Genomic DNA, 72,089 nt, shown 5'->3' with positions numbered 1-72,089 from the left:
GTCTTCAGTATTGTAAGAATGCCAACATGTGAATTTAGTCACTTGTGGTAGTGTGAAAAGCTCACATCTGTGTGGGACTGCTGCATGGTATATTGTAAGAGGTTTTACTGTTCCCATAATGGCAACATAACCTGTCCCTGAAGTTTCATAAAGTGTCTTTAAAAAACTGATACCTTCCCTTTAAAATAATGTATGGGTGAATGCCCTGTTTTTGCCAAATAGGTTTCAAGTCAGTTTACCTTTCTCCTGAGGGACCCCTAGAAGTACAACATTAGCTGAATACACTTGTGCTAAGTTATGTGTCTCATTTTCAGCAATATTCTGCATCTGAAGATGTTTGAACAAGGTAGATGCCATGCAATAGCCTGACCCAAACTGGAGTGTCATTCAGATCCCTATCTCTCTAGCAGGCAGAGCATGATGGGTTTTTTAGTTCCACACATCTGGGTGGTATTACAGTCCGAGAGAAGCTGCCATAAAACATAAATGATACCCAGGGCTGGCCCAAGGTAATTTTCAAGTGTAGGTGAACAGAATTTTGCCCCCCCCCCTAAACCAATCACAGAAAAATAAAAGCGTTGGATAAGTGAAAATGTTGAATAATAAGGAGGGATTAAGGAAAAGCCTAAATAAAGAACAACACACTGAAAACAGGGGAATTCCAGACAGGAAACAATCAGGGCCAGCTAACACCTCCCAACCAAGGATGCCCCCAGGGAGGAAGCAGCCAGGCTTCAAATCTGCAAGGCCATTAAATGCTAATCAACCTCTGAGGATGCCTGTCATAGGTGTGGGCCTGGCCCCAGAGGTGGCCACAGGCCCCGAAGGCGCTCAGACCAAAGCCGAGAGGAGCGCCTCAACTGTGCCCCCTACAGAATGGTGCCACAGGCAAGTGCCTAGTTCACCTCGTGGTTGAACCACCTCTGATGATACCTTCATTCGAAGAAGACAACATCAGTTCTCCCCATAGAATAACAGCAATAGAAGACAGCTTTCACCCATTAAGTTCCTCCAAATACAATGTTATAAACAAGTTAGCAGCAACCACAAATGGAAAGATCACACGACTCAGTTATAGCATTACAATTCCCCTTCACTGCCATGGCAACATCCTATGGAACTGTAGGGTTTGCCACTTGGTCAGCAATACCAGAGCTGTTTGCATGAGAAGTCCATATGTGCAGTCTGACCCAGGGCCCCAGGAGACATGGCCACCTTGGTCTTCTGTTGGTATTAATATGCCTCTTGACTCGGGGCAATAATTAGAGGGTTTTTGAAAAGGCCAAGACATTTTGGATTTCCAGAAAACTTGGCTTATTTATTCAGACTGAAAAGAAGAAGAAAAGGAAGAAAATTACATTGTAAATAAATGTGTTGCTTCTCCTAGTCCATAGTACATGATTAAGCTTCCCGATCATGTTTTTGAAGAGCAGTAAGGAGCAGAAATGAACTGCTGAGTGGCAAAAAGGAAGATGGAGAAATTTAAGCAAGAGCAACACATATAAGATTTATGTCCCTTCCCATGTTTATAAAATCTCTCTTCCCTCCCTCTCCTTTCTCAGAGTCACTCACATGAGCACAAACACGCACACACATTTCCTTCCCATCTACCCCCTTCACATTGCCTTTTCCATCACTGTTGCTTTACTGTCTGCAATAACCTTGATTGTTCTTTTGACTGGACCCTGGCTCTCGCATTCCTCCCAGTCTGTACTTAATCATTTCATTTCGAGGCCCAAGGTTCACTGTTTGTCATTTATCTGCATTGACTTTTTGGCATCTGTTAGCCGAAGGTGCAGGACTAATCTCAGTCACTCCTCACCTGCCCGTATTGTTCTATATTATTGACTGCCCCATCTCTTTAGCTGGGCTGTGGCAAACAAAATAATAATAATAATATTTTTGTTTTCTGGCAAAGTGGGTTACCTTGCTTTGTGTGTGTTGTACCTTCCTACTCACAGCATTGTGCTTTGCAAAGCCTCCCCTCTTTCATAATCCTCCATAGCTCCTTAATAAACTACTTAGCTGTATAAAGAATTTAACTGGTCTGTAATTTCCTGGTAAGCCAGCAGGTTCCCTAATAAATATAGTAGTGTTATGTTGGCAGCAGGCCAGGCTTTAGGAATCTCTCATGAACTCCACTCCAAGGGAGCTTGTAAAAACATTTGCTCAAGCTTCTCCAGTTTCCAGCCTTTACCTCCTTTGCCATTGCTCCACATTAACCAAAGGCTCCTTCTACCTCTCTTGTCACTTATCAGTATTTTTGAAGTATATATATTCTGAATTATATTTTAAAACGATGAGGAGGAAAACAGTCCTTTTATATGAGATCTTTAATAAGGAGTCTAGATTGGGAAGTGTCTTCCTTAAGTATTAGGGTAAAAGGGTTGTTTATTGATTTGATTTGCTTTATACCCTGCACTTATCCCAAAGCAGCTTAAAATGTGAGATAAAACACAGCCAAAACAGTATGTGGTGCAGAAATTCAAAAGCATTAAGCAACTGATCCAATTAAACTACTAAGAACTCCTCTGCTCAGCTACATTTACACAACAGATTTGAAATTCTTACATCATTAACATACAATCAGGAAACACATCTTGTGGAGGACCACAGTTTCTTAGATACCACTCAGTGGACCACCCTGGATCAATGCGCAGGGGATAGCCCTGACGGGGACAGTGCATCACCACAGTCACACTTATGTAATCATGCAAATGCTCCATCCCCAATCATAGACCAGGAGCAACAGGAACATCCTTGGGAGAGTAATGGGCTCTCGGATGTATCTCAATGGATTGTCATTGATGAATGCACTGGGGATGTTGAGGAGGAGGACAACACTTTACACCTACATGATTCACTTCAACAGGAACACTCTTCAGGGGACATACACACTGTCTTGCACAAAAGGGACCCTGTCAATCCTCAAAGGAAACAGGTCTTGGTAGTAGGTGACTCCCTCCTTAGAGGAACGGAAGCCATCATTTCCAGACCGGATGGGATGGCTCGAGAAACATGCTGCCTCCCGGGGGCAAAAATACACCATATCACTCAGAGGCTCAGCAGGCTCCTAAAGCCCCATCACCCTCCCCACCTTATGTTGATACATGTAGGTACCAATGACACCGCTAGGCATACTTTTCAAAAGATCACAAATGATTTTCGAGCTCTGGGAACAAAGCTAAAACTGTATAATGTACATGTGATCTTTTCATCCCTCCTCCCTGTTGTAGGACACGGCTCTACAAGGGCCGGAAAAATAGTACAGGTCAATAACTGGCTCAGAAAATGGTGTCAAGAGGAGCATTTTGGCTTCCTTGACCATGGTCTACTCTTCCAAGAGGATGGACTACTGGCAAGCGATGGGGTGCATCTCACACAAGTAGGAAAACATCTTTTTGCACACAGACTCACAAACCTCATCAGGCGCACTTTAAACTAGATCCACTGGGGGAGGGGAACAACAGCCTGGCGAACAATATATTACCCACGACCACAGGGAACCACCGAAAGGCTAAACGGAGGGCTGCACAAACACAGCAAGGACCAAGTACAGAGAGCACAATAATCCCAAATAAACAGTTCGAGAGGAGGTCACAGGGGCTTACATGTCTTTACACTAATGCTCAGAGCATGGGAAATAAGCAAGACGAACTACAACTCCTAGCACAGCACCACACATACGATGTCATAGGCATCACTGAAACCTGGTGGGATGACTCCCATCACTGGAATTTAACCATTGAGGGCTATAACCTCTTTCACAGAAATAGAACAAAGGGGAGAGGAGGGGGAGTAGCTTTATATGTCAAAAACAGTTACGTTGCAGAAGAAATGCAAGACTGTAATCCGGGAAACCAGCTTGAAAGCATCTGGATAAGAATCAAGGGAACCGGGACTCAAAAAGATCTTGTCGTGGGTGTCTACTACAGACTTCCGAGTCAGGATGAAGGACTTGATGAAACCTTCTGTCAACAGCTGACCAAACAGGCACAAAGAAGAGATATAGTAGTCATGGGCGATTTCAATTATCCCGATATCTGCTGGAAAACAAACTCAGCCAAGAGTACAAAGTCCAACAAATTCCTCACTTGCCTTGCAGATAATTTTATGGTCCAGAAGGTAGAAGAGGCAACAAGGGGATCAGCAACTCTTGATCTAATCTTAACAAATGTGGAAGACCTGATCAATACAGTTGAAGTGGTTGGATCCTTAGGGGCAAGTGACCATGTGCTCCTGCAGTTTGCAATACAAAGGAATGCTGAAACTAAGACAAGTCAAACACGCTTTCTGGACTTTAAGAGAGCTGACTTCCAAAAAATGAAGGAATTACTGAGTGGCATTCCATGGACGCCGATATTAAAAAACAAGGGAGTTAAGGATGGATGGGAGTTTTTCAAAAGTGAAATACTCAAGGCGCAAATGCAAACAGTGCCAACAAAGAAGAAAAATAAGACAAGTGCAAAGAAGCCAGAATGGATGTCCAAAGAACTTCTAACTGAGCTAAAGCTCAAAAGTGACATGCACAAGAAGTGGAAAAGGGGAGAAATCACCAAAGAAGAATTCAAACGTATAACCAACACCTGTAGGGAAAAGGTTCGCAAGGCTAAAGCGCAAAATGAGCTCAGGCTTGCCAGGGACATAAAAAACAACAAAAAAGGCTTTTTTGCTTATGTTGGTAGAAAAAGGAAGAAAAAGGAGGCGATAGGGCCATTGCAAGGAGAAGATGGGGTGATGGCGACAGGGGACAGGGAAAAGGCAGAACTGCTCAATGCCTTCTTTGCCTCGGTCTTCTCAGAAAAAGAAAGCCATCTTCAACCTCAGCAACACGGAATGGACGAAGGATTGGGGGAAATCCAACCCCAAATAGGGAGACACGTTGTCCAGGAACACCTGGCCTCTCTAAACGAATTCAAGTCCCCAGGGCCAGATCAGCTACACCCAAGAGTACTGAAGGAACTAGCGGAAGTTATTTCAGAACCACTGGCAATTATCTTCGAGAGTTCTTGGAGAACGGGAGAAGTCCCAGCAGATTGGAGGAGGGCGAATGTGGTCCCTATCTTCAAGAAGGGAAAAAAGAACGACCCAAACAATTACCGTCCGGTCAGCCTCACATCAATACCAGGCAAAATTCTGGAAAAGATCATTAAGGAAGTGGTCTGCGAACACTTAGAAACAAATGCAGTCATTGCTAATAGTCAACACGGATTTACCAAAAACAAGTCATGCCAGACTAATCTGATCTCTTTTTTCGATAGAGTTACGAGTTGGGTCGATACAGGGAATGCTGTGGATGTAGCGTACCTGGATTTCAGTAAGGCCTTCGACAAAGTCCCCCACGACCTTCTGGCAAACAAACTAGTAAAATGTGGGCTAGACAAAACTACGGTTAGGTGGATCTGTAATTGGCTAAGCGAACGAACCCAAAGGGTGCTCACCAATGCGTCGTCTTCATCATGGAAAGAAGTGACAAGTGGAGTGCCGCAGGGCTCCGTCCTGGGCCCGGTTCTGTTCAACATCTTTATTAACGACTTAGACGAAGGGTTAGAAGGCACGATCATCAAGTTTGCAGACGACACAAAACTGGGAGGGATAGCTAACACTCCAGAAGACAGGAGCAGAATTCAAAACGATCTTGACAGACAAGAGAGATGGGCCAAAACTAACAAAATGAAGTTCAACAGGGACATATGCAAGATACTTCATTTCGGCAGAAAAAATGGAAATCAAAGATACAGAATGGGGGACGCCTGGCTTGACAGCAGTGTGTGCGAAAAAGACCTTGGAGTCCTCGTGGACAACAAGTTAAACATGAGCCAACAATGTGATGCGGCTGCTAAAAAAGCCAATGGGATTCTGGCTGCATCAATAGGGGAATAGCGTCTAGATCCAGGGAAGTTATGCTCCCCCTCTATTCTGCCTTGGTCAGACCACACCTGGAATACTGTGTCCAATTTTGGGCACCACAGTTGAAGGGAGATGTTGACAAGCTGGAAAGCGTCCAGAGGAGGGCGACTAAAATGATTAAGGGTCTGGAGAACAAGCCCTATGAGGAGCGGCTTAAAGAGCTGGGCATGTTTAGCCTGCAGAAGAGAAGGCTGAGGAAGTCATAGGGAAGAGGGAGCAAGCTTGTTTTCTGCTGCCCTGCAGACTAGGACACGGAACAATGGCTTCAAACTACAGGAAAGGAGATTCCACTTGAACATCAGGAAGAACTTCCTCACTGTGAGAGCTGTTCGACAGTGGAACTCTCTCCCCGGGGCCGTGGTGGAGGCTCCTTCCTTGGAGGCTTTTAAGCAGAGGCTGGATGGCCATCTGTCGGGGGTGCTTTGAATGCGATTTCCTGCTTCTTAGCAGGGGGTTGGACTAGATGGCCCATGTGGTCTCTTCCAACTCTACTATTCTATGATTCTATGATTCTATGAATTTAAAAACAATTAAAAGCATTAAATACCTATTACATATACAGTAGAGTCTCACTTATCCAACATAAACGGGCCGGCAGAATGTTGGATAAGCGAATATGTTGGATAATAAGGAGGGATTAAGGAAAAGCCTATTAAACATCAAATTAGGTTATGATTTTACAAATTAAGCACCAAAACATCATGTTATACAACAAATTTGACAGAAAAAGTACTTCAATACATGGTAATGCTATGTAGTAATTACTGTATTTACGAATTTTGCACCAAAATATCATGATGTATTGAAAATATTGTCTACAAAAATGCGTTGGATAATCCAGAATGTTGGATAAGCGAGTGTTGGATAAGTGAGACTCTACAGTATTTAAAAAGCAAACCCAACCAATTAAAGTGTGAAGGCCAGCTTGGAAAGGAAGGGTTTTGGCAAAGAAAGCAGAGAAGAGGCCAGTGAAGCCTCCCATGGGAAGGAGTTCCATGGTCTTGGAGAAGCCACTCAGAAGGCCCTTTCCCTTCCTTCCATATTATCAGCCTCTGAATTGTGAACTGTTAGAACTTTCATTTCCAATTTCTGGTATTTCTCATGCAACTAGACAACCTGCTAATTTCTTATCATGGGTTCTTGGGGGTAATTATACAGCTGTTCAAGTGTTGCTGCCACTCTTCTCAGTAGTGGAGGAAGTCTTCACTTGAGATGTTGTTCAAAGCCCTCATCACAGCTGCCTGGACATTTTCAACTGTCCCTAAATGATGTCATTTGAGGTGGCTTTTGATCTTGGGGAATAAAAAGAAATTGCACATAGCCAATGTGATATTATTTTGAGTCAAAAATTCCCTCATGGCAAATTATATGTGATTTGGCACATTACCATGGTGAAGGAACCACATGTTTGCAATTTCATGGTGGACACATACAACTGTTTCTCAAATGCTCGAGAACCTGTAGGTGAAATGGTTGATTCACAGTCTGTCCTTGAGAACAACTTCCTTTGAATAAAAAAGAATGATGAACATGGATTTCACTCTTGATTTGCTCATTGGGGCCTCCTTTTGCCTGTGACGAGACACAAAAAGTGCTATGCACTAGAGTTGGGCCCGAATTTTATCGGTTTATTTTGTGTTTTTGTACCATTCCGTCCACTTGATGGCATGGAATGGTACAACCCCCTGCAGAATGGAAAGAGCAGCGAAACGCAACAAAGGAGGGAACAGTAATAATTTGGTTGGCTGCTTTTCGGAGCACTGGCTGTAGGCCCTGGCTGTTCATAGGCCCAACAGGCAGGGCCTACAGCCGAGTGCTTGACACTCATAGGCCTGGCTCGCATGGCCTACAGTTGAGCGTCGAGTGCTCAACAGTAGGCTCTTCGAGCTGGGCCTATGAGCATCGAGTGCTCCACAGGCAGGACCTACAGCTGAGTGCTCAACACTCATAGGCCCAGCAGGCAGGGCCTACAGTCGAGCGCCGGGACCACTTGGGCTGCCCAAGGTCCAAAAACGTTTGGGGTTTTTTTTGGACCTGTCAGAGTAATTCGCGGCGTAGCAGCAGATGTTTGATGTCAGTGGAGCGCAGAACGAAGGGACGTCAGAGACGAAGTAAAAAGTATGTACAAAGTTTACTGAACAAGACAAACAGACTTGCAGACAATAGACACAGGACTCTCACTCTAGGCAAACAGCATAGATCTTCTCAGCAAGCAGAACAGATCTCATCTGATGCAATCAGCTATATACAAACACACTTGAGTCTGGATACTCCCAGGTTCCAGCCACACATCCAAGCTCAATACAGCTTCTTATCAATTAACTCTTTACACACTATAGCATTTCCTGGATGATGCAATACATGCTAGACACAAATTTCATTTAAACACTACCAATACACAAATCCCACATTAACAGGACCTTGGGCAGAAAACTCATTCATATAGATGCCTGTTTTCGGAAGTGGCAGATGGAAGTGGAAACATACAAAAAGGACAAATAGAAATGAGTAGCGATTCCATACAAATGCATGAGACTACTATGCATTTTACTGGCACACCAGCTGCTACAAAGACTCAACGGAGGAGGTCAAACTATATGCCTGGTTTTCCCCTGCACTGACCCCCACAACATGATTTGTCCTGTCAAGAACTAAAATCTTGAATTCTACATAGCTTCAGATATTTCCTATATACCAGATGTTGGATTCATGCAGTCCTTTAGGTGTTATTTCATTGCTAATCTCAGAATTTCTCACTGCTGACTTGCAGTCCAGCAATGTCTGGAAGACCACAATATTCCTACCTGTGAGGGGTCCATGATCAGCAGCTGTGGGTTAGAGCTCAAAGGCTGAGCAAAGACCATTGAAATCAGGAGATCCTATTGGGAGCCAGTGTTGCTGACTCAATTTGCAAGGCTCCAGAATATATGTGAGTAAACAGGGCCCATTAATCCTATTCCTATTCCAAATGTGTTGCTCATTTAAAACACTATTGTATGATTTAGCATTTTATGAGTGGTAGTTAGGAGCCAACTTGATAGAGCTGCACAGTAAAGTCCTTTAAATAAGTAAATAAAATAGATAAATACTGTGAGTAGACATACATCAGACCACAAACTGTTACATTCTCTGCCTGCAGCCTCCATGTGGAGTATCTGAGATGCCTGGTAGGGAGATTTCTGGACTGGAGGGAAAGCTAAATTTTAAATGGCTTCAAAATGATCTCTAATGAATTTCCAAAAAAGAAGGAAAAATGAAACAAAAGAAGCTTGAGATGATTCGTTTTAAATTTCTTGGCCAAACTGAAAGAAATCTTAGCCCCTGTCTTTATATGGAACTGTTTGATTCGTCTTGTCCTGGAACAGATCTTGGACTTATTTATATTTTAACAAGCAAAATAATTTGACTATATCCATACCTTTGTGGTGTGCGCATGCAAGTATGTTGGATATTTCACTTCTGTAAAAGATTTACACTGCACTTCAGTTCCTCTCTCAAATGATAGCTGCATTGAAAGCTTGTCCCTATTTCCCCAAGAATGCTGTAAATTGTGCATTAGAAACAAAGGAAATAAGGAGGGACCGGATGCCATTTTGTACAAACTCAAACCATATGGCAAAGACAATGTGAGTCTGGTTCCAGCCAGGGACTCTCTAAAGTACCAAACATTAGAGTTTGCTCCCCAAAGGAAAGGATTTATCTTAAAATTGAGGTGAGCCTTCAAACAACCAAATCCTCTTAGACTTATATATATCCATCTGTTACTTCTCTTTATGTGGCCCCTTTAATTGATTTGTAATATAACTAGTATCTTTGTAATTTCTGTTGTGCCTCCTCAAATGTTTTGCAATCCTTTTCAATTTTTTAAATCACCTGCTCATTTTAAAAAGTGTTCTTTATTTTATTATTTACATAGAAAAATATTAAATCTGCTCGTATTGTTTAAACATTGGACTTAGCAGACCAGGGTTCCAAGCTACACATGGCCGTGGAAACCATGAGTTCCCTTGGGAAAGTCATACTTTCTCAGCTTCAGATAAAGGCAAAGGCAAATCCCATATCTGATCAAATCTTGATGAGAAAATGCTGTAATAGGTTCACCTTTGAGTCTCTGTAAGATGGAAACTACTTGAAGGTAGCAACAACAACATTCTAAGACTTCAGAGCGGCATACAATAAAATCAGTTTCAGAGTATTTTTAAAGGTTTTCCCTTGACATCAAGTCTAGCCGTGTCCGACTCGGGGTTGGTGTTCAAAGAGAGCCGGTGTTGTCCTCCAAGGTCATGTGGCTGGCATGACTGCATGGAGCACTGTCAGCTTCCCGCCGGAGTGGTACCTATTGATCTCCTTACATTCACATGTTTTTGACCTGCTAGGTTGGCAAAAGCTGGGGCTAACAGCGGGGGCTCATTCCACTCCCCAGATTCAAACCACCAACCATTTGATCAGCAAGTTCAGCAGTTCAGTGGTTTAACCCGCTGTGCCATTGGGGACTCCTAAATATATATTAAAACTCTAAAGATAATTCAAAGTCAGTTAAAATGATGTAAAATAATGCCTTTGGAGATGGTTCCCATTGCTTTCTTTTAATGCCTAGAAGTATTGCTAATGTTGGCCTAAATCCTGTTGTTAGTCTTGACTGAAGTACATATGTTTAGGTCTGAATGCAAGATTTTTAAAAAGGCATACGTAAGAACTTAATTAGATGTGATGCAGTATGGATGGGACCAACGTATGGCACCTCAGTACCTTTCCTTGCCAAGATAATAATAATAATAATAATAATAATAATAATAATAATAATAATAATAATAAACTTTATTTATACCCGCCACCATCTCCCCAACGGGGACTCGGGGCGGCTTACATGGGGCCATGCCCAGAATACAATACAATATCACAAAATATAAATAAAACAACAAATCATAACACATTAAACAATACAATAAAAGATAATATAATATTTGGGAAATGGTGTAGATGGGTATTGGGTCAGCATTATGATCCTAATAAGATTCTGTCTAATTCTGAATGCGATTAATTTAAAGAAACACTCATAATCTAAACCAATTGAAAATTTAAGAGTGCAATTATAGATACCTCTACTAAGTTCTACTGAGTGTGTGCATGATAAGCTATTACATAAGTTTGATATCACCTGAACTGTTATGAATCTTGGGATACTACAGTATCTTGGGATTTGAAGTTTAGGGTAGTACTTGTAATTCTCTAGGGCATTTCCTTGAACTACAGCTTTACAGTTCTCTGGAAGAGAATTCTAAGTGCAGTTGTCCCTCCACGTTTGCAATTTTGACTTTTGCGGATTTGGTTATTCGCATATTTGATGGAAATGTTCTCTGTTGGAGTTCCTAGGTTCTCCAGCATGACTCTATGGTCAACTTCTTCCAGTCGTACTAGAAGACCTGGAGATTTCTGGGGAGAACACCTCACTAAAAATCGCATGGTTCTCCGGTGCAATTCTATGGTCAGCTTTTAGCTGAAATTGATAGTAGAGTTGTGCTCAAAGAACCAGAATTTCCTAGGGAGGTGTTTTCTTTTAATTCATAATTTTTCACTTTTACGTACCCAGCCTCAATGGATGTGAATGGTTGACAGTATCTCATTAAATGATATATTCCAGGATTCCATAGCATGGCATCAAGGCAGAAAAGGTGGTATTAAAATGGTGTAATCATATAGTGCAGATACACCTGCATCACACAGGTCCTAGTTCCAGGTAAGATTGCAGTCTTAGAATGACAAATGGTTTTTATCACATTCTGAAAAGAAAAAATAGCCTTCATTCTGTTTTATTAAAGAAGGCGGGGGACCTGGCCTCAATAAGTGCAGGCGAACTAATGGCACGAATAGTGGCGGCTATCCCTAGAAGCTGCATTTCTCTCAACACCAAAGCCTCCCTTGGCCATCTAACAAAGGAACCATAGCCTGCCAATGTTGTAAGAGGCAGTTGGGGAAGCTAATTATCCAGCGCAGTGGAAGAGTAGCAATTCCATCTTGTCAGGCTGAGTAGCAAATCCAAATTGACCCATTTGTCTGCCACGCTCACACCCGCTAATGACCCCCTTGTCCCTGCACTGACCAAATAACTCCCCCTTCTGTCACTCACTGTATCAGGGGAAGGCTTTGAACTGTAATCACTCAGAAGTGCGTGAACATAACTCCTGGTCCTGTCTCTCTGGTAGCACTTCTAAAGATTTACTGTCTCCGCAATTTGAAGCAGCAAAATAGAAATACAGTAGTGAAGGACGGTCTTGAAGTTTGCCATTTATCCAAGGGAAAGGGATGACATGGTGGGAAGACAAACGTCATGTGTATTAATTTATTTTCTGCATTTGCTTTTTAAAACAACAAAAACAACAACATGGTCTTGTTCTAATGGTTACGCATAAAAAAAATCACACTAAAATCCCTCAGATTGGCTTAAATGCAGTCTGCCATAAGGTTTATGCCAGCTGGCCAGAAGCACAAGCATTTATCCAGCAATGTAAGATCTTCACAGCATGGAGAGAGAAACATTATCTCCAGCTAGTGTTGTCCAAGTTTTAGAGGCTGTGGCAGCCTGGAAAATGTTGTCAATTGTATCTGGGATTTGTTAAGAGAATTGCTCAAATACTCTGTCTGTAAGCCTGTAACTGGAAATTATGAACATGGACCATGTGGACTTTTTTGTCTTCAAATTCCCTTTCATGGGAGACCAACTGCCCCTTCCCTGGTGTCCCTTCACCAACAGGAAAAGGCCTTGACTATTCACTGGGTGTGCAGAGAATTTTTAAATGACTTACAACTTATGAAATCATTTACATTATGAGTATTCTGTTAGCTATTGTAATTGTGTGTGTATGTGTGTTTGGTTAACGGCTTTATCGGGTCTTCAATTTCAATTACAGACTTATGTATATGTTGACCTCATGTATAACTCAAAGGCAGATTTGCAGCAAAATTACGGATTTTGATATGATCATGGATAAGTTGAGGATATACCTTAGGGACATGTTACAAAGAATGAAGCAAAGGAAAATATTGTCAAAGAACTTACAAAGTTCCAGCAGGATGCACACCCCTAAAGGCTGGGAGGATGAAGAGGAAATTACAGTAAATGGTGGCTGTGCAATTTATGAAGGAAATGACCAGGTGCAGACAGGGCTAAGAAAAGGGAGATCAATGTTGTGGAGATGCCAAAGTGTGAGTGCCACCTCAGGAGGCTAGCCAGTCTTGATCACTGCTCCCATTTTCCTGTTCAGGTATTCAAAAAACCCAGAAGTGGTAGCATGGCAGAGACAGTAGAAAGAAATGCATGGTTCCTTTTTTGATAAGAGTTGAAACACAGTATTTACATTAATAAATTGACCCAGATTTTTAGGGCCAATTTTTGACTAATGTTTTTCAATATATATGAGTGTGTACAGTACAGATGGTTTAGAGACCTCTTCACATGGGGCATTTTTGCCCCATTTTGCCACTTTTATGCACAGCAAGGATAGGGTCTGCTGTGCGCCATCACATGATGCATGGTAGGACCCACCCACATTCCTGCTAACGTGGAAGAGAAGCACCAAAAGGCACTTTCTTCTCCACTACAGAGAGGATAGTGTAGTTTGGGTTGCTCTGACAGATCTACCTACACTTCGCTTCCATTTTGCCGTGTGATGGCAGAAAGGGCGGTGGGGCAACATGTGTTGCCATACGTTGCCACCCTTTCTGCCATCTGAAGGGGGAGGAAAAGGATGCCAAAGCACCCTCTCCCATCCCCTCGATGTGATGAGGGAAGGTGGGTGGGAGGGCGTACGGGGTGCTACAAGTCACCCCACATTCCTTCCCTTTTGCCAGCAATAGCTGGTGCAAGGGCATGAAAGGGCTGTGTGAAGAGGTTCTAAGTGTTGTAGTCTGCCCTGGCAGATGTCAGGAAAAAGAAAAATCCAATGGATAAATTGAAATCTAAAATACCTGGGGAAAGTCAGTAATAACAAATCACTGCTCTAGGTCCTTCAGATAGAAAGTAGGTACAATTCTTCCCACATCTTCCTAATGGCTCAATATGCATAATGGAATCCAGGGTGATCAGAATCCACCTGAAGATTCACCTGCCAAGCACATATATTTAAGCAAAAGTTGAAGTCCCACATGATAAGTAAAGGAGACCATCTGTTGTACTTTTCTGCTTTTAGCAGTTTACATTGAACTATCTCCCATGAGGTAGGTTAGGCAAAGAGATATCTTAACAAAGGATGCCCCCCAGACAAGAGACAAACCTTTCCAATGCTAATTAGGGTGATTAACTGAAACATTAACACTGGCTTCCAACTGACAAAGGACTCGTCACACCCTGGACTCTCCACAGAGAGAGTCCTTCCTTGCCCAGTTTATCCATGCCTCACAACCTCTGAGGATGCCTGCCATAGATGTGGGCGAAACGTCAGGAGAGAATACTTCTGGAACATGGCCACACAGCCCGAAAGACATACAACAACCTTGTGATCCCAGCCATGAAAGCCTTCGACAACACAAAGAGATATCTCTTTATGGGTGAGCTTTATGGCTGAGTCAGTCTCCTTTGTCCAAATCTGACTTTATCCACAAAATCAGCACTCAACAGACAAGATGGTGATCATCATACAGTTACCATTCAGTGCTGTCTGTGGCTCTACTTTATTTCTGCAGCAAGAATCCAAACAAAAACATCTTTGTTTATTTCTACAAACAACTCTTTTATTGTTTACACTTTAATTTGGCACTTGTGTTTGCTTGCTGGCTTTTTGCTAAAGGCTACTAGTTAGCTGCATTTCTTGTTTTCATTTAACTGTCCAGAAAAGCCTAATTATGGCCTCTCATTATTAAAAAGAAAGGGGCTATGTAAGCCTAGTTTCAACTATACACAATTTACAGTCTAATGGGCCTTACCTTGTTTGTTCAGTGAAGCTGATATAACGATTCCTGTGATTTTTGCAGAACCTGACTCTGGGATTTTACGTTTCCACTTTATAAAGCGGTGAGTTTTACATTAATGTTTTATAACCTTGGGGTTCTAATCATAAAGTCATAAGGATGTTAATTGATTTGAAACTAGCCAGACCCTGAAGTGTGTACATGTCAAATTGATTCAAATTGATCCAATGTGTTTAAATACAGCCTGGGCTAAGAAACTCATAGCATCTTATGCTACCATGCCTAGGCCTAAAAAACACTCTGCAAGCATAATTATGTTGCCACCTTGGTACACTAAATTATTGACTAGAAAACATTTCTCTGTGTTTGCACTGAGACGCTAGGAAAAATGACCTGAGCTGTTATAAAGCTTTAAACATAGCACTGCATAAATACAAGCAGCTATTTTCCCGTGCAATAACTTCCAATAATGCACACCTCTTCTCCCAACATTTCACAGATGAAAATTGGAACATCCAGGGCAAGCAACATCAGTGTGGTCAAGATGGCAAACATCATGAATGAGAACATACAAGCTAGGGAAAATTGCAGAGGTTTGCTTTTGCCCTAATCTAAAGAGAACAACAAGATTTATCTTCCTCCTCGCCTTTCCCCTTGCTAAGTTTGAGTGCAAACTACGTTTTTACTTTGAACTTAGTCTACAGCAGTTGAAGCAAGTAGAGGTCAAAGAGAAACAAAAGGAGGATAATCAAGTAGGGTCACTTGAAAAGAGCTGAAAAATAGTATAACAAAAATCAATTAGCATTATTCCTGCCAAATTGGGACAGATGCTGATCGATTGATTTGGACCACTATAACAATCTCTTGTTGTGATGTGCCACCAAGTCACCTTCAAGTGATCCTATGAATGACCTCAGTGAACCTTGGTCACCAAGACTCTGGCCCAGTCTTTCAGATACAGAATTATTGCTTGCTTAGCTGAGTCAATCCATCTGTAACGTGGTCTTCCTTTTTATTGCTTTCCACTTTACAAAGCATTGTTGTCTTTCCCAATGAGTGTATCCACAATACAACACTATCAGTTTAGTCATTTTCGCACCTTGTGAGAGTTCAGGCTTGCTGTGCTCTTGGATCTATTTATTTGCCTTTTGGCAAGTCCATGTTATCTGTTACAATCCCCTCCAGCACCATTTCAGATGAGCCGATTTCCTTTTTTATCATCCATCTTCACTTGCCAGCTTTCACAATCATACTGAGAAAATGGAAATATTACAGCATGGATGGTTTTGACTCTGATATTCAATTATATATCTTTACACGTAATGATCTTCCAAGTCTTCAGTCTTATGTTTTCTTGACAAATCCATTTGCATTCATGACTGAGCCAGTACCTTCATCGTCTCCTTTTAAATTATGGAATGTATATGAGGTCATTATTTGGTGTTTTCTATGTTCAACTGTAACTTTACTTATGCACTTTCTTCTTTAACCTCAATAGGTAGTCTTTGCTCTTTTCTGCTGGTAATATTGTGTGATCTTCATATTTCAAATTGTTGGTGTTCCTTCCTGCAGTTTTCAGATCACAATACCCATGCAGATGAGCAGCTAACCTAGGCCCCATATACACTGCCATATAATACAGCTTGAAGCTGCATTACATGCTTGGTGTAGACTAACCATATAAACTACATTATATGAGTCTGCATTGACCATTCAGTGTAGATGGGGCCCAAGTGGTAAATTGCCATTTGAGATATAGCCATCTGTACTAGCCCATTACATGCAAGTATCAGGTTATAAGTTGGCATCATATTGATGAGGTCCAGTGCCATGATTTGCCAGCTTCCGTCATGATTTGCCAGCTGAGCAATCCTAGCACCCTGGCTGCCAACTGACGCTTTCCCATCCCATGTAGGAAAGCATTGTGATTCTGCTGAAACCCTGTTGTTACTAATGGAAGATGGTGTGGCTTTTGTGTTGGCAGTGGCAGCGTTCCATCAGACTGCTACCACAGTTCGCCCATGGAGCCCCACTGTAAGTCGCCCTATGTCATATGATGGGTGGCATGGGGCTCCATGGGTAAATTGAACACTTCTTCCATCCCATGTGATGAGGCTGCAAGTGTAATTGAAGGCTGCCCTGTGTTACTGTACTGTCTGAGGCAAACGACAAAATCCATTGAACTGAAGCTAATGAGACTGGGAGCTGAATCTCATTTCAACATGAGCAATGGGATACAGTTTGAAGACACAACAACTGAATATAGCAGGCTAGTTTGAGGTAGCAGAAAGATAAGCTATAGGGAACACAATGTTCTGTCCTTCATGAAAAGGGAAGAGCTAAGGGGCTACTTATGCATCCTCATTTATTGCTTCACTCTACCTAATGGCAGGGTTGATTATGCTGCAGCTATTACAGCAAGATACTACTACCTGGCAGGGACCATCCCAAAGACAACACCAGACAGTATTTGAGGATGAGGTAGTGGGAGATGAGGTAGTGATAGTGGATGAGGTAGTGGTGGAGGAGGTCAGCAGCAATTTCAAAATGTTCAAGGACCATGGGGATTCCCCTTGATAAACTCGCTGAAGATGCCTCCTCCTCCAGGAAGAAGTCTCATTTGATGTGTCTGAAGAATCAGGAATTCTGATGTGGCAGTGCTTTCCATTTCCACAATCTGTTGTTATTTCAGGATGTCAGGAAGACACATGGGGATAAGCAGAAGCTCAGAACAGGAGAAGCAATGCATGTCTGGTCATGTGATGACTACTTTCCTTAGTCTTAAGCCCTTTCTACTCTGTCCTTATTTCCCAGCATCTGATCCCAGATTATTTTCTTATTCCTGATTATATGGCAGTGGAGACTCATATAATCCAATTCAAAGCAGATAACCTGGAACCAGATCCTGATATATAAGGACAGTGTAGAAGAGGCCTTATTCAGTAAGAGGAAACAGAAGACAATGTACGGCTCTGAAGCAGATGCTGCTGGTACCACAGGAACAGAGAAGGGCTTCAGGATCAAGTTTACAACTACTAGGCTTGTGCATGGTTTTGGACTGGTTGGTTCACTTTGGCCAATTCAGCTTGTTCGGACGGCCGTAACAGCAAGGCCTCAGTTGCCTTTTCTTTTCTTTTTTTACCTGAAAAGGTCCATGTGGCTGCTGGGCATGGCTTCTTCCCTTCTATTTGGGAGTATGTGACGTATGCTTTCTTAACTCTGTTACTAAAACCCAGACTCCCTTGAAGGCAAGGAAGGAAGGGTCCAGGAAGAGTGCTCAAACTCAGACTCCCCTGAAAGGAAGAAAGGAAAAGATGTCAGGAACGGAAAGGGGAGCCTTGCCGCTCATTGGCCGGATCTTCCCGGATCTTTCAGCTGCCTAGCTGAAAAGAGATTTTTCCATTAGCCAATTTTTGGGAGGCCTCCCAAAAACAGGTCTGGGTGCCCAATGAAATTTGGATACCAAAAACAGATTGCCCTCCAGCCGAACTGCACAAGCTTAACAGCTACCCAGTTTATGGGCCCTTTCACACTATGCAGTTATAACACTACAATTCCACTTTCTTTAATATCCCATAGAATCTTAGAATTTATAGTTTGGAGAGGTGCTCTGGAAGTTGTTTACACAAGAATTCTAAGTTCACGTTCCCCAAACTGTAATCTCTGAAATTCTATAGGAAGTCGTTATGACAGTTAAAGAGGAATCATAGTTCTATAACTCAGTGAGAAATACCAGATCTTGAAATGAGAAAAAAAATCTAGTACTACAATGAGACCCACAGATGGAGCCCATAGAAAAAAACGCTGTTTTCTCAGCTTACACTGAGTAATTCTATCCACACATAATATATACACACAGAGAGGGGGCAGGGAGGGCTATATATATACATAGATAGATAAATGTCAGAGCAACCAGATACATTCCAAGATAGAACTGTGATGAGCACCAGAGAAGAACATAAAGTATATTCAGAATCAGATAGTCCAGGCAGGTGAGCACAGCTGCAGGCTACATGCCAGCATTTCATTCAATAATTAAACATTTGGAAGACATTTACCCTTTGTAGAGATGGAAAACACTGAAGCTGAGAATAATCCCTGAGGATTAGTGGAAGAGCACTCAAACACATGTAAAAGCAGCTAATTCAGAGAAGTGCTAAACCACAGCTATAAGGGGAAGCTTCAGTATTAATTTGACACAGCATTTCACTCTGGTGTCCCCAGATATGTTGGATAACAATTCCCATTGTCCTCACCTTGTAGCCATTGGTGGAAGCTATAACTAAACCCATCTGGTTGGTACCAGTTTAGGAGTCTGCAGAGGATTTCCGAGTATCTCTGGGCTTTATGGCTGTTTGGACAGCTGGGTTGGGTTGGATTCAGCCCAATGGGCATTTTGTCAGCACGCTTTCCCTGCAGGAAAGGAGATGGCTTACTCCAGTGTTTCTGCTTCCCACTGGCCATATAGTTCATCTGCTGATGTCGTAACAAGGCAGCGCACAACCAGCAAGAAGAAGGTCAATTACCCCTTCCTTGCTGGTTGTGCAAATGCCCATTATGACATCTGATGGGACAGGTGACAGACATGGCTGGCAAAGTATGGTTGCAGCAACACAGAGATTGAAGTGACCATCCATCAGAACCAATTAATTCTTAGACTTGCTGGACAATCTTGATGTCAATGCTGTGTCACAGCTGGTTCAGCTGGGTGTAGTTCCCATCCTGATTGGTGTAGATTTGCCCCTTGTGATGTTACAAAGTGTTGTAGCCCAGTGCTGTCGTGTCTGGGCATGGCCCCATGTAAGCCGCCCCGAGTCCCTCCAGGGAGATGGGGCGGGATATAAGAATAAAATTATTATTATTATTATTATTATTATTATTATAGCCCAGTCTCCATCTGATCTGTCAGGTGAGCCTGAGGTTGGGCCTGTTCAGCCTGTGATTGTCCCTGCACCTGTCTTGTCAGAAGACTCTGGGTTTGGGCCTGAGATGCAGCTAGAGTTTGTTCCAGTGGACTCTGGGACAGGAGACATAATGGTTTCAAGCAGGCAGCTTGAACCACATTCCTTGAAGGAGTCAAGGTTGGACCTCCTGGTGCCAGATGGACATTCTAATTCAGATTCTGGAAGTGATAAGGTGGATAGGGATAATGTGCTTGACAGAAGGAAGGTGATAACTCAACAGAGAAAAGAAAGGGAGTGTTTCAGAAGAAGTAAATGATTGCTTTTGAAACGAAATAATGAGCAGACTTCTCACAGGAAGAGACCTTGAATTTCCCTAAGAAGGGCTGCTTTCTCTGACAGAGTCAGAGGTGGTAAATTTGCTTATCCAAGAGAGGAAGATCTCTGCTTCGTGCTCTTGTGAATTCCCTGTTATTTCCTGCAGCTTTTCTATCTTGATTCTAGTGCCAGCCTTGTTCTTGTTTCTGGGGATTTCTGTGTATCCAGTTGAGTGTTCCAGTAACCTTGCAGTGTGGATTTCTGCTCCAGCCAAGACCTTTGCCTTGTGTTCTACCATTAACCTTGTACCTTGGACTAAACTTGGAGATTTGTTCCTTTGTTCCAGCTTTGGCTTCTTGTGTTCCAGTTTGACTCATGCCTTGGATTAATCCTTTATATCTTGTTTGAACTATTCTTGATACCTTTCTTGGGACTGATTTTGATATCTGTTTTGGACTAAGTTCTTTGAGTGACTTTTATGGACTCTTGCTTCAAGATTTTCAAGTACTTTGTTCTTGTGGATTTAAACCCATTCTATTGACTTTGAACTTTGATTTGTTTTTGCTTGCATATAATCTTCAATAAACAGTTTGCTTGCTTATATTCTGCGGCTCCAGTGTGGTTTTGAAGTGCCTAAGCTGCCTAGGGGTGTAACACAAAGTGTAGTTACTGTTGATGTAATATTAAGCATCAACCGCAATTGGACAGAGTATGTCATTCATAGAACAAAAGAAGACTAAAAGGTGACTTCTGAGAGCCAGCATGGTGTAGTGACCCTGGAGGCCATGGTTTCATTCTCCACTTGGTCATGGAAATCCATTGTGTGATCTTGGGTGGTTCACACTCTCTCAGTCTCAGAAAACCCTGTAATAGGTTTCTCTATCACAAGTTGGAAAACACTTCAAGGCACACAACAACAATAGACAGTTTTCTCATCCTGAGATTCTTAACTGAGGCCCTCCCACACAGTCCTACATTCCAAAATATCAAGGCAGAAAATCCCACAAAATCTGCTTTATCTGAGTCCACACCGCCATATATTACAGTTCAAAGCAGATTCTGGGATATAGGGCTGTGTGGAAGGGACCCTCAGGAGAGAAGAAGGTTCAGGATCTGAAATCTAGCAGCCCTCAGTGTGGACCTATGTTAGCTGAAAAGTAATTTGTTGCATGTAACTGCACCAAACGTAACTCATTACCTCCAAGCTCTGGTGGTTCTCAGAAGCTGCCTTGAAGAAAACCATTTATAAGCCAGCCCGCCTGCTTTACTGAAGCCCTGCAGCTGCTCTTTCTTCTCTCTTTTGCTCGCAGTAAAACGGATGGAGAGGCCAAGGGAAAGGCGCAGATGCTCTGCTCGTTTGTTTTGGCTCTGGAAGCAAAATTGTCTAACAATTGGAGAGGGCCAAGCAGAGGTTAGGAGTAATGGCACAGAAGGGACAGGACGATTTATCCACAAAGTCAGTGCTGGGCAGAGGGATAGCTTTATCTCTGCAAGGCCCCACAGCTGGCTGATGGAGAGTTGCTCTTGTTCTCCTGATAAGCATGCACGCTGCCTGCATAATTCTCTTAGAGGGTTCCTTTGTGGTTCAGCAGCCGATTTCTGCAAACTTTCTGCATTGGTAAGATAAAAGATAATGAGACTCCATACATTTCCTGGCAGAGTTTCCTTCCCAAATGCCCTCCCCCAACCTCCATATTGGAAACAGATTAGAGGTCTTAATTTTCCCCTTATCACAAGCAACACCCTGGGGGGGAAAGAGCCATGTCTTTCTCCTCCCACTGCGGTCCTTAGAGATTTTGCTTTTAAGTGCACAGAGCTACTTGAGAGAGAGAGGGTGGGGAGGGAGAGAAATGCAAACTTGTATTCCGTATGCGTTTACAGCACAGAGTAGAAAAACAAAATATTTTCCATATCAGTATTAAGCATGCATGTCAAGTCAGAGGACAACTCAAAGCACTGCATATCCCCTTTGCCCCTTTTTGAAATAGTGATTTGAGTGTTGGACTATCTGTAGGTCAGGGTTCAAACCCACACTCAGCCATGGAAACCCACCTGGTGACCTTGGGCATGTTGCACTCTCTCTGCCTCAGGAAGACAAAGGCAGCCCACCTCTAACAAATGCTACCAAGAATACCCCATTAAAGTCCCTATAAGTCAAAATCAAGTTGAGAGCACACAACTATGACACAGCCCTATATCTCTAAAAAAGAAATTTCACCTGATAAATTTCATCGTGTAAGAATCTGGACCTCACATTTGATCATTAAGGAGATAGGTGACTTTCTTGTAAACAAGCTAGTCAAATGTGGGCTAGGCAATGCTACTATGAAGTAGATATGCAGTTGGTTAAGTGACAAAGGGTGTTTACCAACTGTTCCACTTCATCCTGGAAAGAAGTGACTAATGGAGTGCTGTGGAGTTCAGTCCTGGGCCCAGTACTGTTCAATGTCTTTATGAATGACTTGGTTGTAGGTTTAGAAGGAATGCTTAACAAGTTTGCAGATGACACCAAATTAGGAGGGATAGCTAATAGAATAGGGATTGAATCCTGTTTCAACTGTTTCTTTCATGGTTTTGTACTGTTCTGTCCATTCGGATTGCATGGAATGGCACAACTCCACAGGAACAAAAGAAACAGTGAAACAAAAGGCAGAGGGGAACGGTAGCCATTTAGTCGGCTGATTTTTGGTGCTTGCCTGTAGGCCCTGGCTCACAGTGCTTGATGACTCATAGGCCTGGCTCGCAAGGCCTACAGCCAAGCGCCAGCCCCACTGTAGTCTCTAACTGGCAGGCCCTGGCACTTTGTAAGCCAAGGTCTGAAAAATGTTTTTTTTTTCCGGACCTTGGACAGAAAAGCCCATTTGTGTAGGCGCCTGTTTCTATAAGCAGTGCACGGAAACAGGGCCATACAAATAGTACAAATCAAAATGGCAAGTGATTTCATACAAATGCACAAGACTAATAGCTAATACTGCAGAGGACAGGACCAGAATTCAAAATGATCTTAACAGATTAGAGAGCTGGGCCAAAACTAACAAAATGAATTTCAACAAGGCCAAATGCAAGATACTACACTTAGGCAGAAAAAAAATGAAATGCAAAACAGCTCTGACATATGCTCATCCAGCCTCTGTTTAAAAACTTCCAAGGTCCTGGGCCCAGTACTGTTCAATATCTTTATGAATGACTTGGTTGTAGGTTTAGAGGGCATGCTTATCAAGTTTGCAGATGACACCAAATTAGGAGGGATAGCTAATAGAATAGGGTTCGAATCCTGTTTCATCTGTTTCTTTCATGGTTTTGTACCGTTCTGTCCATTCGGATTGCATGGAATGGCACAACCCCACAGGAACAAAAGAAACAGTGAAACAAAAGGCAGAGGGGAACAGTAGCCGTTTGGTTGGCTGATTTTCATCACACTCCGAGGCAGAGAGTTCCACTGCTGAATAGCTCTTACAGTCAGAAAGTTTTTCCAATGTTTAAGTGGAATCTCATTTCCAGTAATTTGAACCCATTGCTAGTTTCCAGGGCAGCAGAAAACAACCCTGCTCCCTTTTCCTTATGACATCCTTTCACATATTTCTACATGGCTATTGTATCTCCTCTCAAGACCTTTGATCATTTTAGTTGCCCTCCTCTGGACACCTTCCAGCTTGTCAATATCTCTTTTATACTGAGATTCACAGTACTGAACACAGTATTTCAGATGAGGTCTAATCAGCCGAATAGAGATGCAAATAGAGAGAAAAGTTAGGGCATTCAGGGAAATTCCCACTGTGATCTCCAATATTTGTGCCAAGATAAGAGATTAGATCAGCAACTCTTGATCTAATCTTAACAAATGTGGAAGACCTGATCAATACAGTAGAAGTCGTCGGATCCTTAGGGGCAAGTGACCATGTGCTCCTGCAGTTTGTGATACAATGGAAGGCTGAAACTAAGACAAGTCAAACACGCATTCTGGACTTTAAGAGAGCTGACTTCCAAAAAATGAAGGAAATACTGAGCAGCATTCCATGGACGCCAATATTAAAAGACAAGGGAGATAACGATGGATGGGAGTTTTTTAAAAGTGAAATACTCAAGGCGCAAATGCAAATAGTGCCAACAGAAAAAAAATATGGCACGTGTGAAGAAGCCAGAATGGATGTCCAAAGAACTTCTAACTGGGTTAAGATTCAAAAGAGACATGCACAAGAAGTGGAAAAGGGGAGAAATCACCAAAGAAGAATTCAAACGTATAGCCAACTCCTGTAGGGAAAAGGTTCACAAGGCTAAAGCGCAAAATGAGCTCAGGCTTGCCAGGGACATTAAAAACAACAAAAAAGGCTTCTTTGCTTACGTTGGTAGAAAAAGGAAGAAAAAGGAGGCGATAGGGCCTCTGCGAGGAGAAGATGGGGTGATGGCGACAGGGGACAGGGAAAAGGCAGAACTGCTTAATGCCTTCTTTGCCTCGGTCTTCTCACAAAAAGAAAGCCATCTTCAACCTCAGCAACATGAAATGGACGAAGGATTTGGGGAAATCCAACCCCAAATAGGGAAACAAGTTGTCCAGGAACACCTGGCCGCTCTAAACGAATTCAAGTCGCCAGGGCCAGATCAGCTACATCCAAGAGTACTGAAGGAACTAGGGGAAATTATTTCAGAACCAATGGCAATTATCTTCGAGAGTTCTTGGAGAAGGGGAGAAGTCCCAGAAGATTGGAGGAGGGCAAATGTGATCCCTATCTTCAAGAAGGGAAAAAAGAACGACCCAAATAATTACCGTCCGGTCAGCCTCACGTCGATACCAGGCAAGATTCTGGAAAAGATCATTAAGGAAGTGGTCTGCATACACTTAGAAACAGATGCAGTCATTGCTAATAGTCAACACGGATTTACCAAAAACAAGTCATGCCAGACTAATCTGATCTCTTTTTTCGACAGAGTTACGAGTTGGGTCGATACAGGGAATGCCGTGGATGTAGCGTATCTGGATTTCAGTAAGGCCTTCGACAAAGTCCCTCACAACCTTCTGGCAAACAAACTAGTAAAATGTGGGCTAGACAAAACTACAGTTAGGTGGATCTGTAATTGGCTAAGCGAATGAACCCAAAGGGTGCTCACCAATGCGTCGTCTTCATCTTGGAAAGAAGTCACGAGTGGAGTGCTGCAGGGTTCTGTCCTGGGCCCGGTTCTGTTCAACATCTTTATTAATGACTTAGATGAAGGGTTAGAAGGCACGATCATCAAGTTTGCAGACGACACCAAACTGGGAGGGATAGCCAACACTCCAGAAGAAAGGAGCAGAATTCAAAATGATCTTGACAGACTAGAGAGATGGGCCGAAACTAACAAAATGAAGTTCAACAGGGACAAATGCAAGATACTTCACTTCGGCAGAAAAAATGGAATGCAAAGATACAGAATGGGGGACACCTGGCTAGACAGCAGTACATGTGAAAAAGATCTTGGAGTCCTTGTGGACAACAAGTTAAACATGAGCCAGCAATGTGATGCGGCTGCTAAGAAAGCCAACGGGATTCTGGCCTGCATCAATAGGGGAATAGCGTCTAGATCCAGGGAAGTCATGCTCCCCCTCTATCCTGCCTTGGTCAGACCACACATGGAATACTGCGTCCAATTCTGGGCACCACAGTTGAAGGGAGATGTTGACAAGCTGGAAAGCGTCCAGAGGAGGGCAACTAAAATGATCAAAGGTCTGGAGAACAAGCCCTATGAGGAGAGGCTTAAAGAACTGGGCATGTTTAGCCTGCAGAAGAGAAGGCTGAGAGGAGACATGATAGCCATGTACAAATATGTGAGGGGAAGTCATAGGGAGGAAGGAGCAAGCTTGTTTTCTGCTGCCCTGCAGACTAGGACACGGAACAATGGCTTCAAACTACAGGAAAGGAGATTCCACCTGAACATTAGGAGGAACTTCCTCACAGTGAAGGCTGTTCGGCAGTGGAACTCTCTCCCCCAGACTGTGGTGGAGGCTCCTTCTTTGGAGGCTTTTATACAGAGGCTGGATGGCCATCTGTCGGGGGTGCTTTGAATGCAATTTCCTGCTTCTTGGCAGGGGGTTTGACTGGATGGCCCATGAGGTCTCTTCCAACTCTACTATTCTATGATTCTATGATTCTATGGAGTTTCACTTTCTCCCTGTTATGATGAAAGGCCCAGGATGAGTAAAGCTGTCCAGACCTGAATGTCAGCTTCAGGAAGACTAGTGCAGCTACCTTGGTCCAGGAACACCTGGATTTGCATGCATTTTGTCCCTGAATGTAGGAGAGCTTAGTACAGCATGACTGTGCTTATGAATTCAGGACTGTTTACCTCTCATTGCATGGCACTGAGGAGGGAAGGTTCAAAGTACCACAAGGCAACTTATAGTCAACTTCTGGTGGAACTAAAAGCAGACCATAGAGTTGCTCTGAGCTACTAAGAGATTCCTAGAGAGTTATTCTCTGAGGTTAAAGAACCATGTGGTAGAACCCCACAATTTTCTGGTCCTCCAAGGTTGACTGAATTATCCCACAGATTTGTTCAGAAAACCCACCAAATTAATTTCTCACCCTACCCATCATGTGCTTATAGGTTCTGTGAGCTCTATTATTGTTTTACAAGAACCCAGGAGAAAAACAAATGAGAGATTTGGGACAACACGTTATAGACATAGAGAGCCTTCAAACAAACGCTTTGGTTGAAGGCTCCCTGTTTCTATAAAGGAGAGATAAGTAATGGTGTGTTGTTGTGGTTGTTTACCTTAATGCATTTTCTGACTCTGAGTCAATCTTATTGTTATTTAAACCTGGGACCCCAAAATCTATGACCTGGAGAGGTCTGATCAGATGGTCACAGAGGGTCCTGCTGACTGATGACCTTTTACCCATATACACAGTTGCACAAGCATTCAGAGAGGGGCCACAGGGCTAATGCTATTACTCCTCCAGGTGGTTGATAACATCACCTGGTGTCAATCCTTCCTGACCAAAAATGAATCCTTTCACCCAACAATGAATTAATCCCCAGCCAGCCCAAAAAGGTCACCAGGTCACCCTATTCTCTGCCTCTCCCTGAGAACCAATTAAGGTGTTTTGGCACCCATTGTTTTCTCAGCCGGGACCTATTCTGAGATCCCAACTGGCAGAATTAAAATCATCAAAACTCAACTCTGGACCTTGCCCAGATTCCTTTCTTCACATACCCAAAAAAGGTGGACACAGAAAACATCCACAGGCTTTAAACTGAGCAATGACACTTTGTTACATTTCCTGCCACACTTGGGAACCAATCAGCTGCAGCAGCAGGCAGCGTCCCTCCATCAATCAGTGCACAGAACACAACTTGCACCAATCAGCACCCGAAGCAACAAAAGCCCATTCTTTGAAATGCTTCAAGTCTCTATAAATGCTCTGTATGTATCAATTGCTTTATGTCTGAGAGTGCTTTCTCTCTGACATCAATTTTGCGGCCAAGTGAATAAGCTCCTGGTCCTTGCCTTCATCCTCCTGTATCTCATTTTGGACTGGAGCTGGCATGTCAGAAACTCAAACTCACAGTTCTGTGAAGCTGCAAAGACAACACTATAATTAAGTTTTCTTTGTTCAAAGGGATTTGCCATTTCCTTCCTCTGAGACCGAGAGAGTGTGACATGCCCAAAGTCACCATGTCTGAGTGGGAATTCAAATCCTGGTCCCCTGGAGTCCCAGTCCATCGTTCAAACCACTACACCATTCAGACTCTCTTTGAAGGTATGGTACTTTTTAATATTATATTTTAATGCATTTCTTTGATCTTGAGATATGGAACTAAAAGCCACCTCTCAGAAGACATCACATCACAGAATGGTTGGTTAGCTGCCAGGATACTGCTAAATGACTATTGATTTTTTAACAGGGACTCTGAGCTGTGGGCAGGGAAGATTGCTCTTTAGTCCAGCAAGAGAAAGAGCCAACGCTGTGTAATTTAAGGACACCATCCTGCCTGGCCAAAAGTGTCTACGTCAGTTAGATGCTTGCAGGATGCTTTCAGTCATATGCATTGCAGGTAGTTTGGGGACTGTGTTCGTTTCCCCAAAGTGACAATTTGACTACTTTGGGGACAGAAATGAGCTTGGCAGATGTGAGACGTTTACAATGCCTGACTCTTGTGGCAGATAGAAAGAGAAATAAATAAATAAGCTGGCAAATAATCAGGGAGAATGGTTTTGCTGAGGCTCATCAAAGCTGGGGACAGGCAGGCACGCAACAGGATTCTTTCTCGCAGCCGACAGCAAGACAGCAATCGTTCCCTTGCCCATTGTCGATGTTTTTCATTGTCTTCTCTGATCATAGCCTTTTTTTCAGCAATTTCTCTCTTTCTCCATGTGAATTTGGCTGTTGTATAACTGCCTCATGGAGCTCTCTTGCATAAACTAAGGCGCCTGTTGCTATAACTACAGTGCTTGTACATTCAGCCCTCAGCCCCATGCAATTCGTTTTTCAGGCAGCTCTTGCAGGGAAGATGCAGACAGCTTTATTACAATTTTATTTTGGAAAAATTGCTCAGTATTAATAAAGAGGAGGAGATGGCACCCTGATAACAAAATTTTAATTTACCTATGTAATCCGGGGAACACAGGAAGGTGCTGCTGATTTTTAACGTGTTTTCCACTCTTCCCTTCTTTTCTTTTTTCCTTAACCATAAAAGTGTGAAAGAATTGCCGCTGTACTGCTGTCAAGGGAACTGGTGGCTTCAATGTCTATGAGGCATTGAATGAGCTCCATCTTTTAGTCCCAACTTTAAAGTCACTGTACAGGGTTCCCCATCCCAGGAATGTTCAGCACCTTGGACAGAAACTTTGATGTTGAGAATAAAACCCAGAATGTCATTGCTCAAATGAGTTGGAAGCCATCAACTGTCTCTGGCATTAGCATTCCTTATAAAGGAAAACCAACAGAGAGTGATACCGTCTGAAACGATCCTATGAATTTGGCTCTGTACACAGCTGAATCAATGTTCAGCAAGTCATGAGAGCTGATAGCATCCTCAGGAATGCCAGGGGAGCTACAACCATATAAACATCTGTGAGAGCTAAAGTGAAACAGTAGCTGATGGTGGGGTAGACTGAGAAACACAATTGCAATCTCATATTAGTCACAATGCTTACGGAGTAGCACTGGATAAGTTGCCAGTTTTCTAACTAATCTTGCCCACAGGGTTGTTTTGAGGGCAATTTGAGTTTTCTTCCATGTATGCTGACTTGCATAAAGAACCAGACAAATAAGATAAATATGATCTGCCACATGCTATTTGAGACAGTTTGGTCATAAAATGATTCAGAACACTCTGTAACACGATATTTGTTCTGGCTTATAATGTCATTTTCAAATTGGTTCTTTCAAAAACATGGGGATAGTTTATTAAACTGCAAAAACTTTGTTTTTGCAGGACGTCTTGCAGCATATTTTGCTATGGTTTTTCAATGAATATCTCATAGTCTCAACCAAATCAACATAGTTTGTGGCAGCCACAAAAACATAGTTTCTGAAGTATAGCAACTATTTTCAAAGTAAGTACTGTACAATTAAACAGGAAATAACACTTTCAAACCAGGAACATAATATTTTCCAAATTTTGTTACATGATGGAATCATAGAGCTGTAAAATTGGAAGAGCCTCAAAGGGCCATTCAGTCCAAGTCTTTGATAGTACAGAAATCCACCACCAAATCTGTCTGTCTGTCTATTTATTCAGAGAAATTATCCCTTGCCCTTTAAGTGAACTTATTATTAATAATTAATAATAATAATAATAATAATAATAATAATAATAATAATAATAATAATAATTTATTCTTGTACCCCGCCCCATCTCCCCGAAGGGACTCGGGGCGGCTCACATGGGGTCTTGCCCAACATCAAAATATAAAATCAAAACAAAAACACAAATTTACAACAATAAATCAACAATATCGGTAAAACAATCAAAAGGACAATCTTACAAGATAAAATGTTAAAACAGGTATATCAAACACAAGTCTGGGCCGAAAGGTGAATGTGTCAAATCAGGAGGAGATAGTTACTTTATTGAATATGTATTACAGGATTTCGTGGCAAAATTTGTTCAGCGAGTGCATGCCTTTCCCTTCCTTCGAGGCTGAGAGAGTGTGACTAGCTCAAGATTTCCCAGTGGGTTTCCATGGCTGTGTGGGGATTTGAATCTTGATCTCCAGAGTTATTTATTTATTTATTTACTTACAGTATTTATATTCCGCCCTTCTCACCCCAAAGGGGACTCACGGCGGATCACAATGTACACATGCATGGCAAACATTCAATGCCATATGAACATAGAGACAGAGACACAGAGGCAATTTAACATTCTCCAGCTTCCAGCTTACTGAGGGTATGCTTGATTCTGGCTACAGGGGGAACAGCTGCTTCATCATCCACTGTGAAACCGAGTCCTTGATGGATACTTCCTCATTCCAAATGCTGCTGGACAATTTTTACAGTGTCATAAATTAGTTAAATTAGTCTCCCTGCATAAGCGATACCTAAATTTCCTACTTGATAGATACAACAATCTTTCAGGTTGCTTAGGTCCACAACGAGCAGGGCTATTTTTTAATGGTTGGGTGCTCACTCCGACAAGGGCTGGCTTCGAACTCATGACCTCTTGGTCATAATGATTTATTGCAGCTGGCTACTAACCAGCTGCACCATAGCACAGAGCACAAACAGATTGTTGGTTTGATCATTCCCTGCCCTCAGGCTTACAATTAAAAAGTAGATAAAACAAGAGAAAAAGGATGGCAGTTGGAGGAGGGATTAAGTCCAACGAATGCTGGCTGCTGTTCTTTCCCCCAGAAGCCAGAGCAATGGCAGTTGTGGGGCCTTTCATGCGTTGTTGGGACCAGGGCAGGATGGTTCTGTGCCTGGCTGCACCAAGAGGCCAGCAAAACACCAAAGTGGCAGCCTCTGCTCTGTTTCTGGTTTTTATCTCTAGTGGAGGAGAGTCAGTCACTGACTGCCTCCCATCTCATGGCAATGCTGGCTGAGCATATTTCATGCCCTTCCTGGCACGTGGAGAAGATGGAAATGCCAGACTGACAACTTCATGTGCACCATCTTTGTTTTAAACCTTAAGATGCACAAAGACATGTCTGATAGATTTCAGAATATTTTTTTTCTTAAACAACCCAGATTGGGTGATCAATCCATCCCCAGATATCAGCAACGTGGAAATAGAAATGGTGAGGAAAGAACTGATATCTGTCCAAAATAACATTGTATTAAGGCCAATTTTGTTTAAAAAATCATATATTTAGTTACCCAAAAAATTAAAATTAAAAAATGTGGCACTACTCATCTTTCATAGGCCAAGATCCCAGTGCAGTCATCCAGTGTTTTTCCAAATAAACAGACTGAAAATGACTGAACACAGGGATCTAAAACTTCTCTTAGTGCCTTCCAGCTTGATGTTGAAAAACTAATAACCCTGCACCAAGCACATCCACCCCATTAAAGCTTTGAAGGCAATGTTTTACAGGTGGATGTAATTTTTTCCAAATTGATAAAACATTCAATACATTGTTTTACAAAGTGAACTTTTATTTGTGAATACAGACATTTGTTTAACTTTATGATGCTATATCTGTTGTTTGGAATTTGCAGTAGAACAGTAGACCTAATATCAAGAAATAAGCATAGGGCGAGGGAACTAGATTTGTCACTCAAAAGAAAAGGGGGTGGCAGTCCGAAAAAGTCTTGGGACCATGCAATCTAGAATTTCATTGCAAAGGTCACCATGCTGTTGACTTATGTAAAATATGAGCTGAGTTATAATTGCAGCAATGCTTTTGATTGAGGAATCCAGATGCAAGAGGATACTTTTCAAACTGCTAGGATTCCCCATTCTAATAAACACATGGAGTAGCTCATCTATTAATTATCTTCCAAAAGCAAGGCGAGCTGTCTAAGAACTTTTGGTGCTACAGCTCCCAGAATTGCCAGTGGTCATAGTAGTCAAGGGATTGTGAGAGCTTTAGTCCAAAAAGTAGAACTTATTATTGAGATGTTTAAGTGTTGCAGTCACCGACTGTCCTGTTCAGGTCTTCCAAGCACAAGTCAATTGCCCCTTTGATTGAATCAATCAGTTTGTAGTATAGCCTTCCTCTTTCCTTCCTATTGAGTATTATTGTGTTTGGGTTGCACGTGTAGACTCACTATGGCCAATATCTTGTTCAAAGCCACCAAAGTATAATTAGTATAAAGGAGTCAGTGATCGAGGGGACTGTTTTGACCCTTCTGATGGCAGTTCTTGATTGTCTGTGGGTGTGAATTTGTGCCAATGTACTCATTCCTGCAAGTTAATTTCATAAAGGAAAATTAGATACCTTCTTTCTTACTTAGGCAATCCCTCTTAGCTCGAGGATGATGGCCCTCCAAGTGTAGTGTCTTGCCAGTGGATGCGTAGGTGACTGTAGAGCCCTATTCTTGACCCACATGTTCTTCCATAGTGAGGACATCGGTTTCCAGGTCCTGGTCAGGGTTGGCTTGATGCGCCTTCCTCTTGGCACACGTTTCTCCCTTAAGCCCTCCATTCATGCCTCTTTGAATTCTGCAGCACTGCTGGTCACAGTTGACCTCCAGTTAGAGTGCTCAAGGACCAGGGCTTCTCAGTTCTTGCGTCTATGGCACAGTTTTTAAGGTTAGTTTTAAGCCCATCTTTAAATTTCTTTTTCTGTCCACCAACATTACATTTCCCATTCTTGAGTTGGGAGTATAGTAACTGCTTTGGATGATGGAGATCAGGCATTCAGACAACGTGGCCAATCTAGGAGAGTTGATGGCATAGGAGCATCATTTCAATGTTGGTGGTCTTTGCTTCTTCCAGCATGTTTTGCAGGCATATAGCAGGGATGGGAGGACAATAGCTTTATAAACAAGCACCTTGGTCTCCTTACAGATGTCCCAATCCTCAAACACTCTCTGCTTCATTCGGAGAAATGCTTCACTTGCAGAGCTCAGGCACTGTTGTATTTCAGTGTCAATGTTGACACTTTCTTATGCACGCAAGTAATAAAGACAACTACTAGCATAACCCAGAATTACAGTGGTGAAGTGCTACAATAGAATTTTAGTCATTGTATGGCTATGACTTTAGACAGTGGTCCATATATCAAACTTGCTGTATGATCAATTGAAGACTTGAGGCAGAGTCCTTTGGGTGTCACACACATGTCAATTCCCTATTGAAGCAGTTGTCTGCTGCAGAAATGTCTACATTTAGTTTAAGGTTATAAGAGTTGTACATTCCTTGTGTTGCACATGTAGGTCAATATTGCACAATGTATTTGTGGATGTGCACAGCACATGCAGATCTTCATGCACATTCGGTTGCATGTTCATCTGCATAATACTGCAATTCACTAGGGAGGCAGCCTTGTGTCACTCTGACAGTGCGTGCGATTATGTTCCATGTCTTTGAGATGCGATCTTGGAAGTCGTGTAAAATGTGTGTAACCAAACATCCAAAGGGGATGGATGTAAGCCACTTTGTGATTTTGAGGGGAGCAGGGATTTGACAACTGAGCTCAGCGGAATCCAGCTGGTCTACGCGAAGTTGCTTTGTAAGAAGCACCAGCATGAAACAACCCTCCAAGCAGTACAAAAGGATTTTGCTTTGTGTCTTTTGTTTCCTTAGAAAAGAACAGAGATGCATTTTGCAATCTAAAAAGGTAACAAGGTTTTTTCCCCCTCTCCTATGTTGTGGGTTTGCTTGTTTTTCTGATTTCTGATAGAACAAAGGAAATGGCATCTGGCACATTAAAAACTAAAGCTGCTGAGTGTTAAGATTATCCAGCATGGAACTTGAGAACAAGTGAAGAGAGAAAGATCTAGATGTCCATCCTCAGAGGACAGCCTTCTGTGGAAAACAAGAAGATAAGCTGCAAGGGAAAGCTGAGCTACAAGGGAAAGGGGGGAGGGGGGAGAGAGAGAAATGTTCCTTTATAAGGTGGCAGAAATCCAGAACCGTGGGCACGTGAGAATGTCGAAGGAGGCATGGAGCAACCCACGTCTTCTGACACTTTGCATTGCTGAAAAGAGCCTTGTGCCTACTGTTAGGCAGAGAAAATGTGGGGAGGGAAGTGAGATAAAGAGCAGCAAAGAACATATGAGCTGAAGTTTTGCTGATGCAAAGTGGGAGAGTCAGTGGCAGGAGAGCATGTGGATCCTCGCTGAGAGCCTGCAGAGAGACACAGCATTCCTACAATGGGGAGATGACCACTGAGACCATCACAGATACCATTTCTGCAGCAGCAACAATGTTCCTGTTTGGGGGATAACAATTTCCAGAATCTCCTAACCAGCATTTCAAGACAGAGAGATTGACAGGCAGATTGAGAACCACTAGTCTACAAAGATATGGGAATCTTGTGGCCACCCACATAAAGTCATAAAGTCAAAATATACTTTGTAGCAACTCTAGCTATAATGCTGAGAAAAGCTGAGAGTTGCAGATCTCTGACATTTTTATCAGCTTCTTATCAGCTTCAAGTTTACAGGTGAAACCTGATGAGGATTTTTGGGGGGGGGGGGTTAAAACACTGGAAAAAATAAACAGAGTTCAAAAGGACCTAGATAAGCTAGAACATTGGGCAGAAATTAATAACATTAAATTTGATAGAGACAAATGCAAAATTCTACATTCAGGCCACGAAAAGCAATTGAACTGGTATAAGATGAAAGATACATGGCTCAGCAATACTACATGCAAAAAGAACCTTGGGATTATTGTTCATCATAAATTGAACATGAGCAGCAATGTGATGCTGCAGCAAAGAAGATAAATATTGTTCTATCCTGTATTGATAGAATCATCATATCCAAATTGAGAGGAGTAATAGTTCTATAATGTTCAGTCTTGGTCAGACATCATCTGAAGTATTGTGTTGAGTTCTGGGTAGTTCGTTTTAAGGATACAGATAAGTTGAAGCAAGTTTAGAAAAGGGTGACAAAGATGATACAATGTATACGGAATGTGGATTGAGGGAGATAGAGTTTTTCATCTTGGTGAAGATGAGACTGTGGGGGGACATGAATGCAGGCTTTAAATACCCCAAGGGCTGGCACAAAAAAGAATATATAGGTGTGTTCTCTGCTGGTTTTAAGCTATAGAAAGATTGGACATCAGAAGGAATGTCTTGTCTATAAGGACCTCATCATATTAAGGTTGGGATTCACCACAGATTATGGCGAATCCAGCGGGGCTCGTAGGGGACATGAGGAACCTGTCACCCTGCGCCCCACATCACCTGCCTTACCCCTCATTCCATCCCCCGGGGGGGGGGAGGATCATCAGCTGCCCGGCTTTCCCTCATTGTTTCCTATGCAACACGGGAAGCCTCCTGTATTGCCGTTACGGCAGCTTATGGCAAGGAGCCCTGATGGAAGTAGATTGACATTGTGGGAGTCAGTGGGCTTTGTGCCGCAAGTGAAGTGGAAGTATCATACGACTGGTAATTTTGTCTCTGTGATGAGGCTGCACAATGGTTTGGTGATGAAGCCTATCACTTAGAAAGTTAATGAGATCTTCTTCTGTGGTTGTCTTTGGAAAGAAACTGGACAGCTACCTGCTGGTGATGTGTTGGTTTGAGATCCTCCATTGAGTTGGCTTAGACTTGGTGGTCCATGAGGCTCCTTCCAACTCTTTGATTAAATGTTTCTGGGACATCGAAGGGTTATCTGATTCTCAGTCTATCAGATGCCTGTGGTAGGACCACATAGGCCAGTGGTTCTGAACCTGTGGGTTCCCAGATGTTCTGGCCTTCAACTCCCAGAAATCCTAACAGATAGTAAACTGGCTGGGATTTCTGGGAGTTGTAGGCCAAAACACCTGAGGACCCACAGGTTCAGAACCACTGAAATAGGCTGATTTATTCACATGAGTAATTTTCTCAGATGAGCAACAGGGTGGTTTAAGAGCAAAAGGGCTTACCTTCACTATGACATTTTGTTTTCCTTGCTCCTCTCATGGATGTATACGATTGAAGCTATGATATCTGGTTCATCTAAAATCCCTCCTCATCCCCCCATTTTTTGCTGGCATTCTGAGGAACTGAAGTGGGGAATGTGATACACACGGTGACTGGAATTCCAGATAAGCTGTGGTCATTTACTAGGAAAGGAACAGGAAAAAAATTTGAAACCTTACTATCGTAAACTACTACTTAGAAGCTTCCACTCCATGCTTCCAGAAGATTGTGAATTGTAATCTTTTAAAAGTAACTTTCCCAAACCCCGGAAATATGAGTTTCTGAATCTGATGGCAACTTCCTCCCTCCTTCATCCTTCCTTCTCCCTATCTTGCATCTTGTCCCACAGTTAGCTACCAAAATGTGTCTTTCTTGATCAAGGGCACCTCAGACTTAGGACAGTCAGTGAAACAAAAGACTTCTGGAACAATGAGTACAAGGCTTAATGCGGCCCATTTCCTTCTTGAAGATAAACTGGCACAATGCTGCAGAAATTGCTGGCATCAATTTACACTACAAAAAGGAATTCAGTCTTTTATTTCCAGTAGGACAGCCAGCATGAGTCTCAAATGGTTCTGTTTTGCCAAAATCTATTTCCTTCAATGAGCCTACTTTCCACTGCAGCTTTTTCAGACCATCGAGAATATAACGGGGGTGAGGGAATGAAGGCAGTCTCCCCCTAACAGGAATTCTGCCCCTCCAGTGAAAATTTTATTCAGTTCCCAAATTTCTGTCATTGCAGTAACTTAAAACTTCAGCTGAACATTTCAAGAGAGTATAGCCAGTATGGTGTGATTAAGTCTCTGGATATGAAGGTTCGAATCTCCACTCAACCATGGAAACCCCTTAGGCAAATCATACTGTCTCAGCTTCAGGGAGAGGCAAAGGTAAACCTCCTCTGAACAAATATTGCCAAGAAAACCCATGATACATTTGTCTGAGGGGCACCATAAACTGGAACTAACCACCTCATCATACCTTTGATGGTGGCTCTTAATGGTGGCACTCTAGTTTGCTGCTGGGCATTGGGAAGCCGCTGCCACATGCCCTGCTTCGCCGAGCTCCTCCGGCAGCTCTCCACACAGGGGGAAGTGTGGTGTGGGTGTGAAGTGTGTGGATTCCCCATTGAAGGAATGGCAACATGGGAAGCTTCCCTTGTTGTAATGGCAGCAGTTGCACACCGGTTCCACCCTCTGTCACCCATGGAGCTGGCATGATGTTGTGTGATCAGAGCCAGCCAACTCGGTGGGTGACGAGCAAGTAGATAGGCATTTGCCGCTGAATCTAGCCCCATATGATGAGGTTGCAAGTTGAAGGCACACAAGAACAAAGTGGTCAAGGGAAAGGACAACTTTGAGTCTCCTTGTGGAGAGAAAAAGTGGGGTATAAATGAACTAATAATGATAATAAATGGAACACAGCAAGTTCCAAGTATCAGTGATTTCCAGTGCATCATGCTGCAGTGCTAGAAATGTGATAAATGATTGGAAATTTAATGGGAGCGGACAGACTTTGTATCTGACTCTTCAAATCTTCATTCCTGTAATTATAAATAAATGATCTGATGGGCACCCTTCCACACCTGAACTCACAAAAAGGCTTTGTTCCCATTTAATCTTTCAAGCAATTCCTTTGGAGAAGGTGATGCTTCTTTTAAATGCTAAATCTGTAAACTTTTCAGTGCCTTTAAATGGTGGCATCCAGCAGGGCTGGGCAGAGAGATTTTGCTACTCAAAGCAAAGGAACATGGGGTGTTTGGCTCTCATGCCATTCTCAAAGGACCAATTAGAAAGACAGCTAAATCTTTTGACAGTGGGGAAAAATTCTCCACAACTGAAAACAGCCAGGTAGTTTAGGGGCTCCAAGGAAGAATATGACACATCTTTCCCCTAACTGCCACCCCTCAAGTACCTGCAGTCGGAGGCAGATGCCTCACTCTGTCTAATGGCAGCCCTCTTTGCCAATAAATGACACGGCAGAAAATGTGGATGGCTTTACAATTCTCTTCAACGTTAACTGGAGGGCAAGTTTTATGAGCATTGTGTGACATACTTTGGATATGATTTGCTTTGCCTTTGGCTGGATTACCCTGATTTAAAGTGTTCCAGAGTGGCTGCCATGCAGCCAGGAAGCATACCCGGAGTGTCCCCACAGCTGACTGGGTTTAGGGCACTGCCAGCAGGCAGCTCCAGAGGCTTTGTTAGGGCTTGTGATTAGGACGAAGATGCTTCTTTGCCCAGCATCTGAGTCAGGGAAAAGCAGAGAGTAGCTGTCTAACACTGAGGAATTTATTCTGCAGAGCAGGACCAGGAGCCTCAGGGAAGTAGGGATGCAGAGTCAGGGCAGGATCAGGAGCTTCAGGAAGCTGACTACCGGTAAGAGTTAAGCATTTTATTTAGGTTGCAATTAAGAACTGATGCCATTCAACTGAGGAGATCTAAGCAGTTGACTCAGAGGAGGGCCAGCAGGTGAGAGCACTTGTGAAAGTGGCATAAATAGCTGGAGGCTGGATCTGTTAGTTTTTGGGAGCAATGTTGTGGAATTGTTATAGATTGAATGTGTGCTGGTGAATTCTTTGCTTGGACCTTGACTTTAGAGACTTGGACTACATTTTAGACTAAGGACCTCTTCATATGGGGCAAATTTTGGTGGCAACTCTGGTTCTGCAGCAGGTTTGCCATGGAGGCTGCCAGCTTCCATCACTCACTGGAGATGTACTTCTGTAGTGGCTCTGTGGCAAAACTGCTGTGGATTTGGAGCTGCTGTTGAAAAAAGGTGCTGCCAGCAACATGGGAAGTTTCCTGTGTTGCATTGCCCTCAATGGGGCAAACTGGCTGGCAGACACTCCCCTGCCCATGTGATGAGGTAAGGGGGAAGTTGGGGTGGTGTGGGGAGTGGGGTGACAGATCCCCATGACTCCTGAGTGGGTGCTGCTGGGATTGCTGTGATTTGCGGTGATCCGTGGCTATTCCTCGTGTGACGAGGCTCTATGGTTTGAGTTGCTGAGGTTGCTTGGCTGTGACCCTTAGAATGAACTCTGGATTATTTGTATGCTTTGCCCTTGTTGGGTTTATTGCTGTGTATGACTTTGGAATGCCTTTCACTACAAGATGGTGAGTGGTTGTGTTAACAGAGATTTTGTGGACAGGTCTTTGACAAGCTTCCTGGAGATGTTACCTTTCTGTTTGTATAATTGAGTCCTCTGGTGTGACCTCACCAGAAATGTCACATTGGTAGGAAGCCTCTCATTGGGAGTAGTTTATTAGTATGTGTGACACAGTGGTAGGTCAGTTAGAGGTGTGGACAGTGGACTAGGCTAACTCCAGCCCAGTCCAGATGTTTACACATCTGGAACTTATAATTGCTATTATAAGTAGAACCTCTCCAACAGAAAGTTGCTGTATCTGGCATTCTAGCCATCCATGGCCTTCTCTGCCGTAATTGATTCCATTGTCCTGGATTGGTCTCTGAAAAAATCTCATTCTCATTTGGGTTTTAAAATCTTTTTGCAATCCACCATTGAGAGGTTTTCCCATTTCCCCCCCTTTATATCTACTGACTTGGGGGATTCTCCAAGCTGATTACTCCTTATTCTTTGTGGTTCCTTTGACACAATTCTGCTAACTTGTTTTGAGACAATTTGTATAAGTGCCTATACTTGCTATCAGTTTAAAAGCCTTAGCTGGGGAGTGCATGTTTTACAGCTTTGTGAAGGACTTTTAATTATCATTTTAATATATTGTAAGTAACACTTTTATCCTCTTACACTGTAGCTACATGGTCTTTCACCACTTTGGATAGTATATGAATGGGATTACAGGCTACTAAATTTTCCTCTGACAAGATGCAGTGAGTAGGCTTGGTCCATTGTTGTATATGTAGATCTATGGGAATATGATGACTCAATAATGTTAATTTGTTGCAGTGTGTGAATGAGAGAGGGTTGTCTTTGGAGCCTTTCCAGCAATTTCTTCTTGTCCGCTTTACACCACCATAAGCTGCATGATAAAATGTTTTTATTTATAGTACTAGTCAGAGCTCCCAAGACTACTATTTTGGGACTGTTACTCCCAGAATCATTTAATCACTCTAGCCATTGGTTACATTTGCTCAGAGATTTGGGGAGTTGTAGTCTTAAAAGTAAGGTTTCTAAGCTTGGAGACCTTTTGCTCCTAAGGGTGCTAGTGGTGGTGGTGGTGATGATGATGATGATGATGATAATAAAAAGTTTATTTTTATACCCTGCCTCCATCTCCCCCAAGGGGACTCGGGGCGGCTTACATGGGCCAAGCCCAGATAAAAACAATAACAATATAAAATACATCCATAGACAAAAACATACACAATTATAAAATTTAAACATTAACCTATGGAGCCTCTGGTGGCCTAGGGGATAAAAGCCTTGTGACTTGCTGACCTGAAGGCTGCCAGGTTCGAATCCCACCTGGGGAGAGCTCCCTCTATCAGCTCCAGCTCCATGCGGGGACATGAGAGAAGCCTCCCACAAGGATGGTAAAACATCAAAACATCCAGGCATCCCCTGGGCAACGTCCTTGCAGATAGCCAATTCTCTCACTCAAGAAGCAACTCTGGTTGCTCCTGACACAAAAAACAACAACAACATTAACCTATAAAGATAAAGAACAAACTTAATGAAACATGAAATTAAAAATGGCGAGGTTGTAATAACAGACTGGGTAAAGTGCACCTTGTAAAAGTTGTAAACACGAGGTAACTGATAAAGTGCTGCAGATTCGTGGGAGAGTGATTTGGGAATGGGAGACACCCTGCGTCAATGTCAAATTGACCAGGAAAAAGTGCAACCGGTGCAGAAATAGTCATGGAACATGATTGTTATGGGGATGGGTGATCTTTATCCAAAGGCTTGTGTGAAGAGCCAGGTTTTCAAGCTCTTCCTGAATGCTACCAGGGTGGGGGCTTGCCTAATTGATGGAACTCAAATGCTTTAGCTCACCCCTCCACACTGCGCTTAACGTTTGGCATAGGCTTGAGCATTCCTGACTTCCTCTTACTCTCCCTGCCTTCTCCTCCCTGCTGAAGGCAGCCACTTCACTCAGATGCTCTTCTCTGTATTTATTGTAACCTCTGGATTGCAAACATTGCAAGAATTTTAATAACCATTTGTTGGAGGCCAAGAGAGGCTGCCCTCTGAAGGCAGGAGACGCCTCAGTTGGGGTGAGCTACTGCTGGGTCTTACACATTCTGCCTGGCACTTAATTAAATTAATGTCCCAGATGTTTAATTAATATGCGTTGACTCAGGTCTTCAGTGTTAACTAACATAATTGACTGTACAGGGATTGCTTGGAATGTTACTTTGTTCTGTCTAAACTCAACACAAAGAACTTTTGCTTAAAATCTTAGGCTCCTTTTCTTTATATGGCTTTTCAGTTCCGGTGTGACACCAAGCAAATCTCTCAAAATTTATATCTGCCCTTGGGTTGACCTGATTTGGGTCAACCTCATTTCGACCTTGGAAAGCAGATCGTCACTTAAAAACAGAGATGAGAAAAGTGTGTAAGCTTGGACGCTGCTGGCGTCAGGGTGTTGGTGACACTATACAACAAACTTTTTCTTCACACACACATACCAACTGTCCCAATTTGGCAGGGACAGTCCAGATTAATCATGTCATCTCCGTTTTTCCTGCTTTTAAAATATCCCAGTTTTCCTTTTCTTTTCTCACTTTCCTCTTGTCCTCACTATATTTCAATTGCTACAAACAAACACAGAAATAATTAGCACTTACTAACTCAGCAGCAGAATGGGAGAGAAAGGAGAAATTGGGCAAAAGCAAACTGCTACAGCCCCTCCTAGCTGTTTGTTAGGAACTTTTGGCATCTTGACCATACTCTGCTGACCAGACATCTCCTGGGAACTTATGCAGAGTGGTCTCTTAGACCAGGGATGAGCAAAGTGTGGGTTGTGAACCAAAGACCCCAAGCCCCACTCCATTTTTCAGGTGGTTTTTACGGTTGAAAGACAGTGGGGTGTAGTGATTTGAATATTGGACTACAACTCTGAAGATCTGAACTGGAGTCTCCTGCTCAGCTATGAAACTTATTGGGTGACCGGGGTGGAGTCACACACCTTCAGCCCCAGAAAAACCCATGATAGGTTTGCTACAGGTTGCCACAAGTTGGACAGCTCAACACTGCTACAAATTTCCCTAGTGGGCCAGGCTGTGGCGCATGCTGGTTAGTACACAGCTGCAATAAATCACTATGACCAAGAGGTCATGAGTTAGAGGCTAGCCCATCAGAGTGAGCACCCAACCATTAAAATAAAAAATAGCCCTACTCGTTGTTGACCTAAGGAACCTGAAAGATAGTTGCATCTATCAAGTAGGAAATTTAGGTACCACTATGTGGGGAGGCTAATTTAACTAATTTACAACACCATAAAAATGGTCCAGCAGAGTTTGGAATGAGGAAGTTGGCGTCACAGTGGATGATGAAGCAGCTGCTCCCCCTGTGGCCAGGAAGCTGGAGAAATTCAAATTGCCTCTGTGTCTCTGTCTCTGTTTATATGGCATTGAATGTTTGCCTTGAATGTTTACATTGTGATCCGCCCTGAGTCCCCTTCAGGGTGAGAAGGGTGGAATATAAATACTGTAAATAAATAGTGCCAAAATAATGGCAAAAATGGCCAAAGTAATAATAAAGAAGTGATACTATGCCACTTCTATTTATGATAATGTGCCCATCCAGCTTGCCAGGAGTGGGTGAAATAAAAGTGGTTAACTGCTCCATCCAGCTGAAACTAGTTAGCCCATCCTTCAAGCAACCCTATAAAGGTGTCACTTATTCATAGGAAGATCCATGATTCCCAAGGAGGACTCTTACCCCTGAGACATTTGGAAGAGGGATGTCTTTAACATGAGCCACTACTTAGACGTAGGCTTCCATGTAATCAGAATCCTGGCAATCCAATTACACTGAAGTCACTCCACATAATCCACTTTCCCTATGCAACTGACAGTGTTGTAGCATGGAAAAGTGGGGAACATGGCTGGGACTATACAGAACATCAAGAATAGGAGCTGAATTGTGGTCTAAATCAGAGCTCTGAAAAGTCACTGTCTGGAAGACAATTTTCCAAATCTTTCAGCCATTACACACAATGACCTTGATAACTGTTCTTGTTGTTGAAAAGAGCAATTTTTCCTAATATTGCTCCTGGTGCTCCTTCTATCACAAGTAGGCTCAAGCCACAGATAATTTGCTGTTTTTGATGCCTTTAATTATTGTTAAAGTGATAGTGGCGATATTCCTTTTTCTGAGCATTTGGCATCACAGTCGTTCAGGGAATTGCAAAGTTTGGGTGTGATGTGCACCAAGCAGCCATATTAGATAGACATTTTAAAAATATGACGCATGAAATACCCCCACAGAAGTTGACTGATGAATGCCAAACAGTCATTCTAGCAAGTGTCTGTGAACTGGAGGCAAGTTGATGTTAAATATAGCAGCTGTTAGTTTTATTCCTTTCTGTCTGCTTGCACTTTGGAGATCATCTCCTCAATCAGAGGCACTTAAAGCAATCTTTGACAATTCATTCATATTCTACTCCTGGCTTGAGGGAAAACAGAATTACTAATAAAAAGCCCTCGCATGATTGCATTTGTAATAGGATACATTTGGATTCCACTTTCTTTTTCAAAGCAGAGATAAAGAGAAGAAAAGTACCTAAGATATAAAGTTGCATTTTATGCAGAGAAAATACATAACAGCAGCGAGTGCATAAAATTTTTGGGTTTGTAATTCATTAAACCTTTATTCCTTGTCTCTAAAAACACTTAAGTGTGCATATGTACACACAAATACACTATGTGCATATGTAATTTCAGTCAATCTTGTAGCAGAAAATGGAGTGGTTCTTGTTTTTCCTGTAATGGAATACTGAGCCCATCTGACTGGGGAAACCAGAACTCTGTGTACACTGCTGGCATAGAAGTCCACAAACAGAGGACAAAATGACTTTGTTGCAAAGCAGGCAAGGATACTTGGCTACTTCCTGAGCAAATGATAAAAGAAGATCTGTAAAGACCAATGGGGGAGTGGTGGTGGTATTAATCTCAGATCTTGAAAAAGTAAGTTTTCACTTGTAAAATGTGGTATCATAGAATAATAGAATCATAGAGTTGGAAGAGACCTCACGGGCCATCCAGTCCAACCCCCTGCAAGAAGCAGGAAAATCTCATTCAAAGCACCCCCGACAGATGGCCATCCAGCCTCTGCTGAAAAGCCTCCAAAGAAGGAGCCTCCGCCACAGTCCGGGTTTGCTCTCAGAATCTCACAACCAGCATGGCTATTATTAATCCTGGCTCCATGTCTCAGAACTCCTGAGTTTATAACTTTCTGAAGCTTTTTGGGAGTTGTTAACAAATCACTTTCTCAAGTTTTGAATCTTCTGCAGCTCTCTCCCAAATGAAGGATGCCTGTATGATGTTTTCAATGTCACTTCTTCCACCACATCTAAGATTCCCCACAAGGAACTGCTCTGGAAATCACAGAGAAGGAATAATGATACATTCCAGGATGAATCACACTCTGCTTAACCAAAATAACCAACACCATTTTGTTTATAACAAAGTAGACTGCAACTTTTATGGATTAATAGTTGCATGTGGGCTTGATATCATGAAACTAGCTCCCAGCATTGATCAACCTGTTTGTTGAAAATTGAGCCCAAAACCTAGCGCAGCCGGATGATGAGCAGCAAGCATAGCAGTGCAATAATTAAGAACCCTTAAAGTTACTGACTAATGGACTGTTCCTGGACTATAATTATGAATTTGCGTGATTTTAATTGTTTTAATAAGGTATGTTAATGCTTAGTTTTAAGTGTAACTTATTCTGCAATTGTATGTGGGCATCAAATTGTTGCCGGTTGTGAGGCCATCCTGAGTCCCCCTTTGGGAGTGAGAAGGGCAGGGTATTAGTATGGGAAATAATAAATAAATAATAGGACAATAGGTATGGGATTCCCATGGGTGGATGACACTGTGAGGCATAAACGTAAATGCCTACATCTCCAAATTCCCAAAAGAAACACCTTCTAGCCCATACACAATTGATGAGCATATTCCTCTTGAATATCCTCGTTCTGGAGCCAAGCTCCATACTAAGCCACCTTGAAAAATTATGACAGACTTAGCATTACAATGAACACAACATTAACATCATTAAATAATCAAGACACTATGGAATCAAGCTCCAAAGTCAACTTAGGAGCCCTAGGGAGAACTATGGACCTCATCACATGGACCTTGAGGTCCATGGTGGTCTGTCTGATTTCATAGGCAATCGTACCTTTAGATAGCTCTTTGTCACATATCGAGTTAGGTTTTCCCATCATACTTGTTCTCTTTTGCCTCTTTTCCCCCATTGTTCTCTGCCACGTGTCTTTTTGGCAGTGAAGGCTTGCGCCCTTACTCAAGAAAAAGAGGATCAGAGGCTGTGACATCTCCAGCCAAGAAATAAAAGTTCCTCCAGTTCTCTCTCGGCCCCCTTTTTCTCCTAGAATTTGATCTGAAGAGCAAAGGGTTTAGTTCATCAGGACCCACTGTAACGTGACAATGTATTTGTCTTTGATATTAGTATTGACAACCTTTACCTATGAATTCGTCACACACAAAATTACTGTTTCTACACATTTAAGAAATGGCAATTCTCTGTGTCCTTCACACGATGGAACCTTCAACTGTGGAAGTGATATATTTTTCTGTTTCTAAAGTGTTGGTTTTTCCAACAATTCATGAGTGGCTTATTTTTTAAATTTCCTGCATAGTGACAGGCCAAATGGCCAATTTCTCTGTGTGATGTTAATCACTGCTGCCCACTTGTAAATAAAGTGATGATGATGCTGTTCATGGGAGGAGCCAAAATGTCAATTTCCCCAGATTGCTGATGCAGAAGCTTGGGAAAAGGGTTAATTGAAAACCACTTCCTACTATTGCCAATGCAAAGGCTCTGGGAAAGATGAGAGTTAACTTAAATCCACTTCCTACTATCTGGGGTGTTTTTTGTTTTAAAGATAAATAATTGAAATCTTGGAGGGACAATGGGAGGAAATCTCAGTGCTGCCATAAGAAAGGTGCTTCTGTTTCAATCGAAGGGGCTTGAGTGCAAATGTCCCCAGAACCACCTTAAGAAAGATGCTTCTGTTTCAGTTGAAGGAGTTTGAAGGCAGTGCTGCCTTAAAATGTGCTGGTGTCCTTGAAATGAGAGGAGTCATTGCCTGCTTGTGTGATAGGAATTAAACGGGATGGTTGAGTTAGAAGCTAGAGGAGGAGATCTTAGTGTAATGGGAGTGAGCAAATGATTTGTCTTCTGTAAAGACAGAAACCCATGAAACTCCACCCTTTCCCCTGCTTTCCCTAGCTCAATGTGATGAAGCCCCTAAAGTATACAAGCCAAAGCAAACACTTTCTAAGATGCCCCATCCTAGGCTTGGCTTTCTTTCGCAAGAGCAGTGTAATTTTAAACTAATCTCTAAGATGCCCCTTCTAAGGCTTAGCTTTCCCTTGCAAGAGCAGTGTATTTTTAAACCATTTTCTTAGTGCCCTTCCAGACAGTGTCAAAATTTGCATTAAATAAGTGGGGTTAAAAATTATGGGACCTCACTTATTTAATCCAGCTAAGAAAATTGTTTAAAAATACACTGCTCTTGCAAAGGATATGTCTGGGATACTGTAAAATGAGGAAAGAATGTATATTTATACATTTTGAATTATAAATTAATAATAATAATAATAATAATAATAAAACATGTATAGGTAGATGAAGGGTGTGTAGTGGAGAGATGTATAGTGAAGTTGTAATGGAAAAGTTAAAAGACTGATGGGAAATATGCTTGGGGATGTTCTTGATTTTCTTTTTGCTGTCGGATTGTATGCAACGTGATATGTTTGAGATATTGTAGAATGAGGAAAATGTGAGCTTGTACATTTTGATTGATAAATTAATTTTAAAAATTACAAAAAAAATTATGGGACCTGACAGTCCTGGGAAATGGTCCCCTATTGTGCTGACATCTTCCCGTATGGTAGATTTTACAAATCCACAAGATTGGTGAGGGATTTTTGGTGCAAGTTTGGTTTTAAATTTTTTCTCCAAGATGCGCTGGATCATATATGCACTCATGTGGATATCTCAATCTACACACAAGCAGATTTCTTATTCTCTCTTCTCACGCAAATATAAATTCAAGCTCTATGTAACAGGGCATACAAAGGAAGTCACATGTTTTCCATGATTGCAGGGATATACAGTCATGCAAATGAACACATTTTTTTTTGGCCGGAATTGAGTTTTAAGTGACCTTTTAATCATGTGCTTTTTAGCTGTTAACCCATTTCTGCGTGCACTTTTGCAAAATGTCATTAAGCCACCCCCCTTTTAACCTGGTTTCTTCTGGGTTTTAGTGCATGTGTAGAAGGGACCTAAGATGTTCCATCCAAGAGTTGGCTTCCCTTTGTAAGAGCAGTGTAATTTTAAATCGCTTTCTAGGATTCTGAGCTTAGCAACAACGAAACCGGATGGTCAAGTTAGACACTTCTGAGCCCACATGCTTTCTATCTTATGTGCACTAGAAGCTCTGAACATGATTGCTTGCCTGTACTCAGAGCTCCCTCCTTTCAGGACACTTCATGTACGTTTCAAATATCAAGGTATAGGGTCTCACAATCAGGCCTTCCAGCTTGGGAAGGCTTCCAAGCAGAGCTAAGGAGATTTTAAGGGGTATTAAATGCTCTAAGAAGTCAAGAAGTTTAGTCTGTCTTATCACTAATATTAATAAGAGGTGTTGGTCCTCTACCACCTTATTTGAAAGTATAGGCTCAAAAGCGACTCTAGAAAAAGAAAAACCGTTCACCTGACTTGCGCTGTGTGAGTCTCTGTCGAGGTATTCTTTTTCAACTTCCATTAACTGCCTGGAAAGGAAGAAATATAGGATGATGAAATACCACCTTTCTCTAGGCACTGTTGACAGGCTAGAAGGTATATGTGCTTGACTGGAGGTGTGAAGGGATCCTTTTACCTTTTATGGCTGGTTAAAAAAAAGAAATTCCCTTTTATTGCTTTCAGGGCAAGGGAAATAAACTTTGCTTTCTCGGGGGCTGGTTAACTTCCCAATTAGAGGACGGGGCCCTGAGGGCCTGTTATAGGCAGAAAATGCTTTGGGTCCCATTGATCATCTTTCAGCAACATAAACTTGTCTCTTTCCCCTCTTCTCTCATGCTAGAGTTTCAGCGTCAGAGAAGCACCAGCTCTGGATGTTGTTATAAGATTGGCTGTCACTGAGGATGTACTTATTCTTCAAGAATGAAGCTTGATCTTCTTGATGAAATATGAAGATTGATGAGAAAATGTATTTTTTTTACTGAAAAGGACCTCTAATGTTACTTTTTAAAAAGTGTTTTTAAAAGGTTACACTACCATGGTCTATACAGCCCTTACGTTTGTCTACTTATACTGAAATAAACTTGATTTGTCTCCCCAAATATATATATATTCCACCCCATAATTTACACTGTGCGTTTCATAACTAGGAGCAGAGCTTGGAAGTTCCTTTTTTGGACTGTACTTTGGTTTGGGTCCAAGTTACCTACAGGATCACCTTCTCCTTCACTATTCACCCTTTATGATACTGAGATCTTCTGGGGGACGCTTACTCAAACCAACCAGAACCCAGTTGGCGACTGTCACTCAGAGGATCTTTTCACCAGCCACCTCACGACTGTGGAATGTCTAGTCGGAAGAGCTCCCACAGCTAAATGAGCTGTCAACATTTAAGACACAACTGGAGACCCAACTCTTCTGGCAGGCCTACCCAGTCAACCTGAAAACATGAGTTTTATGTTTGTGTTCTATAGCTAGCTACTGTATTTTGATCATCACAGTATGTGTTTTGGTGTATGTATTTTATAGTGGTGTGTTTTGATATACCCTATGTATTTTTTGTATGCATTTTATGTTGTGTTTTGACTGAGTTGTACCTCACATTGAGCTATGAGGAGAAGTGGGTAATAAATAAAATGTATGGTTATAAAGCATCCCATGATCACGAGGAGTAGATCTGACCTTTACCGAGGGGATGGGATCCACTTGTCAGATGCAGGCAACCATCAGTTTCTGTGTGATCTCCAAGCAGGGATTCGCGAGGCATTGGAAGCTTAGTGGGAGATAGCGACTAAGCAGACGTTTGTCCCTAATCTGTGGCAGTAAAGTGAACCTAATGTAACCATAGGCTCACTGGTGCGCTTGATCACCAGATGGTCCCATCTATTATTATTATTATTATTATTATTACTTCACATTTCGCATGTCCATTGACTATACTGGCTAGGAGATTCTGGGAGTCATTTTCCATAAAATCAACTCTCCCAAGCTCTCATGAAAAAAATGCATGATGAGGTAGGAACAACTTTCAGACCTGTTGCCCACAGAGGCAGAAATTTTCACTCGCAGGCAAACTGCATAGGTTCACATCTTTTCCAACGTTGAGGAAATTGGACATAAACACTTCAGATCAAATCTTGAACAACTGCTATTGCGCTTCTCTCCATCAAGACATAACTAGCTGACGGCTGTAGAAAGTCTGATAATTGGAATAAAACCTCACACGTGGCAAGATATCCAACAGAAATTTATAGATGATAAGAAAGTTTATGGCAAAGATCACAGTAGCTTAGTTATTATTTTTTTTGCAGGGAAAGTAGGAAACATGAATGTATGCCCTGTCTACCTGCACTAGACTGTGGTGGTGCTGGTGTTTTGACCGAGTAGCAAAAGGTGAGACAACCCAGACAACCTGTTAGTGGAAAGCACAATATTCATCACGCGTGCAACTGAAAAGATTTCTCCCCCTTTTTTGCATGCAGCTACATACACTTTCAGAGGCTTTGCCATGCGCTTTTGCCCTTTGTATTTCTTCCTTGGTGGCTGACAAAACACTGCTGGCAACAGCTTTGTTCAGAGGTACTTTCTGCCAGCTGGTCAGGATACAAGGTCTAATCCTGTTCCCTGCCGAATTCAAGGAGTAGTCTCTTCCAAGATTCAGAGGAGCCAGAATTGGCTCTTTGTTCACAACTTGGATTGATGAGAGCACGGGTCAAGTGAAAAGGCCACAGTTCAGAGGTCAAGAGGAAGACTAAAAGCGACATTGTGTACTCATTTCACAAATAGAAAGGGCCCTTGCGATGAGAGCAGGGAAATGTCTACCGCCACCGGTGTGGCTTTGTTCTCAAGTAAATGTGCCAAGGAAAGGACTGCACCTCCTCCAACACCATTTAGCAAGGCAGTGCCATCTCAGGTTTTGCTGTTGCTTGCTTACATTAAGAGTAAAATTGACTAAATGGAAGATACCGGGAAAGGAGCTATTCTGATAGTAGGATTGATCCATGTAACATTTGTTTGTTAGCGTAGACTGGGTCTGATTGATTCTTTCCTGCTGTTTAGGAAAACCCTCTGTGGTGTAACATCAAATAATAACCATGGTAAGTACTGGAAACATTCCAAAAATAAAGCAGCAAAGGCCACTATTAAAACTGTTTTTGATGGCTTTTGGAATTGCAAATTGTATTAGTACTGTGGTCAACAGAGCCCTTCCCTTAATATAAGACTAAACCTTTTCACAACATTGTCCTTGGCAAGATCTGAAGGTGCATAAGGGAGATTTTGGCAGAGCACTTTTTAAAATTACAACTCCCTGAGTTACATAGACTCCAACTGACTTGTTTAGCAGGGACAGACAGTCCCAAATAATCCTCTTTTATCCCACTGCTTTTAAAATGTTCAAGTTTCTCTCTCCTCTCCCCACTTTCTCCCTTTGCCCTTGGCTTTCTTCCACAACTGCAAACTGAATGCAAAATGCACAATGCACTCAATTAACTCAGAGGAGAGGAGGGGACAGAATCTTGCTCTTAATATAGATCATCATCATCATCATCATCATCATCATCATTTATACCCTACTTTATCGCTCTTGCAGGGGACTCCAAGATAAAAGCAAACTGCTGTATCTTCCCCTAATATGTGTGTCCTTTGTCATTGAGAATGTTTGCCATCTTGACCATACTCTGTTGTAGCTTGAACAACAGTTTTTGGCTGTGAAATGTTGGAGGCGATGAAACTCTCCACTTTGTGGTATTCTGAGTGATCCAGCATCCCATTTATGCTGCTGTGGACTCTGTGGTGGGAGATAGGTAAGTAAATAGTTAATATTCCTCAAGTCTCATGATAAAAAAATAAATCTCTAATCAAAGCAAAAAAATGATTCTTACAAAGGCTAAGATTGGATAATAACAATACTGGCTTGAAAGTAAACATTAATGTCAGAGCTGTTAACCATAAATTTATCCTGTGCGTTCAGTTTTAGATGCAGAACGGAACTGTTGAGTTTATTTAAAAAAAAGAATTTGGACAAGGACTATACAATTATAGTACTATGATTGCATGTTAACTGCCACGGCTGCATCTGTGAAGTCCCAGGATTTGTAGTTTGATGAGTCAATAGAGCTTTCTGGCTCTAAATACCCCTCACAGATTGCATAGCTCAGGCTGCATCTACACTGGCCTATATCTCAGGATCGGATCCCAGATTAGCTGCTTTGAACTGGATTATATGAATTTACACCGCCTGATAATATGGGATAAGCAGATAATCTGAAATCAGATCCTGGGATATAGGGCGATGTAGATCCAGCCTCAGAATACCATCGGATGTCACCCTGATAGTTAAAAGTGGAATCATGGTCCTATTGTATTGTGCAAGGGCCCAGCAAAACTTCTATAGTTTGACTGTGGGTCTTTTTTAGCAAATACATTTTGTGCTATAAGTCCTCTCCTTGGTGAAACTAGTTAGAGATTATACATTCGGTTGATTTTTTCCTCTGGTTTCTGCTAACTTGCTTGAATTATATTGTGTCCCGATATTGCTTATATTGCAGTGACGCCTTTGGTTGCTGAATGAATTCAAACAGTGTACGTGCAGAATGATTCCACCGAATGACTTCTCTCTTGCTTGAGTGTTTATCTTCTAGAGAGCAAGGAGATGATGACTCACTGGCAACACAATCACAGATGACTTATTAGGCCTCTCCTCACGGCTCACAACAAAACTCAGCTGATTGATGGGAATCTACAAATCAGCAGCAGATGAGTCCCTACATTGGAAGAAAGGCAAAATAAAAAATAAATAAGTAAAGAAAATAACACATGAACCCCTGTGAGACTTCCTCCTGTGCAAGGGTCACTGGAGGGAAAATGAGAGTTTTGCAGTGAAATCAAGGATTGAATTACGTAGGACCGAATTTGATATAATTCATCATTGCAGTGGCAAAATGGTACTTACATTTTAACAGTTATGCATGTGAACAGGTGATAGTCATAAAAATAACAGAATCACAGACTTGTAAGAGACTCCAAGGACCATTGAGTCCAGCCCCATCGTTCCATGTGGGACCACACAATCAATGCATTCCCAGAGATAGCCATTCAGCCTTTGTTTAAAAACCTCCAGATAAAGATACCCCACCATGCTCTGAGGAAGCATATTCCACTGCAGAATAGCCCCATCCTCAATATGACATCCTTTAAAATATGTACACGACTATCAGGTCCCTTCTCAACATTCTCTTCTTCAAGCTATTCATACCTAGCTCCCTTATTTAGGAGATCCTTCACTGTCCGAGTATGATGGCCCTCCAAGTGTTGTGTCCTGGCAGTGGATACGTAGGTGGTTGTAGAGCCCTATTCTTGACCCGCATGTTCTTCCACAGTGAGGACACTGGTTTCCAGGTGGAAGGTGGTTCTGGTCACGCCCATTGTACTACGGCAACTGGTTTCACTGAGTATTGTTACACGGCTATTTTATATATTGAATTTGTGTTTTAAATTGTTTTGTTATTTTTAATGATGTTTTTATTTTAACCTTATTTTTGCCTTGCTTGATTGTTTGTATTTGTGTCTATGGGCATTTTGTCCCATATGTAAGCCACCCCAAGTCCCGTTTGGGAGATGGTGGTGCGGTATTATAATAAAGTTATTATTTAAGTTATTATAAAATGAGACTAACACAGAATAGTGTAGTACTATTACTTCTAAAAATGTTTTTTTTTTTTTTTAGTATTTTGGATTTTCTGGAAAGGAAAATTCAACCTGTACTAGCTTAACAGCGTGTTATATGATGTCTTAGACTTGTTTGCTAGTCTGGGCACCTTACATTTGCACAACAGTGGTTGCATTTGCAACGAGTGAAGTTTTTCACATCACTGCATCTGCATGCTAAAAATAGAAAAATATAATTCACTGTATGCCTTTTTTTGCCATTACTTAGGTGATCCCACGTAGACTGAGAATGATGGTCCTCCAATTGCAGTGTCTTGGGGATGGGTCTGCAGGTGGCTGAAGAAACTCATTCTTGATCCGCATGTTATCCCACAGTGAAGACATTGGTTTCCAGACAGAAGGCAGTCCCAGTCAGGATTGGCTTGACACGCCTTCCTCTTGGCATGTTTCTCCCTTAAGCCCTCCATTCATGCCTCTTCAAAGTCTGCAGCAGTGTTGGTAACAGCTGACTACCAGCTAGAGGGCTCAAGGGCCAGGGCTTCCCAGTACTCAGTGTCTATGCCACAGTTTTTAAGGTTGGCTTTAAGCCCATCTTTACATCTCTTTTCCTGTCCACCAACATTCCATTTTCCATTCTTGAGTTGGCAGTATAGTAACTGCTTAGTTAGACAGTGATCAGGCATTCGGACAACGTGGCCAGTCCAGCAGAGTTGATAGTGTAGGAGCATCGCTTCAATGCTGGTGGTCTTTGCTTCTTCCAGCACGCTGACATTTGTCCACCTGTCTTCCCAAGTGATTTGCAGGATTTTTTGGAGGCAATGCTGATGGAATTGCTCCAGGAGTTGAGTGTGACATTTGTAGACGGTCCATGTTTTGCAGGCGTAGAGCAGGGTTGGGAGGACAATGGCTTTATAAATGAGCACCTTGGTATCTCTATGGATGTCCCAATCCTCAAACACTCTCTGCTTCATTCGGAAAAATGCTGCACTTACAGAGCTCAGCCTGTGTTGTAGTTCAGTGTGATGTTGACTTTTGTGGAGAGATGGCTGACAAGGTAGTGGAAATGTTCAACATTTTCTAATGCTACACCATTAAACTGTATTTCTGGCATTTCAGAGGGATCAGCTGGTGCCTGTTGGAAGAGCATTTTGGTTTTCTCAATGTTCAATGAGAGGCTGAGTGTCTCGTATGCTTCTGCAAAGGTGTTTAGAGTGGCTTGTAGGTCTTCTGAGTGCACACAGACTACATTGTCATCGGCATATCGGATTTCTATAACAGATGTTGTTGCGACCTTGGTTTTGGCGTTTAGTCTGCTGAGGTTAAATAGCTTGCTGTTTGTCCCATAGATGATTTCTACTCTGGTGGGAAGCTTCCCATCAACAAGATGAAGTATCATAGCAATGAAGATGGAAAATAAGGTTGGAGCAATAACACGTCCCTGTTTAACACCTGATTCCACCTTAACTGGATCACTTTGGGAGCCATTCCTGCCCAAGACAGTTGCCATCATGTCATCATGGAGAAGCCGCAGAATGTTCACAATTTTTTCAGGGCACCTGATTTTTTGGAGGATGGTCCAGAGAGCACTGCAATTCACTGTGTTGAATGCCTTTGCATGGTCAATGAATGCCATGTACAGAGGTTGATTTTGTTCCCTGCATTTTTCTTGGAGCTGTCGTGCAGTGAAGATCATGTCCACTGTCCCTCTGTAGGGACGGAAGCCATTCTGGGATTCTGGGAGGGTGTTTTCTGAGACAGGGAGAAGGCGGTTTGCAAGGATTCTTGCAAGGACTTTCCCAGCGGAGGTTAGAGGGGAAGATACCTTGATAATTTCCACAATCTGTTCTATCCCCTTTCTTGAAAAGGGTGATTATGGTGGTATCCTTGAAGTCTGCGGGGATTTTCTCAGTCACCCACACTTTTTCAATGAGCTGGTGGAGTTGTTTTATCAACTCAGGTCCACCCTATTTGAAGATTTCAGCAGGGATCCCATCAGAATAATTACTTTCATATACATGCACTTCATATCTCATTGCATCACCTTCTCTAATACCGTATTTATTTTATTCAGTGGAAGGTAATATAGACAGAAACCATGAAAGGCTCCTGGTCTTATTATGCGAGGTTACTTGCCTTTATCATAACTGAAATTCTTGTCATAACTGTAAGTTTTTGTTTTTATTTTGGACTATAGCGCCCAGAACTTATTAGCCAACATGGCCATTGGGGGATTTGAGGTGTTATAGTCTAAACAATAAGCTTTTCCAAGCTCTGTTTCCTATGCCATCACCTGAGACAGGACATCTACAAAAGTGCCATTGCATTTTGCCAATTGATGGTCTTGTGGAAAACATGAGCCAGAATTATGTTGATGCACTGAGCTAGCAGTTGTATTGGTTCCAAAGTCACATATTGGTGGCAAAGGAAACTAGCTGAACTCTGTCACAGCTGAACCGTCTGTTTCTTTAATCCCATTGATGCACTGTCACAGTACATCAACCAGAGTCCAGTCATGCATGGTCAGATTGTCAAGTGTCCCCACCTCACAAAAGATTAGCAAGGTAGAGCACTAATTGGGCACCCTTTATGGTTTCATTTAGTTTGCCCAAGTCCCTCTCAAAAGCATAGATTCCATAATGTTTTGCAAATTTGACTTTTATTCAAATGACCAGGAAGCTTTGCTGGGGGTTCATTCTATCACTCAAGAGGAAGCCATAAACTCCTTTATGCTGCCTTACTCTGTTCATAACATAAATAATAGGTCCTTTGCTTCAATTCTATAATCAGAGATAAGAAAAATTATAGTTTTGAATTATAACTGGTGACGATGCTGGCTAGGAAATTCTAGGAGTTGTGGTACACAAACCAACTCCTATATAATAATAATAATAATAATAATAATAATAATAATAATAATAATAATAATAACAACAACAACAATAACAATAATACACTTTTTAAAATTCTGCTCTATCTCCTCTGAGGGGACTCAGAGTGGATTACAACATACACAGATAGGCAAACATTCAATGCCTTTAATGCAGTGGAAATAACAATGACATATAAATACACTGAACAAAGGTAAAGGCTTCCCCTTTCATCTCCGGCTTTCTGGAGGCGGTGCTCAACTCTGGCCATGGGGAGGTATTCTTGTTCCATTTCCAAGCTGTGGAGCTTGATGTCTGTAGGCACCTCCTGGTCACGTTGCCGGCATGGCTGCATGGGTGCCTTTATTACCTTCCCGCCAAAGCGGTCCCTTTGATCTACTCACATTTATATGTTTTTGAACTGCTAGGTTGGCAGGAGCTAAGGCTAACAGCGGGAGCTCATCCCAATCAGTGGCTTCAAACTGCCAACCTTTAGGTCAGCAGATTCAACAGTTGAATGGTTTAACCTATTGTGCCACCGTGGCCCCTTATATCTCAAATGGACATCAAGTTCCAACACCCAGTACTCCTTTCAGTCATGGGAACTAGTCTTAACATTCTAGCTCAATTGCTTCACATTAGGAAGCCCTAGATAAGTGGATTTGTTATGGATGCATCCAGTCTCCATTTTGAATATGAATCTTTCATCTGCTCCACTGGTAGAATAATTGAATCATAAAGTTGAAAGATACCATGCAGGCCACTTCTTGTCATGCAGGACAGGGGCAATCAAAGCACCCCCAACAGATGGCCACCCAGCCTCTGTTTAAAAGCCTCCCAAAAGGAGCCTCCACCTCACTCCGAGGCAGTGGCATGGAGAGATGTCAGATTTTATTGTCTGCATGGCAGGCAATAACATCAGCCAGATGCTTTCACAGGTTGCTTGGCACCTTGCTTTTGTCCTAGTGGACACTGTGAGAGAATTTCTAAATTGATGCAATTTGTGCACTGAAAATCAGTGAAACTGTTTCATGTGGGGTGTCTGGTTTGTACAAACTGCCTGCCTTTTGATTTTCTGTTTCTGCCTTCTCTGCCAACTGTTGTTTTCTCATTGGCAGGAAAAACTAATATGGTACCCCAAATGTGACAGGGGCACATTAGATGGCAAAAGAGTAGGGTCTGTTAGAAGGAAAGTATAATTTCTCAGCAGTACAGAGGCGATAAAATGTTAATAGCCCGATCCCCACTTTACTTATTACAGCAGCAGCCAACCTAATGTTGACTTAGGCTCTGCTTGACTATATGCATGATAATTCCAAAGGAAATACAGTATTTCCTCACTACTTCGTGGTTCACTTTTTGTGGACTCACTGTTTCGTGGTTTTTTAAAAAACACTAAAATAATATTATAAATCATAAAAATTATGATTTACAGTGGTGGTGGTCTCAGTCGGGTGCGGGAGGCAGTACGGAGAAGGAGCCCAAATGGCAGCGGAAGGAGAAGGAGACGCACCATGTTCCCCTGTCTCTTTCTTCCCTTCTTCCCTTCCTCCCTCCCTCCCTCTTTCTACTTCCTTCCTAAGGAGAAGCCTAGTGTCCCTACTTCACGGATTTTCACTTATCACAGGTGGTCCTGGAACGTAACCCCCAAGATGTGAGATAACTGAAATCTTCTTGGCATTTTCAGGTTCATTCCAGTGGCCACAGGACATTATTAAATGATTCTGTAGAATTGGCTGAAGATATTCTGCTGCTTGAGGTAGAATAATGGGACTACCCACCCCATTTAAGTAGATACCACCATGACCCCAAACCAACCAAGTTATGCTGAAACAGAGACTGAAAATCCTGCAAGGATCTCGCTTCAGGACCTCTAAGGAAAAATACAGTAATATATTAAACAGCAGCTTTCTTGCTATCTCAATACTGTTGCTTGAAGCAATGGCCTCACTCTACAGAATGACAGTGCTAACTTTGTGTTTATGGCAGAGCTTGGAAAAGTGACTGTTTTTCCGAGAGCCAAAGTGGTAATGGACTATAAGAGTGTTGGACTATGACTTTGGAAACCAGAGTCTGAATCTCTGCTTGGCCATGGACACCTACTGGCTGACATTGGGCAAGTCAAACTCTCTCAGTTTCAGATGAAAGAACTGAGAAAATCTGTTATGAACAAATCTTCCAGAGAATGCTGCGATAGGCTCATCCCAAAGCTGTTTGTAAGCTGGAAACAAAGTTAAGCCACACAACAACAAAACAATCCCCATAATTCCCCAGTCAGCACAGCCAGGAAAAGTAAAAAAAAAAAAATGTTTCTAGATGTTGGATTCTGGGCATACTGAAATCTCTTTAAAAATCCATGACTAAACCTGGCAAATGCATGATGGAGGAAAAGCTTTTAGACATATTTGAGTACGAATATATTTCTCCCATCTGGAGAGAGAAAAGGGAACAAAGGGAGAGAGAATGAACATGCAGATAGGCAATTCAAAGAATGTGGTTGTGCTAGATCACTAGGATTTAAGTCTGCCAGGTATCAGCTATCCATGCAAGTTCAATGTTCATCCCACATGAATGGGCTGCACAGCAGACATGTCTGACATTGGGCCCATCTACACAGCACCTAAAGTACGGAATTTACCGGATTGAAAGGGGGTGGCGGCTACATGATGCTACCTGTAAATCCACACTGGTTCACTGCAATTGACTAAAATCACGGAGTAAAAGGATCCCCTTTTATCCCGATTCCACCTGGAAAATATACATATTCGCATCACTGTATATCCCTGAACTTGTAAAAAAACACATGATTTTCTTCCTTCCTCCCTGTATAGACTGCTTCAGTACACATCCATTCTTGAAAAAGCCCCAAACAGCTGATAACTGTATATATGATGCAGCACATAACAAAGTGATTTTTTTTAAAACACCTTCCGCTGAATGCCCCCTATCCACCTTCCATCGTGTTGCTATACAGTGGAAGCCTGTGAGGACAGCGGGGGACCTAATCCCGTAGGTCCTGGGATTTTTTAACCCCATTTAAAATCTGTATTTTCATGCTGTCTGGGAACGCTCATTAAAACGGATAAAGGGAAACACTCTTCAAGTCTTATCCTACACTTTATTTATTTTGTGTCAAAAGCATTGGTACAGCAAATACATTTCAAATAATGGAAATAAAATAAAAAAGAAAAGAAATCACAAGCAACTAAATAGTTTTGGACCAAAAGCGGGCAACAGCAACCGCATTGTCTGTAGCTTTAAACAACTCCTCCTCCGTACATGAGGCAGGGCATTGTGGGCAAGCATACATATGCTGAGTTGTTTGTTCTGCTCCACAGTCACACAAGGTGGAGGATTCCTCCAGGTAGTGCCACCTTGCCAAGTTGTCTTTTGATCTGCCCACTCCACTTCTGAGTCTGTTCAGGGACTTCCAAGTTGCCCATTCCTGGTTTGCCCCTGGAGGAAGACCCTCTTGGGGGGCCATCCAGTTAGAATTGCCAGGTTTAGCTGCCCAGAGAGACACCCTTGCTGCTGCTGGAGGAACATCAAGAGGAGTGGTGGTTCTCATGAAGCCCTTCCTTGATTTGAGTCTGGTGGGAGGAGGCTGATAGTCATGCAGTGGGTGGCTTTCACAATGTTCGACTTTTTTTCTCTCACCGTTAGCAGCAACTTCCCGTCGCACGTCAGGAGGGGCAATGCCAGCTAACTTGTAGAGTTTATCAACAGGTGTAGGTTTAAGGCATCCCGTGGTGATTCTGCATGTTTCATTCAGTGCTATGTCCACCTGCTTTGCATGGGCAGACTTGTGCCAAACAGGACAGGCATACTCTGCAGTTGAGAAAGACAAGGCCAGGGCTGATGTTCTTATTACTTGTGGGTCTGCTCCCCATGCGCTGCCAGTCAGTTTCCGCAGGATGTTATTGCGTGCAGCTACTTTGTGCTTGGTGTTCATGCAGTGTTTCCTATATGTTAGTGTTCGGTCTAAGGTGACACCAAGGTATTTAGGATGGAAACAGTGTTCGAGCTCTTGGCCTTCCCAAGTAACTTTCAGTTTCCTGTTGGCTTCGCGGTTACGTAGGTGGAAAGCACACACTTGTGTCTTGGCAGGGTTAGGCTTCAGGTGGTTCTCTTTGTAGTAGCTGGAGAGATCTTTCAAGGCATTGGTGAGTTGCTTTTCAACTGTTTCAAAATCTTTTGCTTGTGTTGTAAAGCCAAGGTCATCAGCATATATAAAGCTCTTTGTGAGTGGTGGTAGTGGCTGATCATTCGTGAAGATGTTAAATAAGGTTGGTGCAAGAACGCTGCCTTGGGGTAAACCATTCTTTATCCTACACTAAAATATATGTATTGCCTTGTGGGTTGTCCCATCACTGTACTTTCTGAGTGATAATGTAGAAGGGACTATGCTCATATATGTTTGTCTGCTGGATCATAACCTCTTGAATATGCAGGGTGGACGAGTCAATGCATGTGCAGTTTGTGGTGCTAAATTCAGATATGTGAGCTTGGAAAAAATTCTGCTGAATTTTCCATGAAAAAAATATCCATTCTATTTGTCTGTGTGTCCATCCATCATTTATCCATAACTTTTTGTTATTGTACTGCACTGAGTTATTCTGTTTGTTGTAGTTAACTGCTGTCAAGTGTTGACTTTACCTTATGGTTACGCTATGAATGAGAGACATCAAAGTGACCTTGTTATCAATAGCCCTGCACAGGTCTTGCAAATTCAAGGTCTGTTTGATTAAATCTACACAACCTATAATGTGGCCTTATTCTTTTCCTACTGCTTTCTAACTTGTCAAGCACTATTGTCATTTCTAGTAAGCCATGTCTTCTCATGATATACCGTCTTGGCTTCAAGGGAGAGTCCAGGCTTGATTTGCTCTAGAGCCCATATATTGGTCTTTTTGGAAGTCCATGATATCTGCAGAATTCTCCGCCAACACTACTCGTATATTTCTACGGTATTGATTTTCTTCCTATCAGTTTTCTTCGCTGTCCAGATTTTACATAGAAATTAATAATACAGTGGCATAGACAATCTTGACTTTGGCATTCAAAGATACATCTTTGCACTTAAGGATCATAAGTTCCTTCATAGCTGTTCTTCTAAGTGCTAGTCTTTTTCTGCTTTCTTGATTGTAGTTTATATTTTGATTGATGACTGAGACAAGGTTTAAGAAATCTTTAACTATCTCATTGTCTTCAATCATGTTAGATGGACTTAATACAGAAAATGAAATTCTAATTATTCTTCTAAGGAGACAAGCAAAGAATAATCTTAGTGAGCAGAAGAACAAATTAACACATCAATGCACCACTAAACCTGTATCTGTTTCACAAATCTCTTGCTTCTCAATTGGTCACAAGTCAAAGTAGCAAAGGAATAATGCAATACATATCCTGTGCTTAGAGATCCACATTCATACTTTAGTGAAGCAAAATGTTCAACTAGTTGTACTGAATCAGATATTTCTCACAAAATGGAATTGATAAGTGAATCAGTGAAGCTGAAGATCCTACAGTTATGCTTCAGGAAAAAGTAAGTTAAACTGTTGATATAATATGTATCACTTGCAGCTCTCCTTAGGTATGTGTCCTTAAAAAATGGCATTCTTTCAGCTGTAGCCTTTTTTTGTTAAAGGGAAATATATCCCATTTTTACACTATTACCGATATTCAGGTAATATAATTTTCAAACAAAGGTTTGAATATCATGGTTGAAATCTTACATTGTGAGATGAATATGAATCATGTAGATATTCCTCTCTACCTCACTGTGTAAAATGCTAACCCCCAAAATCTTACCTTGTGTGCAATACAGCTGATCCATGAGTGGGAAGTCATCTTGCTGCTTTCCCATAGCTGGATAATATGCTGTCACCTGCAGAGATGTCCTTGGGTCCTTGTAAGGTCTCTGCAGAGGATGTCATTTCAAGCTACTGGAAAATAGCTCAACATGTCCCTAGTTACCCATGCCCCTCCCCTGTTATTTGACTACATGGAAATGCTGTGTTGGGAAGTCTAGAAGATGTGTTTGAGTATTTTGATCACTGGATGGCTGGATTAGAATTTCAATCAATGCAATGATGGGAAGAGTGAGTTGCAATGGTGTAAGTCCAGTTTACACCATCATAAATGATTAACAGGATACCAAACATGCCAAATCAGATAACATTATTTAGAGCACTAGAATTTTTTTCTAGTTCTACTTTTTCCAGATAAACCACATCACTAGATAAAATGCTGTGGATAATGCAAGCCTTAAGATGTCAGAGGTGCAACAGGGGTAAAAGAGCCCCTTGCTGTATTGTGTTATGTTTCAATTTAATTGGTGGCTATAGATAAAAGTGGCAGACCTCCTTACATACTTTAATTAGATCAGGGATTGTAAGTGCATAGAAACCCATTCACATTGTCCACACCAGTGTTTCTCAAACTCTACTCCTCCAGATGTTTTGAACTTCAGCTCCCATAATTCCTCACAGCTGGTAAGATGGCTGGGATTTCTGGGAGCTGAAGTCCAAAACACCTGGAAGAGCAGAGTCTGAGAAACACTGCTCTATAAACACATTGCATTGACATGTAAAGGCATCTAGTAGTTTTTAGAACTGACTACTGAAAGTGAAGTGAAGACTCGCTGTAACTTCCATTGCTGCAGTAAAAATAAAATTCATTATTTATTTAATTAATAATACATCTCTGGATGTTCTTTCTACTCAATGGATGCTCCAGGCAATTTCCAATAAAACCATAAAATATTTTTTTTTAAACACAACAGTTCCAAACAAGCTAAAATTCAACAAAGTTAATAAAATATACAGAGTGCAATAAAATTGGGAAATCTTTTACAATCAAAGAGCAGCACTATAAAATTTTGTGGAATGGTTTAGTTTTTACCAGTCATCTAAAGGGCAGTAGTCTGTTTCCAAGCCTTGCCACCCTCGTTTCCAAATCATGGAATTCCAATCTTGAATTCTCCAGGACCCTCTGTAATTTTTGTCTTACTGATGTCAGAGCATTGATGCTAGCAGAGGTGAAAAGATTCTTCCTAGGAGTGTCAGGGAAAGAATCAGAGAACTAGAGCATTGGAAGGAACCATCAGTGTTATCCAGCAATACCCAGTGAAAGCATTTCCAACATTTGGCCATCCAACTTCTGTTTAAAAGCCTCCAGAGAAAAAGGCTCTATCACATTCTGAGGCAGCTTATTCCACTGTCAAACTGCTCTTATCCTCAGGAAGTTCTTTCTAATTTTGAGATTAACGACCTCATCACATTGGGCTAAAGGAGCCAGCTGGCTCCCATCACATGATGTCATGCCAGCTCCATAGGTGAAGCAGAGCGGAGCCGGCGCATGCCAACGGGGGACAACATGGGAGAGGTCCCATGTTGCCATACAATCTATGGGGGGAATCATGCTTCCCCCCATGTGATCACCCTCCCTCGGATTCAGGTGATGCAGGCCAGGTTCCGCACACCTTGCAGCAAAGCGGAGCACCGCCAATACTAGCAACTGAAGATATGCATTTATTTATTTATTTATTTGCTGCATTTATATAACGCTTTTCTCACCCCTGGGGGAACTCAAAACAGTTTACAACATAATAATGGCAAAATTTAATGCCAACATTCATGTAAAGGAGGTATGATGAGGTAGTGAACCTCTTTTCTTGAAGTTTGAAACCATTGTTCTGTGTCCTGGTCTCTAAAGAAGGCTGCTCATCTACAATATCTTTCAAATATTTAACGATGGCCAATATTGCCATATTGGCCATTGTTAAATATTTGAAAGGTATTGCCATATTGGCCATGTTTAAATATTTGAAACCTGCAATCTATTCCTTTTAACCTTCTCTTCTCTAGGCTAAACATACCCAGTTCCCTAAGCTGTTTCTCATAGGGCTTCCTTCCAGACTTTTATGTCACACACCAGGGCAGCGGAGCACCAAGAACCAAACACGGAGGCCAATAAAACTATCTAATATCTTTATTAAGGGAATATATAAGAAGGATAAAAGCAAGTAGAGAATATAGTTCAGAAACAGACCTTTCAAATGAGGCCTAAAATAGTCCAGGAAAAGTTTGTCCAATAAATGATATTAGAGTTCAAAAGTAAAATCCAATAACCGAAACACACACTATTGTCAGGCAATAGTGTGGGGAATTGTCCAAAGTCTTTCAAGGCACAAGGTAAATCCACAAGAAGGCTGGGAATAAAGCTTGGATCTAGGAAACAAGGTCCGTGGTTCAAAACAAGGCAAGGTAGTCCAAAAACTTGATTCTAAGAACAAAATCCGTGGCTGAGAACAAAGCAAGGCAATTCTTGGATACTTGAACAGGCGAGGCAAGGAAACTGGATTGCGGACTTAGCGAAGTCCACACTAGGCTGGAAACATGGAATTCACTCCCGAAGCTGAGCTGTTGTCTCCGCAAAGAATCAACAGAGCCCGATACTTTTATCTTGGTCTCGTTTCCCGCCAAACGGGCGTCCAGCGTTCTCTTTCCCTAGAGAACAGGGAACGAAACCCAACTTGCAGGTGTGAGACTCTCTGGATTTTCCCAGGGGAAACATGGCTAATCAGTGTCTTGCTTGGCAGCAATTCGGGCACTCCTGCGAATTCTCTCTTTCACTCCCCTATCTGCCGAGAAGGATTGCTTTCTAGCAAAGGGAAGTGAGCGTTGGTCAAGGTCAGTTTTAATTGGTTCTTGGACAAGAACATCAGGCATCTGGAAAGACTCTGGCTGTTGATCCGGAGAAAACCCCATGTTTTCATCCTCATCTACCACAGTGACACTAGGCACAGGACTACAAGGCCCATGAGGCATCACATTTTATCATTTTGGTTGCACTTCTTTGGACATGTTTTAACTTCTTGAATTATGGTGCCCAGAACTGGACACAGTATTCCAGATGAGGTCTGACCAACGTGGAATAGAATGGTACTATTACTTCCGACGATCAAGACAGCACATCCCTATTGATACAGACTAGAATTACTTTGCCTTTTTACCTGCTGCATCACACTGTTACTTTAGGCTTTCAATTCAGTTTGCAGCAATTGAAGTTTTCTCAGAGAAAAAAGGGAAATTGGAAGGAGGAGGACTTTTTTGTCAATAGACTAGCTATAGGGACTGTTGAGTTTTCATGGAAGAGAGTGCTCTGCTCTCCCAGCACTGGAACCAGTTTGTGTCCAGCTCACTGGACTCAGACTAGAGCAGTGGTTCTTAACCTGGGGTCCCCAGATGTTTTTGGCCTAAGACTCCCAGAAATTCCAGCCAGTTTACCAGCTATTAGGATTTCTGGAAGTTGAAGACCAAAAACACCTGGGGACCCCAGGTTGAGAACCAATGGACTAAAGGTTGAGCAAGGCTCTGATCTTTCCTGTATGTTGGGCTTACAAGTGTCTTTGGCTCGCCAGTAGTACTTGGTCCTGGTACTTGGTCCATTGTCCCAGTGATTCTTTAGTCTTTGGGGCCGTGTCCAGGGAAATGGAGGTTTCTTGGGATGACAGTGAAAGGGACTACCCTCTATACTTAAACCAGCAGGACCTTGGAAATAATAGGCAAACTCTCATTCCCCTTCTACCTTAGGATTGCTTTGCCTAAAGATGCTACCTGACCCCATTTATTAATTCAATCAACATATTGTTTTAAACAAGTACTGATAAAAATTCTAGATATGGAATCTTACAGGAGTCATTGTCTACTAATTGAGGGGGGAAAGGAATGGGCTCTTTCATGTGTATATATTTTTTTCTCTTTTCTAAAAATTCCTAACCTGCATTTCAATTGGAGGATTCTCAAGGCAGCTTTCAGCAAGCTGTCGTAATATAACACATGCACACACTGTCCCTAACCCTTCCAAACTCACACCTAGCACTCACGCTCTTAGGCCCCTAGTCAGAAGATACTTATTTTGTCATCCCACAAGAACTGTCTTAATTAAATTTTTTAATTATTAATTAAATGTTTTGATTGTATTTATGAATCAATTAGCTGCCCATAGATTTTTTAATGATAAAGTTATCACTACGCTCTAGTGGGGTCTGTTATTTAGACTCTAATTAACACCCATTTTAGGCTATTCTCAGGGCCATTCCAGCATCAGGTCTTCAATCAGGTACTTTGCTCCATCTGTTTTTCTTTCTCCTCCATGGAGCAAGGAGAGGTATGAAAACAAAATATATGAGCACAAAATTACAATGAACCTTTTTAGCCCCACTTCAATACAAAAAGGTCCTCTTCCACAGTCATATAACCCAGAATATCAAGGTAAATAATCCACAATATCTGCTTTGAACTGGAATATCTGAGTCCACACTGCCATATAATCCAGTTCAATTTGGTTTTTATACAGCTGTGTGGAAGGGACCTTGGAAAGGGAAAGGGAAAGACCAGCAAAGAAAGAAAGAATCTCCATTTCTCATCGAGCCTAAGGAATTGCCCAGCAAAGTTGAAGAAGATATGCAAGCTGAGCTGAGCAGAGCACTGCTGTGAATGTTTCTTATGCTGGTGTCGTTACCATGGCAAAATTTGCCTGTTGACTGCACACCAAATGGTGAAAAAAAATCATATAAAGCACATTGTGATGCATTCACTGAGCAACTGCCATAGCGGCATTCAAGAAATGGCTGAGTCTTTCTCCTGTGTCTCCATCTCACTGCAACTTTCCCCATAAGTAAAGTTCAATTAGTGACTCAAATAAATATGAATATGCATATATTTATCAATATACAGATTGAGTATCCCTTATCCTCAATGCATGGAAGTGTTTTGAATTTTAGTCCTCCCCCCAGATTTTAGAATAATTATGTTTGAATTTTTTCTACATACATAATGAGATATGTTGAAGGTGAGACCCAAATTGAAAAACAAAATTCACTGATATTTCATAAACTATATACATCGCCTGAAGGTCATTTGATACAACATTTTAAGTAATTGTGTGCATTTATAGGCATTGAACCATCAAAAAAGCAAAAGTGTCACTATGTTGGCCATCCATATGGGCTAGTTTGAATTTTTTGAGTATTTTGAATTTTGGAATTCTGGATGAGGGACGATCAACCAAACCTGCATATATAAATATGTGGGAGATTCTTGCTCAAGATCCTAGTATGCGTCCCCTCCCTCTTTTTTTTGACAATTTGCAGTTTAACTGCATTGAATTGGATTATATGAGTCAACACTGACCCTATAATGCTGTTCTATCTGAGTTAGAATAGCAGTGTAGATGGGGCTGCAGACACCACTGAAACAAATAAGAACTTTTCTTTTTCAAATAGATGTACATGTTTAGCAGTCAGCCAGCCATTTCTGGTAATGTTTCATCCCACCTGCCAATGCTCTAAGTGCTAAATTGTGGTGTAATTCCCCGAGGGAATGAGAGGGAGTGGATAGAAGACATTCTGTCAGCAGAATGACACTATTTGGTCCAACTCAATAAAACAAGACCGGAATAATACAAGGCAAAGATAACATTATAATCTGCCTGGCGAAGCTGTACGAGAATACAATACATTTGAATGGTTGAATAAATAAATATTTTCTGGACAGCTGACATGATAAACAGTAATAAACTTTTCTTTCTTAGTTAAACGCCCAAGAAATGGAATGGTATCTGAGAGCCAGACAACATGTGGTTTAGACTATAGTATTACCATTGACTGTACAATCCCAGGGAAGAATCTAGATCAAGACCTTTGTGTGTGATTTGTGGTTGTTGTTGTCTATCTTCATGGAATTTTCTTGGCAAGATTTTTGCCTTTCTCTGAGTGTGACTTGTTGAAGGTTGCCCAGTGGGCCTCATGGCTGACCAGGGGGATTCAAGATCTGGTTTCCAGAGTCATCCAATGCTCAAACCACAACACCATGCTGGCTATGAACTCTTTATAAAAACATTTGTAGACCACCAATGAATACCAGGTGCTATATTTCAGAGTGAAGAACTGACACAAACACCTCCGAGTATTCATTGCCTAAAAAAAAAATTGCCTGTGATTAATAAATCCTTGTCAGCAAGTGGTTCAGCTTTCCAGGCCTCTTACAATGCATTGCTCTTCTAAAGGAACTAAATGAAGAAATGGAATAGAAACCTGAGAAAGATAGTCTATTTTGTGGGCTTTCCATTGGTATTTCATTGGAACCAAAATAGAGTATAGATGAACGGTTAATCTGATCCAGGAAGGCTTCATTTATGCTCCATCCTTTTTCAACAGTATTTTTATACTTATTTTTCATAGGCCCAGTCATTTATTAGCAACCAGTACCCATTTTTTCATGGTTAGAATTTTGTGGTTATAAGCAGGTCAAGGGGATCAACAGTAGTAGAGAGAACAGTCACCATATTGAAAAGAAAAGTGATTCAAAGGCTGCTGTAGCAAAAAAAAAAATCAATTTCATATTGTTGGAAGGCCAGCCACCCCCTAAGTGTACATTCATCCATATCCATCCTTCTTACTTATGTCATCTTTGCTTCTTCAATGCAGCTCATTCACTTTACAATATGGATATCACAACTCCCACCTCTTGATCGATGAAAACCAGGATATGTGTAGCCATGCAACGTCACAGTGTGGCCATGATGGACATTATTTTTGAGGAAGAGCATGCAGCCTCAAAGGAACTGCTGCAGATTTCTTTTGCTTGAGTTTTCTGGGAAATACAAGACGCCATGCCCAACTCTTCTCTCCTCACTGCTGAGTTAGTAGAGAACAAACTATTCTGGAATCAGTTTGCAGCAACCAAAGTAAGCTGAAGACAAAGGATGAAACTGGGAGGAGAAAGAAACTGGTATATTTAAAAAGCAGGTGAAAAGGTGAGATGATGGATGATAAATCAGGACTGTTCCTATCAAATCAAGGCAACGGGACGGTATGGAAATGTATACTGCAAACAGTTTATTGGTATTTTCCGCAGAGCTTGGCAGTCTTTCTTACATATTTATATGAGAAAAAGTAGGTTTGCAGATGCATGCCATATATTAGAACAGTTGCACTGGAATATTACTTTTTTAATAAAAGGTGTCCAGAAAATGCAATTCTGCTATGTCCACATCTGAAAACTGCCAAGGAGCAGAGGGTATAATTTTGCATTCATCTTAGACAATATTAATTTGAGAGATATGGATTTCATAGTGTCAGTAGATTGTGCGCATTATCTCTGTCCTGGTAGTTTATTCCTTATTAGTCTTTTAGAGATGAATTCTAAATTAATGCTGTAACAATGGCAGCAATCCTGTGGCACAGTGTATGTTACAAAACCTTAAACAACAGAAGCACTACGAAACCCTGTTAGTGAACTGCGATACATAACAGGACACTGGTAAGAGTGCCTCATTATGGGCTAAGATTTACCAAAATGCCCTGGTGTTCCCTTACCAGTGTCCCGATGCACAATGGGACCTATGCACATCGATTCCAGTGCACATCAGCCCTTTTATATATTGGTCTGAATGCACATCGGTCTCCTCATTGGCTCACCCACATATAACAGTAGACCTTCAATGGATATAGACAATATGAAGCTGGCCTGTCAGAGACATGAATTTACATAAGCCCCCAAAGAAATTCAGCCATGTATTTAATTGCAGTTGAACAATTGTTATTATAAAACTAACCTAAAGATTCCAAAAACAATATAAAAAATTCAAAACCAGAGGCAGTAGTAACTGCATAACACTTCCTGGTGATATCTATTAGAAAATTCATATCAATGTTCTTGTGTGTCTTGAAGTAATATCCAACTTCGGACCTCATCCCATGCATTCAGGGCTCCATTTCTATGTGGTTCCATGACGAAAGGGCACTCTGTGGGACTGCATTTCCAAAGCTCATGGAAATGGAGCCCAGGGGTTGGGTGCTACCTGATTCCAAATGGTTTAAGATGGCAAAAGTTGGGAGAAAGATAGGGAAAGGAAGTAGGATGACTGGCAATCCCAGAACATGGACCTCAACAATAGGGAGCGAATGAAAACAGATCCCTCCTCTTTTCCCCGCTTTCCCCTCACTCATGGGATGAGGTCCTTAGATTAACTTATCACAGGGTTTTCTTGGCAGAATTTGTTGAGAGGGAGGTTGCCCTTGCCTTCCTCTGAGGCTGAGGGTGGTTGTCCATGGTTAAGCAGAGATTCTAATCCTGTCATTTATAGCATTGAATTTTGGCATTCTGCAAAATGACGAAAAAAGCTGGAAAATAGTTCACTAAAGTTCAGTTTTGTCTAAAGCATTTAAACTTGAATTTATAACCTTATATATTTATATAAAGTTCAGTGATTGGTAAAGAAAGCAGTCCCAATGAGTTTAAAGTGATTTGTTGATATTCTAGTTGACTATTCAATATCTGGTTAATTGACAAACTTCAGCTGGACAGCTCCACAGCTGAACTGATTGAATCAAGGAAGCCACAGCCCTAACTAGGATTTTTTGAAATGTCTTATTCATAGAATTTCCATAAGTGAGAGATGACTTTATGGCAATTAACAATAGACTTTATTGCACAAACCCGCTATTCCACTACAGCTCCTCTACCATTGATACAGGACGCATACTGGATTTAGCACCTTTGATACCATACCTCTGTTCAATTACACCATTGTGATTTTTGGTCTCTCCATCATTCTTCCACATGCCCTCATAACCATGGCTTCCTGCACTTCCACTGTCCCTTAATTTTTTAATTTTTGTTCACAAATGTAAATATATAACATAAAATAAAAGGAAAATGCCCTGTTTGGAAATAGCAGAGGGGAGGGGGAAGAGAAAGAGAAAAAGAATTCCTCCCTCCTCTGTGTCACTTTACTGAAGTTATGTCAGAATAGAAATGGACAGAAGACGAGAATGTTGCAAGATTGTGAATTCCTGACATCAATAGCTAGGGATGGAAGAATCATGAGGAAGAGGTTAGTGACAGTGGGATGATGGTCATGGCTGAGCTGCAATGCCAGTTTGTCTGCCACATGTGATAAAGTCCAGTGATTCCAGCTAGATATAACTAATAGTATTCACACTAATTTCTGTATCTTAAAAGTACCGCTACTGTTATTTCCAGTTCTGAAAAACTGAAACCTTCCCTGAATATTAGGACATGAAAATTAGGTAATGAAAATAAACCCTGAAGGAAAACATCTGTTGCATTTTGTTTGTAAAAGCTCTAATATGAATATTATCATGGGATAATTGTTTACCTAAATAACAAAATAGCCACTTGGATGCTGCAGTGCTCCATACAAGCACATTTTACACATGGCAAATTACCAGGGTTAGGGGAAATTGATCATTCAGTGTGACTACTTACATTAGGTGTTTGATTGACAGACCTTCCGTAGGGCTAAGCAGCAAGGAATCTTGTCCATATTTTATCCTCTGTGGAAATATGATTCTGTTAATGTCACTGCACTGTATCCAAGCTGGGTCCCCTCTGCTGCACTAGGCTGCCTGCCCAGGTAAATGTACTGTTATCATTTGATACAATATGATGTGTTAGCCTTGCAGCACCCCTATGCTTTTCTGCCATTCCTGTCTGAGGTTCCTTGGCACATTCTGTTAGAATGGGCACTTACTGTTGAATTTGATCATCTCTTTCTCAGTGGTTCGGCCCATCCCTTTTCTGTACCAGTTTCAAAACTACACCACCAACAACAAAACTTTATTTATATACCGCTGTATCTCTCAAAAGGGACTTTATTTATTTATTTCGTGTCAAAAGCATTGCATAACAAATACATTTTAAAATGATGAAAAAAAAGGAAATCACAAGCAACTAAATAGTTTTGGACCAAAAGCGGGCAACAGCAACCGCATTGTCTGCAGTTTACACGTAGTAAGCATTCAATACCACATAGAACATACAAAAACCATGTAATAAAACATAAGCATAAAAATGATTAAAAACACCACATAGCCACCCACGTGTTTTGAAACGCAACCAATTTCTCATTGAGTTTCTGCCTTGATGTTCTTTCCTTTGTTGCCAAACCTCAACAATTTCATGAATTTACAAGATTTTCAGACCTGTTGTTGCTCTGAAGTGGCAGTGCTCTTAGAGTGGATGCCAGACCTCCTCTAAGTAAGGCCGGATTATAAATTT

General features: G+C 41.8%; 1 long non-coding RNA gene across 2 annotated transcripts; it reads left to right on the top strand.

Annotated features, from left to right (window-relative positions):
* The first annotated feature begins 20,818 nt into the window (after positions 1-20,818).
* LOC134295993 (uncharacterized) lies at positions 20,819-49,116 on the top strand. 2 transcript variants are annotated; one of them, XR_010002542.1, is made up of 3 exons: positions 20,819-21,651; positions 27,629-27,769; positions 48,306-49,116. It is a non-coding gene; the product is annotated as an uncharacterized LOC134295993 (long non-coding RNA). The 2 variants fall into 2 exon arrangements; XR_010002541.1 differs by lacking the exon at positions 20,819-21,651 and having other exon boundaries at positions 27,165-27,769.
* Positions 49,117-72,089: the final 22,973 nt, after the last annotated feature.

This window comes from Anolis carolinensis, chromosome 2, assembly GCF_035594765.1.
Source record: "Anolis carolinensis isolate JA03-04 chromosome 2, rAnoCar3.1.pri, whole genome shotgun sequence".
NCBI classification, from domain to species: Eukaryota; Metazoa; Chordata; class Lepidosauria; order Squamata; family Dactyloidae; genus Anolis; species Anolis carolinensis.
The sequence above is the reverse complement of the archived record's forward strand: the minus strand, read 5'-3'. Positions and strand labels throughout refer to the sequence as shown.